The sequence below is a fragment of the Miscanthus floridulus genome, chromosome 12 (genome assembly GCF_019320115.1).
Source record: "Miscanthus floridulus cultivar M001 chromosome 12, ASM1932011v1, whole genome shotgun sequence".
Classification (NCBI taxonomy): domain Eukaryota; kingdom Viridiplantae; phylum Streptophyta; class Magnoliopsida; order Poales; family Poaceae; genus Miscanthus; species Miscanthus floridulus.
In genome coordinates, this window is record NC_089591.1 from 85,163,396 (window position 1) to 85,235,484 (window position 72,089).

Genomic DNA, 72,089 nt, shown 5'->3' on the forward strand with positions numbered 1-72,089 from the left:
TTGGTGGCTACGGTTTGGGCGTCAAACACCACCAAACCACCTCCGACCACTAAGGAGCCTAACTGGAGAGTACCTTTCATCAAGTACCTGACAGATGGTAGCGGTTACACCGATCGGATAGAAAACGAACGCCTGATGCATCGCAGTAAGCAGTATCTACTCATCGATGGCAAATTGTGGCGCAAGAACGCGAAGGAGGAAATTTTGATGAAGTGTATAATCCAGGAGGATGGTGAACATCTCCTGGACAAAATCCACTCTGGCTCCTGCGGCAACCACGTGGCCTCGAGAATGCTGGTTGGCAAGGCTTTCTGAGCAGGGTTCTATTGGCTGTTAGCCATAGCCGATGCAGTGAAGCTAGTCTGCCACTGTGAAGGTTGTCAGTTCTTTGCCAAGAGAATCCATGTACCAGCACACAAGATTCAGACTATACTAGCCTCTTAGCCCTTCGCATGCCGAGGACTGGATATGATCGGGCCTTTCAAACCGGCCCCTGGGAAATTTACATGCATCTTTGTGCTCATTGACAAATTCTCCAAGTGGATAGAGTACATGCCCCTGGTCAAGGCATCTTCAGAAAAGGCTATCGCGTTCATCGACCAGGTCATCCACCGCTTCGGCATACCCAACAGCATCATCACTGATCTGGGTACTCAGTTCACCAAGAACGCTTTTTGGGACTTCTACGATGAAAGGAGCATAGTGGTAAAATACGTCTCGGTGGCACACCCTACAGCTAATGGACAGGTCGAGCGAGCAAATGGTATGATCCTAGATGCACTCAAGAAGAGGATGTATAGAGAGAATGACAAAGCTCCTAGAAGATGGCTCAAAGAGTTACCAGCCGTGGTCTGGGGTCTCAGAACCCAGCCCAGTCGCAATACCGGCGTATCACCATACTTTATGGTTTATGGCATTGAGGCAGTGCTCCTAGTAGATATAGCCTTTAGATCAGCATGGGTAGAGAACTTCGATGAAGACAAGGCCAATGAAGTACAGGAGATAGAAGTGAATAGTATAGAAGAGAAGCGGCTCGATTCTTGCATACATACAGCCAAATACCTTGCTGTTTTGCGTAGGTACTACAACAAGAACGTCAAGGAGCGGTTCTTTGTGGTCGGGGACCTGGTCCTGAAGTGGAAGACGAATCAGGCTGGTGTCCACAAACTCGCAACCCCATGGGAAGGACCCTTCATGATCAAGGAGGTTACACACCCTACATCTTATAGGTTAGCTCGCCTAGACGGCACAGACGTACCCTTTTCCTGGCACATCGACAAGCTTAGGCATTTCTATGCTTAGCTACTAAGATATGTATCCCTCTTATACTATTGATTTCTTTCAATAAAGCTATTATGATTTCTCCGACCACTCTAATGTGTCATTTCAAAGTCTATTGTTATTCTAACTCTACCAGTTAAAACCGACCACCATTCCTTCTTGGGGTTTCGGAGCAGGCCCTGTCTCCGGTTCCTCCCAACGCGTGCATGGGATCCGCTCTCTACGCTACGGGTGATCAGCAGGTGCTCTCTAGTTTGACTTGTGTGTTTCTACATGTGCACAAGCTACGCGCCTCACACTCCGACCGCAAGACAAACTAGGGCCATACAAACCTTTCAGGATGACGTGTCGACTAAACTGGTACAACTACACAGAACGCCAACATGTTCTAACTTAGTTACATCAGCATGATATCCGAGCTTAAACATGTTTTCTACAAAACAAATAAGCTCATGTTGATATACAGTTACATTATTACAAGCTTGCCTAAAAGGGTCCAAGTTTACAATAACACAACTACATCTTCTTCTACAGCTATAGCCTATGCTAATGGCTGATCGGGGCACGTGGCACCTGCTGCTCATTGGGCCTGACATCATGCTTGGGTCTCGAGGACTCCGGCATTGATCGAGCTGAAGAAGATGGCCCCACCGACGCCTGGCTGGTCAAGACCGCAGGCTTCGCCAGTTGGCTTGAAAATAAAGGCGCTCCTAGCTAGCTTGTTGATGGCGTTCCCTGTACGGATGGCGTCGCACCTCCATACAGGTTAATGTCGCCAATTATTTTTGCCGACAAGTCCAGCTGGGTCATCCATAGCTCCTCGGCCTTGTCTGGATCTACCTCCTTCGGGTATCCAACCTCCAGGCGCTTGAGATTGATCAGGGGGTAGTGAGCACATACCATGCTCAGCACATGTGCGCCTGCGTACTCTCCTGCCTCCTTCACAAACTCCTGGAACCATCCCCATGCCTTTTAGCATCTCTCAATCAAATCTAGCTGCGGCGTCCTCGGCACATCTTCTACTAGCGCCGGATCGATGAGGTTAAGGACCGGCAAAATGCCCTTTGCCACCTCCTGGCACCGGCTTTTCTAGGTGTCGCAGTCCTTGGTGATCTCTTGGCATTGCGCCTTCTAGCCATCACGATCTTTCATCATGGCCTCCAGATGCTTCTTTGCATTGACTTTTATAACTACAAACCGCACACGCTATTAAAACGTCAGACCACGCTAGACTATGGTAGGCAACAAAAATGAGCAAAGGCTTTTGGACAACTTACCTTTCAGCTCCTCTGTCATCTTGGTCGTGTGGTCCCGGAGCTGCGACTGGTCTTGTGCTAGTTTTCTGTTGTTCTTGTTCAGGCGATCACACTCCATGACCGCACGACTGTTCTCCTCTCGGAGATGGATCACTTTAGCTTCTAAGCCTACACTAAAGCTGTTACTACCAACAACGCAACAGCACTTGTCAGTAGTCGGTATGATAAAATGGCTACTTGTTCTTTCCTGCTCTTTATTACTAAGCTGGATGACTAGGTTCTGGTTCTAGAACTCTTGCACCATCTTTTCATGATTGGTGGCTTCAAGTCGCTGGCGCAAGCGTTCCACCTTTGCCGTCAGCTCCTTGTTGCTTGTAGCGCCCCTCGATCTGTTCGAAGCATTTCTTGCGGTACCTTGTGGTCTTCATTAAGTCCTGTGTGTAGATAGCTAAGGAAGACAACTATGACTAGACAGCAAGACCAGGGGGGTGAAGCAAAGCTTACTTGCACCTCTGTCACAAGTCGTTTCACCGTCCGTTCAACTTTCTTGGTTTCTTCGACCTCCGGGATTTCCTCATGGACAACCCATTGGTCATTCCACCAACACGACACATACACATGTTGGTGCTTGTCTTGTGGATGGCCTAGGACCTCCTCCACCACATCCTCTTCAGGCTCTTCTTCGGGTCCTGGTGCTGGCCCGGCGTGGGCAGCACCTGTGATCGCCACAGCCTTCCCACGAGCTGTAGCATCGGTAAATATGGGCTGTGCTCTCACCTTCGGCCGCTGCTCCTCGGTCTGCTCCATCACCCTCGACGCTGAGGTGTTGCCCTCAGTAGGTCTAGCGCTCAGAGCACTCATGCCTGGATCAGCTAGGCCCTCGACCACCTGCTCGGGGACTGTCGTCTGACTGCTCACGTGCTGAGGCCTCGATAGATCTTCTACTATGGCTTCCTCGGTGGCCGGCTGCTGGGCAGTCTGCTCTAAACTTATTGGCGGAGCCACGCTACTTCTGGCTAGCTGATCCAAACTTTCTGTGGACGCTGAACTAGTACATCCGAGATAACTTCAGAAGGTAATCATATTCAATGCAAATTGCTAACTTACATCAAGGTTACAAATACTTACATATTGGAAGCACGGAATGATGTGGAGAAGGCGCATCTCCTCGTCCATACTTGCTCTGCGTGCTGTGCGGGTGACTCCTGGTCTCCCACTACATCCAACACTATCACTGGGCCTTGGTGCTCGACCCCTTCGCCGCTTATCCTTCACGTTGCAGTGGTCGGTGGCATGCTCGGTTGAGTTGTCGCTCCCATCGCCGATCGCGTTCCTTGCCCTAGTACTACCAAGGTCGACCCAGCTGCATCCTTCACTGCCGTCGGCGATGTAGGTCCTGTTAACACTGGATTTTGGTCGATTCTAGAAGATGACAGGTAGACCCACATGCAGGAAGAAGGGTGTTCGGCAAACAAAACAAGCGGTCAGCTAAATGCTTGTGCGGTCGGTTACTCTAAAAGGCGGTAACTCCATTCGAGAAAACAGAAGATGGCAGGCAAGACCGATCGGAAAGATGAGAGTTGTAATAATAAAGGAATTTATAAGTTTAGGGTAAGGAATCGTAAGTTTCCAAGTTTGTTTAAAAGTTCCTTTGTAAATCGTAGTCCTCTAGGACTCACGTTTTGTCTAGGGTATAAATATTGACCCTCGGCCATTGTAAAAGGAGTTCACAACCAAATCAATACAACCGGCCCCGTGCCAACTTTCGAGTCCTCTTGTCGTGTCATCGAGTTCTTCGAGAGGAATCATCGATCCGTCGACCTCCGTAAGTTCCGACAACCTTGTTATCATGTTTAGTATCATGCGGTGGATTTAGACGTGATGCAAGTAGTCTTGTTTGTTTTCAATGGTCGTGCGGCGGATCTTTGCTTGACAATCAAGAAGTCTTTGCTTATGCTTTGTGTATGAGTAGATACCGTGCGGCAGGCGTTTACTCAATATGCTTAGTGAAAGCAAGATAGTTATCGGCTCTTTTAGATATGGCAAATCTAAATAGATTCATTAAGTTATCCAGTGTTGCATGTTACGGAACATTTTATATATATATTTGTAACACACTTCTGCCCAATCTAGATTGATATTGTTCGGCCTTCTCTCTCTTGTGGTTTTATTCATGTTTCAACGATCATTGCTTTTTCATAATATCTTTGCAACTAGATAGTGTGCTCATAATGGCCGAATTATTTTAATCTAGGTTGTCACATGTCACGGGTTCATGCATGTTAATCATGTTTAAGCTTTAACAAAACCAGGTGTCGTGCGGCAGATGCAGGTTTTGGATTAGTTTAATCGTTTTTATTTGCACGTTCCTTCTTCATGGACCCCAATTCGGCTAGACTGCCGAGTTTGGTTATGCGTTAACTCATAATTAATTTCACTTGTTCAAATATGTCTTCCCATGCATGTGTATTCGGCGTTCAGGTTTCCACGTGCATTCATCTTACGATTAGCCGAAACGGTTTATGAACTCATTGGCAGACAGCTCTCTATAGCTGTATGTTGTTGTAGGTGGCTTCAGGGCCGTATATGTGGAACTGTCTGGTATTACCCGACATGTTCCGGTTTGACATTTAATTGTTTTATCCCTTGTTAGTTTTCAGGTCAAACTGACTGGCACGCTTCCGGATAACGAAACACCCGGGAACCCGATTGAAGCTACGCTTTTTAGCTTGCTGTGTGTGAGGCACAGTGCGTCACATTTTGTGTCAACACACTTTTTGGCATGCCCGGTGGGACAATCTGCTAGTTTAAGATGGCATCTGAGATCAACAATGATCATGTTCTGGATGTAAGCATGGCAGAATTGCCAGATAATTATAAGGATTTAGTGCTACAAGCATGTGAGCAATACCAACGGAAATGCTTGATGTCTTTTTCCAAAAACAAGAGCAATAAAGTATTTCAAAAGCAATCAATGCCAAGGGTTCTTCTTCCGCATCAAACTGATTACACTGAAGAGGAGGATGCTCAGAAGATGGCAAACCTGGTCTATAAAGCTATGGGAGAAACCATGACAAATCATCACACAGCTTTTCTGAATACCTTTCGGGCAATCATGATCAGTACTTTTGGTCCAATGGTTGATAAATATTTCGAAGAAAATGTTGGACCACTCAGTGGGCCGACGCTTTTCAATGTTCCAAAGCATCAAGAGAAGCCTGTTGGAAAAGAAGTAGTGTCGCCTTCAAATATAGGTGGATTGACTCACACTGAAAAGCAATCACATCCCACCTTTGGCCAAGTAACATTTGGTACCACGGGAGAAGTGCCACCTTCAGCTTATAGAGTTTCTCCAGCATCAAACAGATTGCAGAAGAATATGTATGGAGATGGGTATCAAGAATTTACTGATTACAGTGCTATCAATGCTGTGCCAAATCCAGGGTATAGAAGTGTTTTAGGATTGCCTTCTAGAGTGCAAGTACAAGGAAATCAGGATCCAGGCATTGATGTTTTGATGCACAGGATGGCTGATATGATGCAAAATTAGTTCGGCTTGAAACCAAAGAATCAATTCTATTCATACAAGTCTCCTTATCCAGAATGATACAACAGAGTGGCGTTGCCTCCAAGGGTAAAGCCTCCAACAGATTTGACCAAGTTTTCTGGTCAAGATGATACTAGTACCATAGAGCACGTCAGTCGGTACTTAATGCAGCTTGGAGAAGCTGCTTCAGATGAAGCTTGGAGAATTCGATATTTTCCTTTGTCTCTTACAGGACCAGCTTTCACATGGTTCACGTCTCTACCAGCTCATTCCATTGGTACGTGGGCAGAACTAGAGCAAAAGTTTCATTCATATTTCTATACAGGTACTAATGAGAAGAAGTTGGTTGATCTCATGAGTCTGAGGATGAGAACAAATGAGACACCATTGGAATATCTTCACAGATTTAGGGAGACCAAGAATATGTGTTATTCTCTAAATTTACCAGATGATCAACTACCTGGAATAGCTATAGCAGGAATGTTGCCGAATATCAGGGAGAAGTTGTTCGGTTTAGAGTTTGATGATCTTGGCCAACTTGCACAGCGTTTAGCAGCTATGAGTAATCAAGCCCAAGGATTTAGGAGAGATAATCGCTTTTAGAAGAACAATGCCACTAATGAGGTGTATCAAGGCTTTTTGGATGAAGCGACTGAGTATATTGATGAAGATGAGATAGCTGCAGCTGAGTTAAATTGGGCAAAGGAACCCACCCAAGTTAGTCAACGCTGGTTGAAACAACAAAAGGGAACCTATGATTTTGATGTTACTAAAGTAGACAGACTTTTTGCATTGTTGATAAAGGAAGGACGCATCAAGTTGCCAGAAGGACATCCTATGTTACGTCCTGAAGGAGTGAAAGACAAAAAGTATTGTGGCTTTCATAACACTAATTCTCACTCTATCAATGATTGCCGAGTGTTCAGAATACGAATCCAGAAAGCTATCCAAGAGGGACACTTGAGGTTTGATGGCAAGATGAAAATTGATGATCAACCTTTTCCACAAAATATGATTTCTTTCTCTATGAATATGGTCTCTGCCAATGATCTCAAAGGTAAAGGCAAGGTGAAAGTGTTGACTTCTGATAGAGCAAAGGAGAGTGGTGCTGTTGACCCGGATCGGCAAGTCACTAGTAAAGAGCTGCAGCAACGAGTTCGGTTTCAGAGTAGCCGAACCGAGAAAGGTCAAACTTCCAAACCCAGAGTTACATCACGTATTTTGCTAAACAAGTGGCAGAGGGAACAAGAGAAGGAATACTGTAAGAAACAATGGTTTATGGAAGAATGCCAGAGGTATGAGGAAGAAGTATACCGAAGGGAGCAAGAAGAATACATGACAGAACAGGAGCAGTCTCATTGGGGTTGTTCGTTCTTTAGGCATTGTTGGAATGAAGGCTTGAGGTTGCCTGCAAGAAATAATTGTCCGGAGTGTAGTGCTCAGTACTTCGAGTATAGGCAATCTCGAGTCAACCGCCGTCCTGTCTATGAAAGACTTGGAACGAAGGTTCCTGAAGATGATCGGCGCTTAAAAATAGATGACTTTGAGAATCAGCAAAGGAAAAGAGTTGCAGGTTCATGTTGGATTCATGATAGAGTGCATGATGAAGAAGCTGACTTCTATAAATACGTATGGCAAAAAGGACAGTGGTGTCCTCCAGGCCTGAGGAAAAGTCAGAAAAGAAGAGTGCAACGGTTGAGGAATAGGGAGTTGGAACAGAAAGTTACCGAAACAAAGCAAATATGGCGTCCTAAAAAGAAGCCTGATGGATGTGGTCCTTCGGCTAATGCTTGCATGGCTTTCTTCCTTCCATCAGAGTTTATAGCTCCCGAAAGCCAAGATGTCCAAGAAGAGGTGTATTCTGATTTTGATGAAAGTGAATGTCAGGATTTGATGGCTCAGCTTGTATTAACACAGCAGGCTGTTTTTGACAAACCAATCAAGAATCGTCACTTGAGACCACTCTATTTAAAAGGATATGTCAATGGCAAGCCTTTGACCAAGATGTTTGTTGATGGAGGGGCTGCTATCAATATCATGCCTTATACTACCTTCAGGAAACTTGGGATGACTAATGAAGAATTGTTGAAAACTGACATGGTGCTTAGGGACTTTGCTGGCAATCCTTCTGATACCCGAGGTGCTATCCATGTCGAGTTGACTATTGGGTCAAAAACTCTGATTACCACCTTTTTTGTCATTGATGGCAAGGGGGCATATAGTCTACTCTTGGGCAGAGATTGGATCCATGCTAATTGTTGCATTCCTTCAACTATGCATCAAATTCTCATTCAATGGATTGGAGATGATGTTGAAGTTGTACATGCTGATAATTCGGTGAGTGTTGCTGCCACAGAATCTACCTATTGGGAATATGAGGGCATCGATTGTTTCTCTAGAAAAGTGTGGAAAGAAGGTCCTGTAAATGTTTTCAGTGAAGGCCAACAGCCGATCCAAGCAGTCGGCTCTCATAGCAATTTTTAATGGGAAATCCCGTCAATGGCAACAAAGGAAAGTTGGGACGTGGTTTTATGTTGGCTGATAAATTGGAAGAAATTAATGTTGGTGATGGATCTAAGCCAAGGCCGATGTATATTAGTACAAAGTTAGACCTAGAATATAAATCAAAGTTGATAGATTTGTTGAAAGAGTTTAAAGATTGTTTTGCTTGGGATTACACGGAAATGCCTGGATTGGATCATTCCATTGTTGAGCATCGATTACCTATTAAACCTAGATTTTGTCCTTATAAACAACCTCCAAGGAAGATATACAAAGAGGAAGTATTGGCCGATGTGAAGAAGGAGGTTGAAAGGTTAATAGAAGCAAACTTCATTCGGCCATGCAAGTATGCAGAGTGGATTTCAAATATAGTACCGGTATACAAGAAAAATGGAAAAATGAGAGTTTGCATAGATTTCAGAAATCTTAATAAGGCTACTCCCATGGATGGTTACCCAATGCCAGTTGCCGATTTGCTGGTAGATGCAGCAGCAGGTTATGAAGTCATTAGTTTTATGGATGGTAATGCTGGCTATAACCAAATTTTTATGGCAATAGAAGATATTTCGAAAACAGCTTTCAGATGTCCTGGTCATATTGGTTTGTTCGAATGGATAGTCATGACGTTTGGGTTAAAGAATGCCGGTGCAACTTATCAAAGAGCTATGAATTATATTTTTCACGAGCTGATCGGCAAGATTGTAGAAATCTACATCGATGATGTAGTAGTCAAATCTAGAGATCATGAAAGACATTTAGTTGATTTAAGAAAGACTCTTGAGTGCACAAGAAAGCATGGCTTGAAGATGAATCCAAACAAATGTGCCTTTGGAGTTTCGGCTGGTGAGTTTTTGGGATTTTTAGTTCATAAAGGAGGAATTGAAGTTGGGAAAAAGAGCATGGAAGCAATAGACAAAGTTGTGCCGCCAACTAATATCACAGAATTACAATCATTGTTAGGCAAAATCAACTTTGTAAGAAGATTCATATCCAATCTATCAGAGAGAGTTTTACCCTTTTCTCCTTTATTAAAGCTCAAGAAGGATCAAAAATTTGTATGGGGTGATATACAACAAAAGGCTTTTGATGAGATCAAGCAATATATGAAGGCACCACCTGTGCTGGTACCTCCACAACTTGACAAGCCTTTTAAGTTGTATGTAGCGGCCGATAGCCTAACGATAGGGTCGGCCCTTATGCAAGAGTTTAAAGAAAAAGAAAGAGTCATAGCTTATCTTAGCCGAAAGCTGTTAGACCCGGAAACAAGGTATTCGGCTGCAGAAAAACTTTGCTTATGTGTATATTACTCATGTACCAAATCTCGGCACTATTTATTGAATTCCGAATGCGTGGTGGTTTCTAGTTTTGATGTAATCAAACATATGCTATCAATGCCGATTTTGAATGGAAGAATTGGCAAATGGATTTTAGCGTTGTTGGAATTTAATTTAAGATATGAATCGGCAAAGGCGGTAAAGGGTCAAATTATTGCCGATTTTATTACCCAACATCGGGATCTTTCTGTTGAGGCGATAAGCATTGTGCCTTGGGCCTTGTTCTTCGATGGATCATCTTGTAGCAAAGGTGGTGGTGCTGGTATTCTTTTGATTTCCCCACAAGGAAAAGCTTTTGAGTATGCAGTTCCTATTGAATTTCATGTTACTAACAACCAGGTAGAGTATGAAGCATTACTTAGAGGGCTTCAGCTTCTTATAGAAGTAAAGGCCGTTGCTGTTGAAATCTTTGGGGATCTAAGTTGGTGATTAATCAACTGAATGATCAGTATGAATGCAAGAACAATGTGTTAAGAGAATATTATGAAGAGTGCAGAGAACTTTTGAAGAATTTTCTAATGGTGACCTTGCATCATATCCCTAGAGAGTACAATGAAGAAGCAAATAAGTTAGCTCAAGCTACTTCTGGATATCAAGAGAGTCAGGAAGTTTTTGCTATGGAGGAAGATGTTTTAAATACTGATCCAGTAGATGGTGATTGGAGATGCGAAGTTACCAATTATCTGAAAAATCCATCTCAAAAGGTTTCCCGAAAACTCAGGTACAAAGCTCTCAAATTTGTGTTTCTTGATGATCAGTTATATTACAAGTCCATCGATGGAGTATTGCTCAAATGTTTAAGTCAAGAAGAGGCTAAGAAAGTAATGTATGAGGTTCACGAGGGATTGTGTGGTGCACATCAGTCAGCTTATCGGATGAAGTGGATAATTAGGAGAACTGGTTATTTTTGGCCAACTATGTTGGAAGATTGTTTTGAATATTACAAAGGGTGTCACAATTGTCAAAAATTCAGCAATATTCAAAAAGTTCCAGCGTCTGCTATGAATCCTATAATCAAGCCTTGGCCGTTCAGAGGATAGGGTATAGATTTAATTGGTCAGATCAATCCTCCTTCTAATAAGGGACACAAGTTTGTACTCTTGGCCACGGATTATTTCACCAAGTGGGTTGAAGCTATCCCGTTGAAGAAGGTAACGTCAGAGAATGTGATCAGTTTTGTTAAGGAACATATAATTCACAGATTCGGGATTCCTCAAACTGTAACAACTGATCAAGGAACTCAGTTTACTTCTTCAGAATTCTGTGATTTTGCCAAGGATATGGGGATTAAGTTGTATAATTCTTCTCCTTATTATGCACAAGCTAATGGACAGGCAGAAGCATCAAATAAGATTATAATTAAAATCATTCAGAAGAAGATTGATGAAAAACCAAGGAGATGGCACTTGGTTCTTAGTGAAGCACTGTGGGCTTACCGAATGGCTTGTCATGGATCCACTCAAACGTCTCCCTATGAACTGGTTTATGGGCATCATGCCGTACTACCATGGGAATTACGGTCAGATTCAAGGCGAGTTGTGTTATAGAAAGAATTGACAGAAGAAGACTATAAGAATCTGATGATGGATGAATTGGAAGATTTACATTTGATTCGTCTCAAGGCATTAGAAAATATTGAGAAAAATAAAATGCGCGTTGCCAAGTATTATAACAAAAGGGTTAGGCTGAAGTAATTCGCAGAAGGAGATTTGGTTTGGAAAACTATATTGCCAGTTGGAACAAAGGATAGAGCGTTCGGCAAATGGTCTCCAAATTGGGAAGGTCCTTTCCGAATTGTAGAATGTGTACCTGGCAATGCATACATATTAAAGACTTTATTTGGAGAAGAGTTTACCAGAGCTATTAATGGAAGATTTCTTAAGAAATACTACCCCAGTGTTGAGGTTGGTTCATGAATGTAGATCAGAAAAACCGACAAAGAGAAAATCGCCTTTGGCCTAAAAATCGAATACAAGACTGAGAACAGCCGATATTGTTCATATCGCCTTTAGCCTAAAAATCAGATACAAGATTGAGAATAGCCGATATCGTTCATATCGCCTTTAGCACAAAATAGCCGATGCAGTTTGCATCGCCTCTAGCACAAGAATGTTTATTCAAAACTGGGTTGTTTTCAGCATTTTTCTGACAGTCGCAAGTAGAATTTTACCGAAAAGAGTCAAAGAAGTAAATATTATTCCAAAGGACGAGATTATTTATAAAAGTCCATCCTAATACAAACTACTCCTCAAATAACTTGTTGAGGACGGACTGGGGGTTTGTGATTTCAGCAAGGGCAGTGGCATGATCATCGTAGGCCTCTAGACGTTCATCAATGTCGTCGATCTTGTCTGGGCATCCTCCAACGAAGCCAACTGGCTGGGAGGAGTAGTCCTCGTTGGTTTGGGAGGTCATTGCCGCCAGCCCGAGAGAAGCGCCAAGGTGCACACCTTGGATGACGGCCTGATCAATGCGGCCGTCCACAGCATCAAGGCGTGCTTCGGATGTCTCCCCCTGGGCATTCACCTTGTCGGCGATCTTGTTCGCCGCCGCCTTCAAGCGGTCATTTTCCGCGGAAAGAGCTGGGCAGAAAAGAAGAAATGGGTCGGCAAGCAAAGGAAGTCAGGATGATAAAACTAAATGAAGATATCAAACTGGTGATGGCGTCGTAGAATTGCTTCCGCTGGTCCTCCCATTCGGCTTGATCGATGCCGAACTTCTTGGAGACATCGCCTAGCTCCTCCCAGGCTTCGTCCCTCTCCTGGCGAAACTTGAGCACCTCCTCGTGAGAGTATGGATGGTGTGCATCTACTAGTTCTGCCGAACCCCAAGGATTGGAATGGTAAGAGCTTGAAGAGCTGGAAGACCCGGAGGAGCCGGATGATGGAGTTCCCAGTTGAGCTGCTGTCACTGGAGGAAGGAGATGGTATTAGCTGGAGCTGATGACCCTTATCCTGATGAACGAGGGAGGAAAAATCGAAATTAAGAGATGAACAAGGAAATTGCAAAGGGGGCAAAAAGCCGAATCATACCCACGACGCCGGCAGCGCGATGCTCTGCTTCCTTCAGCCTCTCCGTCGGCAGGACGCTTGCCACGGTTGCCACTGTTCGTCATTTGCTTTGATGGAGGTTAGGGTTTTCTTCTGGAATGAATCGAACAAAGTAAGTGGAGGAGACGGATGTGAGAACGCTGAGGCGAAGATAGCGATGAAGGCTAACGGAAGGGTCTATTTATAAGCCGAAGCGAAGGATCGTGGCGAATTCCACGGGGTTGTGGGGCGAGAATCCCAAACGGCGGAGTAGGTTTTTTCCCTTTCGGCTGGGCCGTTACTAGGCTGGGCCAGGCATGGGTTAAGTCGAACGTCGCTCGAATATCTCCCTGGTTTGTTGGAGCCAACCTTGTTCGGTTATACCCTCACAATATTTGAATTGGATTCGTTCGGCTATCGGAAGAATGGAGACAATCGGCTACATTCTAATCGAGTAATTTAAGGGAAAGGGGCCGATTGCTTTCGAATGAATAAAAATAAATAAACATAAAGCTGGTTAATCAAGGGAAAGAAGATATCACACTTAAGTTTATTACAAACCCAATGTCTACTGGTTCAGAAGATGATTGATTGCCTCTATAGCCTCAGTCCTGATTCGGCTAACATTATCTAGCACTTTTTGATCTTCATCTTCAGAACTCTGGATGCTGGATAACTTAGTTTTGATCTGCTGATCTTCTTTGATGGTCAAAGCTATCTTTAGTGAAGCTGCTTCTATGTTCTTTGGCAAATTAGTTATATGGGCCCTGTGAGACTGAATTTTGGCATTCAGTTCGGCTAGTTGAGCTTCTAGTCTGCTTTTTTCATCCTCCATGGCTTTCAGTTCAGGCTCCAAGGTTGCCAAGGAATTTCTCGTAGTCTGGATATGAGAGTGAAGATCTTTAATCTCCAGCTTTTTCAAAGATCTATCCTTCTGCAGAGCGGTCCTCGAAGATATATTTTTGGTTGCCCTTCTCACCATAGCAAAATGGTCATCAAGATGGGCTGCAGATTCTAGGGGAGCCTTGAGAGCAGAGGGGATATCTTGATCAATGAGTTCAAGGAGGTCTTTTATCTGGTCTGCATCCTGAACCAGACTGATGGTATCCTTGTTTAGCAGAATGATCACCTCTTTTAGTCGGGCCTGATTTTCCAGCGATAAGGTTTGATGGGAAGTAATCTCTTCACCTTTCTCAATGATGTAATCCTCAATAGAGAAGGAGTAACTGGTGGTCGGTTTAGTGATGTTCTTCTAAAGAAAAGAAAAGAAAGAAGGTGTTAGCCGATTGGGTAATTTTGCTAAAATATAGTGTAAAACAAAGGATTACCTACCGAGATGATTGATCATCAGGATGGGTTATACCCTGGCCTGCTGGGGAACTTGGCTGAAGATTCAGTAGGGACAGGTCTAGAGCTTGATCAGGAGAAGTTTCCCTTACCAGTTCATCTAAGATTTCATCTATTTTCGGTAAAGTAAATGATAATGAGCACAAGAGATAGATGTTATTAAAAAGAAAGAAAAAGAGAATTGGTTGAACAATGTTACCTATAGTTTCATCAGGTTTATGAGCCTTTGAGCCTTCAGCTTCATGAGTCTCTAAAGTTTTGCTATCATGGATTTCTTCATCTTCAATAAAAACTTCAGGGATTGGTTCTACAGGTGCTGAGGTATTGCCTAATGTGGGAATTTTGACTTGTGGCTGCAATGGAAGTAATGAATGTAAGAGGTGGTCAGGTTTACTGCTAAGTGAGGTTGGTAACCTGATAGAGAATAAAAGGTTCATACCTTAAGAGATAATTTGGCTTTCTTGGTCCTTGGTTTTTTGGGTAAGAGAAAACTTTCAGGTGTTTTCCTTTTGCTTTTTCCTCTTGAAGATGCAGCAGCTAAAGTAGCAGGAGTTCTCATGAGTGCCTTTAGAGGTGCTGAATCCAAAGTTGCAGAAGTTTTCATGAATTCCTTTAAGTTTGGAGCATCAAACCCCAGAGCAGGCTTGGGACTAGCCAAATAGTACTAGATTGCTTTGGCTGGGGGAGTAAACTCAAGATCCTGTGCATGACCAGATGTTAAAATAAGAAGTGGGTTCAAGAACAAGAAATGATGGGCATAATGAAATTACCTTACTGTCAGAAGCAAAATCGGGTTGCAAGTTTTTGCATAAAGAATGAACTGATATATTGAAGATATGAGCATGCCATTCTTGCCACCAAGAAACAAAGAAGGGATGAGCAACATCTATTAGCCCAAATGGAGATGGTTCGTATATTGGCAATTCCCATCCTAATTCAAAGACCTTCTTGGCTTCCATTCCTTCTGTTATTACTTCTCTTGACTTTATGATTGTTGAGAAGAGAAATTTTGGAGGCAGTTGGCCACATCCTAATTGTCTGGCCACCATGTTTGGATAATAGAATTCATAGGTGGATTGTACTAATCTCCCATGATGAAATTCGGCTGGCAAAGTGCAAGGTTTGATAAAGGAATTGAAAATTTCCGTGGATTCTTGACCTGAACAACCAATTTCATAGCTAAACTTGCAGGGCAAGGTCAAATTTTTGTTTTCTCTGTAAGGAAACCAGAGCACATTGCTGAATCCTTTGAAAAATAGCTTGAAGAAGTGACCGATGTCTATGTCAATGTTTATAGATGATGCTGCTTCCCCATAAGTCTGACAAGCCTTAACCTTTGCTGTGCTGCCTTCAGCATAATTAACTGAGGGAAAACTTAGATTGAAGAGACTCACAGGGGTTATCTGATGCATATATAGCTGGAGCCACATTTGAATTAGCCACCAGGGACCATTCACACAAGAAATTTCTCCACCTTGGCGCATCTGAAGAGTAATTTGATGCATCATATGATAAACAGACCCTAAGAGATATTTGCCTAGTGGGATCTGAGTGCCTGCAGCTAAGTCTTCAGCCATTACCATGTGATTCAGGGTTGGTTCATTGGATTTTCCACAGAAGATGAATCTGCATAGCCACATATTCATGAAGGCTTTCAACTCTTTGTCAGAGACGGTGCCAAATGCATTCATGTAGTTCTGAATATGTTTGACCCATCCACATCCAGAGCTGACGGCTCTTTGATTACTTTTGCTCTTGTACTTATAGGGATATACTGGTAATGACACATTCAAGCCAGTCATCATGAATACATCGGCCAGAGTGATGGTCATAATACCATGACCAAAGATGAAGGCATTGATAGTGTCAGACCAAAAATGAGAAGCTGCTATCAAAAGGGAATCATTCCTGGGTGTCTCTGCTAAGGATAATTCCAGACAATGACTGATGTCCTGACTTTTCCAGTGGCTGCTGCTTTTCTCCAGCATTCTCCTGTACCAGTTATGCCATCTGGTGATTGGGGGAAATGGCCAATTCTTGAACGTGTTTGGCCATCGGTTTGGCGAGGTAATCCCAGACTTGAAAGGAATTCTTTGGGTTTCCTTCTCAATAATTTTAGAAGGGTCAGGATTTCCCATTGGGCCGAGGAAATAGGAGTCGGGGTTGGCAGCATAGGGGATCAAAATCTGGCTCTTATATTCCTTTAGAAGATGATTGAAATCAAAGGGGAGTAAATCAAAAGAGGAGCGGGAGGATAAAATGAAAGTTGCCGAATATAAGTAAAGTTTACCTCTGGGATTTCATCCTAGGTCGCCATTGAAGATTTGAAGGAGGTCCGAAGTTGCGCTGAAAGCTTGAATTTTTGGGCAGCGGCTGCGGTTTTGAACAGTGATGACCTAGGAGGATGAAAGAGCTTGTGGTCAATTTCAGAATAAAACAACTTTTATCCCGAAATTGAGGGGGCATGTATTAACACTGGATTTTGGTCGATTCTAGAAGATGACAAGTAGACCCACATGCGGGAAGAAGGGTGTTCGACAAACAAAACAAGTGGTCAGCTAAATGCTTGTGCGGTCGGTTACTCTAAAAGGCGGTAACTCCATTCGGGAAAACAGAAGATGGCAGGCAAGACCAATCGGAAAGATGAGAGTTGTAATAATAAAGGAATTTATAAGTTTAGGGTAAGGAATCGTAAGTTTCCAAGTTTGTTTAAAAGTTCCTTTGTAAATCGTAGTCCTCTAGGACTCATGTTTTGTCTAGGGTATAAATATTGACCCTCGGCCATTGTAAAAGGAGTTCACAACCAAATCAATACAACCGGCCCCGTGCCAACTTTCGAGTCCTCTTGTCGTGTCGTCGAGTTCTTCGAGAGGAATCATCGATCCGTCGACCTCCGTAAGTTCCGACAACCTTGTTATCATGTTTAGTATCATGCGGTGGATTTAGACGTGATGCAAGTAGTCTTGTTTGTTTTCAATGGTCGTGCGATGGATCTTTGCTTGACAATCAAGAAGTCTTTGCTTATGCTTTGTGTATGAGTAGATACCGTGCGGCAGGCGTTTACTCAATATGCTTAGTGAAAGCAAGATAGTTATCGGCTCTTTTAGATATGGCAAATCTAAATAGATTCATTAAGTTATCCAGTGTTGCATGTTACGGAACATTTTATATATATATTTGTAACACACTTCTGCCCAATCTAGATTGATATTGTTCGGCCTTCTCTCTCTTGTGGTTTTATTCGTGTTTCAATGATCATTGCTTTTTCATAATATCTTTGCAACTAGATAGTGTGCTCATAATGGCCGAATTATTTTAATCTAGGTTGTCACATGTCGCGGGTTCATGCATGTTAATCATGTTTAAGCTTTAACAAAACCAGGTGTCATGCGGCAGATGCAGGTTTTGGATTAGTTTAATCGTTTTTATTTGCACGTTCCTTCTTCATGGACCCCAATTCGGCTGGACTGCCGAGTTTGGTTATGCGTTAACTCATAATTAATTTCACTTGTTCAAATATGTCTTCCCATGCATGTGTATTCGGCGTTCAGGTTTCCACGTGCATTCATCTTACGATTAGCCGAAACGGTTTATGAACTCATTGGCAGACAGCTCTCTATAGCTGTATGTCGTTGTAAGTGGCTTCAGGGCCGTATATGTGGAACTGTCTGGTATTACCCGACATGTTCCGGTTTGACATTTAATTGTTTTATCCCTTGTTAGTTTTCAGGTCAAACTGACTGGCACGCTTCCGGATAATGAAACACCCGGGAACCCAATTGAAGCTACGCTTTTTAGCTTGCTGTGTGTGAGGCACAGTGCATCACATTTTGTGTCAACACACTTTTTGACACGCCCGGTGGGACGATCTGCTAGTTTAAGATGGCATCTGAGATCAACAATGATCATGTTCTGGATGTAAGCATGGCAGAATTGCCAGATAATTATAAGGATTTAGTGCTACAAGCATGTGAGCAATACCAACGGAAATGCTTGATGTCTTTTTCCAAAAACAAGAGCAATAAAGTATTTCAAAAGCAATCAATGCCAAGGGTTCTTCTTCCGCATCAAACTGATTACACTGAAGAGGAGGATGCTCAGAAGATGGCAGCCCTGGTCTATAAAGCTATGGGAGAAACCATGACAAATCATCACACAGCTTTTCTGAATACCTTTCGGGCAATCATGATCAGTACTTTTGGTCCAATGGTTGATAAATATTTTGAAGAAAATGTTGGACCACTCAGTGGGCCGACGCTTTTCAATGTTCCAAAGCATCAAGAGAAGCCTGTTGGAAAAGAAGTAGCATCGCCTTCAAATATAGGTGGATTGACTCACACTGAAAAGCAATCACATCCCACCTATGGCCAAGTAACATTTGGTACCACGGGAGAAGTGCCACCTTTAGCTTATAGAGTTTCTCCAGCATCAAACAGATTGCAGAAGAATATGTATGGAGATGGGTATCAAGAATTTACTGATTATAGTGCTATCAATGCTGTGCCAAATCCAGGGTATAGAAGTGTTTCAGGATTCCCTTCTGGAGTGCAAGTACAAGGAAATCAGGATCCAGGCATTGATGTTTTGATGCACAGGATGGCTGATATGATGCAAAATTAGTTCGGCTTGAAACCAAAGAATCAATTCTATTCATACAAGTCTCCTTATCCAGAATGGTACAACAGAGTGGTGTTGCCTCCAAGGGTAAAGCCTCCAACAGAGTGGCGTTGCAAAATCAGTTCAACTTGAAAGATGTCACCTTGCTCCATCGACTCCAGTTGCCTCCTCCTCTTTCGAGGGACAAGTCGAAAGGTGTCTGCATCCTCTCCCTCCTCCGTGTCATCATCCGACCAAGTAAAAATCACCTACCAACGCTTGCTGGCTGGGTTCTCCTCTGGGCCCCCATCGGGCTCATTGATATTTAGCGCCCCCCGGTGAGCAGGGTGGTTACTGATCTCTTCTTCGACTGTTTGGGGGTAGCCGGCCGCTTACCACCAGCTTTGGCCGCTGCCTCCTCTCCAGCTCCAAGCACCACTCAGTTGACGTCCTCATCCTCGATCTCGACGCTGGTCTGGGTGGTGGGATCAGCTCCTTGTGGCCACTCTACTCCAGGGGGTGGCGACACAAACACTATTGCTTTATCCCGACCATTAACTAGGGTAACAAAAGGAGTGAACACAGTAAGTTTCCACTTATCCTACCACAATATACGAATATGGGTACAAGGCAAGACAAGTTACCTTTGGGGGAGGTCGGGCAAGCTTGAAAGCATGCTCGATGTTGCTCAATCTGGCATAATTTGGATCGGCTAAGTTAAATAGCTCACCAATTCTGGCTTTGACTTCAACTTTGTCAAGCACCCCCTGCCTCGTCCTCGTTGGGTCCGTGCTCCCTTGATACTCATAGCTAGGATGTACCCTCCTCTGGCAGGGCTAGATCCGTTGGCTAATGAAGCTCTCGACCACGCTCGGACCATCCAGTTTTTTTCCATGGGATCATTCCAAATATTTCTAGAATCTGTTCTAGGTGTTCGGGCTTCTCCGACCAGCTTGTCTTCTTCTCCAGAATGTAGCCCACATCGCATAGCGTGATTGTGTTCGGCTCTTCACGGATGTAGAACCATTTCTTGTACCAGTCATCGAGCGACGTGTTCCATGGGCAGTGCAGGTACTGGGCTTTCATGCTGTCATGGAGGTTGAGGTACACACCCCCGGTTATCTTCGAACCACCGATTCCTTTCTTCTGTAGACAGAAAAGATGGCAGAAAAAATCGAAATGGGGCTGGAAGCCGCCATATGCTTCACAGAGATGTATAAAAATGGAGACAAGGAGGATCGAGTTGGGATGCAGATTGCAAATCTCAATCTCGTAGTAAAGACAGAGCCCCTGAAGAAACGGATGTACCAGATACCCAAATCCTCGTTTAAAGAAATCCTCGAACACCACAATCTCACCTGGTTGTGGATCGGGGTACCCCTCGCCCTCTGGCGCATGCCATCCTGCGAGCTCCTTGTTGTGGAGTACCCCCATGGTGATGAGGTCTTCAATGGTCTACTCATTGCTTCTCGATTTCCACCATTCCTTCGCCATGACCCCAGCTTTCTTCTGCGCATCACTTTTCGCCATGGCTCCGTCCTTGCTGGTGAACGGGGAAATGGTGGCGGATTGATTGGTGGTGATTTTGGATGTATTAGGGTTGGTGAGAAGAAGAAGAAAGCTATGGTTGCGAATGGCAATAGGGTTCAGTAAATAGTAACTGACCTATCATATACCGTATTTAACCCAAGAGTTACGTTGTTTCGTCTGCCTGGGATTCTTAGAAGACGTGCGCACGCGCCGCAGACGGTTGTTTTCACAACCTCAAGATCTACGCCAATATATGTGCCTCTTCATTGCCAGTGTGGGGGGGCCCACGCTGACGCATCTACTGACAGGTGCCACGCAACTGTTTGCTTAACAAGACAAAAAGGCAGTATGACATGCTATACCCATCTACTTTTTTGATCAGACGTATCAGATTAGACTTGACAGAATAAGTAAATAAATAAATACATAAAATAATAATACAAGTGGCATTTGGTTTTTTGCCACACTTTTCGTGCTCGGGGTCTGTCCAGACTATCCTTGTGCTTGGGAACTGTCCAGACCACCATCGTGCTCAAGGACTGTCCAGACCACCATTGTGCTCGGGGACTGTCTAGACCACCATCGTGCTCGGAGACTCTCGTGCTCGGGGACTACCCCGACCACTCTCTGACCATTGCTCGGAGACCGCTCTCCTCGGCTACATGTGATTTGTACTCACATACAATTGAGAGGCATTTATTTTTTCTCACTTAGACCTTGATACAAGGCTGATCCTCGCCTTCCAGCAAGCTCGGGGACTACATCGATACGATGCACCTGCCGGTGCATCTTGTATCGCCTGTACAATGATTGGATTCTCAACTTAACTAGGAATTCTTTTTAGACCCTGGCACCATGTGCCTACGTCACCTACTACCAGGCTTGGGGACTAAGTGGGCACACTTCACCTTGCGGTGAATGTGTTTATTTTATTGACCCCTACGCTCTGATTGTTGGCCATAACTACTACTGTACAAGGGTCACTTACATTTCTTTTCAGAAATACAAGTGGGCACACTTGATTAGGAAAGAAATCTTTTTCTTTTTTCTTTAGAGCACCATGTATTCTTCGGACAACCGAAATCTTCGGCTATAATCGTGGTTTACTGCTCTCTATGCTGACCAAAATACTGGCACATTTGCTTGGTCGATGTTTCAACCTATTGGAGATGACATGAAGATAGACTGCATTAGCCGAAGAAGATCAAATGGCGTGTCGCAACATAATACATGGTGCTCGGGGACTAGCTGTGGGGGTATTAACCCCTATACCCTTACGGCTAGGCTTGGGCCGGCCCAGACCAGGGGGTCCGGTCCACTAGAAGATGACGCGTGGCCTGGCCAATCTGCTCGGAGTCCCACGCAAGGAATCAAGGCAGACTTGGAGATCAAGCAAGATCCTGGTCGGTTAGAATAGGGATCCTTATCCGGCCACCTATGGCAATTGTAACTGGTTAGGATTAGTTTCTAGATCTGTAACCCTGCCCCCAAACTATATAAGGCGGGTAGGGGACCCCTCTCAAAGACATCTCTCATTGACATACAGCAATATAATTAGACGCAGGATGTAGGTATTGCGCCTTCACGATGGCTGAACCTGGATAAAACCTCGTGTCTGTCTTGCGTCACCATCTTGTTTGTAGCTTGCACATCTGTCTGCTGATAATCTACTACCTTGGGCATACCCTTAGGTAGACTGCCGACCATATTTTGTCGACAACGCTGCTTGCCCAAGCATATCTACCATGTGTAAAAGAATATTGACAAGTTTCATGAACTCCAAATGGTAGTAATTGCTCCCCCTACATATGTGCTAAGAGTTTGGATTGTAGCTTGCACATATGCTTAGATAGGAAATATAGGAGTCAATTTCTACCAAATGGTGCTAAGGTATAAGAGATGGACCTTTGAAGCGTGATACCAATCGGAGTGCACCAATATACCATCCTTAGCATCATTAGTGACTAGACATACACAAAAACTAGAATACCCTATGAGATCAACATTACATGCAAGGGTCTAGTTTCCATAAAATGAACATAAGTCTAGTTACTTTAGCCTAAGCATGCTAGTTTTTCATTTCATCATTCAAACCTATAATTAGCATACACCACACAAGTATGGATCTTGAAATTAAGAACTTATACCATGCAAGCAAATATATGAAATGTTCATTCAAATTCATCATACAAGTTTATGAGCTTGCTCCCCCTACTTGTGTGATCAAAATTTTAATTGATCCCTTTCCTTTATCATATCTCTCCCCTTATGTCAAATACTCCCCTATCACTCATATCTTTGTTTCTCTCCCCCTTTGTCAACAATTAGCACAAAAGGTGAGCTCAAATTATAGATAGGTTGGGGTGAAATCATGTGAAATGAGGATCATTTTCCCAATTTGGTTCAATCTAGATCACTTGCAAAAGATATTTAACTCGGTTTGATCCAAGGACAAGCTTCTTCACACCTCAAATAAGGGTTATCTTATACCATGTTGAGTTAAACACTTATAGCTCATTTTCTAAATCAAACACTAGGTTTACAAGCCCACAAACATGTCATATGCTACCACTAGATCATTTCAAACATACAAGCCATAGTGGTACGATATAAGCATCAAATTCATTTGATTTTCATGAATGAGCCTAGGACATGATAGGAATGACTAGATGCACTAAACAAGTCCTTAGCAATGGATGGATGACATGTCAATCAACTTTACCTTGCTTTGCTCGAAGGAGAGGCATGTCATATAGTGGGGGTGCATCAACACATATTGGAGAAGTCAAGTATGTTCAATTTATTCCTTAGCTTGCAAAACCTCTTCTCATCAAGTGGCTTGGTGAATATGTCGACAAGTTGATCTTCGGTGCCCACACTCTCTATGCAAATGTCCCCCTTTTGTTGGTGATCTCTTATGAAGTGATGACGGACATCTATATGCTTTGTTCTTGAGTGTTGAACCGGGTTGTTGGTGAGCTTTATGGCACTTTCATTGTCACATAGCAATGGCACTTGCTTGAACTTGATTCCAAAGTCACTCAAGGTAGCCTTCATCCAAAGTAATTGAGCACAACAACTACCAGCCGAAATGTACTCCGCTTCGGCAGTTGAAAGTGCTACACTATTTTGCTTCTTTAATGACCAAGACACAAGTGATCTTCCCAATAGTTGACATATGCCCGATGTGCTCTTTCTCTCAACTTTGCATCCCGCATAATCGGAATCCAAATATCCAATCAACTCAAATCTTGCTCCTTTGGGATACCATAATCCAACATGTTATGTATGCTTCAAGTACCTCAATATTCTCTTAGTTGCCTTCAAGTGACTTTCTCTTGGTGAGGCTTGAAATCTAGCACACATGCATACACTAAACATCACATCCGGTCTTGATGCGGTCACATAGAGTAGACTTCCAATCATGGACTGATACATCTTTTGATCCACCATGTTGCCACTAGCATCACTATCTAAGCTTCCACTTATCCCCATTGGTGTACTAATAGCTTTACTCTCATCCATTTCAAACTTCTTGAGCATGTCCTTGATATACTTGCCTTGACTCACAAATGTGCCATTCTTCATTTGCTTGATTTGAAGACCAAGGAAGTAACTAAGTTCTACAATCATAGACATCTCAAACTCACTTGCCATCATCTTGCCAAACTCCTCACAAAATTCTTGATTTGTTGATCCAAAGATGATATCATCAACATAGATTTGCATTACAAACAAGTCATTTCCAAGCTTCTTGGTGAAGAGAGTGGTGTCAACCTTTCCCATCTTGAATCCCTTAAAGAGTAGGAAATCCCTCAATCTCTCATACCATGCTCTAGGTGCTTGCTTCAATCCATACAAAGCCTTTCTCAACTTGTAGACATGGTTGGGTTTCTTCTCATCTTCAAAACCAGGAGGTTGCTCAACATACACAAGCTCATTGATGTACCCATTGAGAAATGCACTTTTCACATCCATTTGGTACAACTTGATGTTGTGAGCACAAGCATAAGCTAGCAAGATCCTAATTGCTTCCAATCTTGCAACCGGGGCATATGTTTCTCCAAAGTCAAGACCTTCAACTTGAGTGTAACCTTGAGCCACTAATCTTGCTTTGTTCCTTATCACTATCCCATCTTGATCTTGCTTGTTCTGAAAGACCCACTTAGTTCTAATCACATTATGATCCTTAGGCCTCACAACTAAATCCCATACTTGGTTTCTTGTGAAGTTGTTTAGCTCTTCATGCATAGCATTGATCCAATCAACATCCTTCAAAGCTTCATTTATCTTCTTAGGTTCAATGGATGACACAAATGGGAAATGCTCACAAAATGAAGCCAATCTTGATCTTGTTTGCACGCCTCTTGAAATATCACCAATGATAGTGTCCAATGGATGATCTCTTGCAACATTGGTTGGTTGAAGCACTTGCACTTGATTGCTAGCATTTGATTGATCACTTGGTTGAGATGATGAACTAGCCATTTGTTGATCTTGCACATTGCCATTACTAGTGCTTGCTTGGATTTGATCATGAGAACCACTAGCTTGCACATTTGAGTTAGAGAGCACTTGATTCTTATCATCTTCAACATTTATCACCTCTCTAGGCCTTATATCACCAATGTCCATATTCTTCATTGCATTGATCAATTGAGTGCCTCTTACATCATCTAGATTCTCATCTTCCTCTTGGGAACCATTTGTTTCATCAAACTCCACATCATGAACCTCCTCAAGAGTACCACTAGCCAAATTCCAAACTCTATAAGTCTTGCTAGTAGTGGAGTAACCAAGCAAGAAACCTTCATCACATTTCTTTTCAAACTTGCTCAATTTAGCGCCTTTCTTCAATATATAGCATTTACAACCAAAGACCCGAAAGTATGCTATGTTGGGCTTTCTTCCATTCAAAAGCTCATAAGGTGTCTTCTCCATCATAGGGTGACAATAGAGTCGGTTGCTATAATAGCAAGCCATGTTGATTGCTTTGGCCCAAAATGAATGACTCATATTGTACTCACTCAACATTGATCTTGCCATATCAATCAAGGTTCTATTCTTTCTTTCAACTAGCCCATTTGATTGAGGAGTATACCTGGCCGAGAATTGATGTCTAATTCCAAATTCATCATACAACTCATCAACTCTAGTGTTCTTGAATTCACTACCATTGTCACTTCTAACTTTCTTGATTGTGGTTTCAAACTCATTATGAATACCTTTGACAAATGATTTGAATGTTGTAAACACATCACTCTTGTCAATAAGAAAGAACACCCATGTGTATCTAGTGAAATCATCCACAATCACAAATACATATTTATTTCCACCAATGCTAGTGTATGTGGTTGGTCTAAACAAATCCATGTGCATCAACTCAAATGCCTTGGATGTGCTCATCATGCTCTTCTTAGGATGTGTATTACCAACTTGCTTTCTGGCTTGACATGCACTACATAGCTTACCCTTCTCAAATGTGACATCTTTCAAGCCTCTAACTAAGTCATGCTTAATCAATTTGTTCAATTGTTTTATTCCAACATGACCAAGCCTTCTATACCATAACCAACCCATGCTAGACTTAGTGATCAAACATGTTGACAATTGAGCTTCTCTAGCATTGAAATCAACCAAGTATAGATTCTCATATCTAAATCCTTTGAATATCAAGTTTGAACCATCTACACTTATGATCTCTACACCATCCACACCAAATATGCACTTGAAACCAAGATCACATAATTGAGCTACCGACAATAAGTTGAAGTTCAAGCTCTCTACTAGTAGCACATTGGAAATGTTCAAATCATTGGATATTGCAATCTTACCAAGCCCTTTGACCTTGCCTTTGCCATTATCACCAAATGTGATACTATCAATCCCATTGCTCTTGCTTTCATTGATTGAATTGAACATTCTTGGATCACCGGTCATGTGTTGTGTGCACCCACTATCAAGCACCCAATGCCTTCCTCCGGCTTTATAATTTACCTATAAAAGAAGATCAATTCTTTTTAGGTACCCAAACTTGCTTGGGTCCTTGTAGGTTAGTCACCAAGGTCTTTGGTACCCAAATGGCCTTCTTCTTTAGGCCCACAATTGGTGTACCAATGAACTTAGCCTTCACACCATTGCCCCCTTATAAAGTATGTAACAAGAATCAAATTTGATTGAGGATACATTAGGTAGCTTGTTCTTGTTAGTCTTGCAATTTTGCTCTATATGCCCAACTTGCTTGCATCTATTGCAAAACCGACCATTGCCCTTCACAAAGCTAGCTTTGGGAGTGACAAATGTCGCCTTGCCTTTCTTGGGGGTATAGCCTAATCCCTCTTTATTGAAAGAAAATCTTTGGCTACCCAAGCACTTTAGCAAGTGGGCTTCTCCACCATAGGCATTGCCTAAGGCACGAGTGAGCTCATTCACCTCCCTCTTGAGGTTCTCATTTTCCACCATAAGTGAGGCATCACAAGTGAGACCATCACTCAAAGGTGAAGTGGAAGTTGTAGTGCTACAAGAAGTGTTAGTGGGAGCAACAATAATGGGTTCATGAAAAGATTCATCAATAAGATCACATGTTAGTCCCACATCACATGTTACTATCACTTGCTCCTTCTTGGCTTCCTCTTTCTTGACTTGCTCAATGAGAGAGGAGTGAGCCTTTTCAAGCTTAGAGTGAGCTTTGCCAAGCTTCTCATGGGCATCCATTAGCCCCTCATAAGTGGCATTGAGCTCATCAAAGGATTGCTCAAGAAATTTTACTTTATTACACAATTCTTTGCACTCCTTTCTCTTCATCTCATTGCAAGCGTGCACTTGCTCACACATGTCCAAGAGCTCCTCCTTGGAGTACTCCTCATCATCATCATCATCATTATCATTCCTACAAGAGTCACTTTCACATTCATCATCATCACTCTCATTATATTTTACCTTGGTAGGCTTTGCCATGAGACATGTCGATGGAGTGTCGAAGATGGAGAGCTTCTTGTTGATGGCGATGCTTGCTAGTGCTCTCTTGATAGATTTCTTGTTATCATCACTAGAGCTATCACTATCCGAAGAGCCATCACTATCCCATGTGACCACATAACCTCCACCCTTCTTCTTTTGGAAGGTCATTCTCTTCTTCTTCTTTTCCTTCTTTTCATTTTTATCTTTCTTGTGCTTCTTCTTCTCATCTTCATCATTGTCACTATTGTAAGGACAATTTGCTACAACATGATCAGGGCTCTTGCAATTGTAGCATCTCCTCACATATTCTTTGCTCTTGGTGTGATCTCTTCTCTTTCTTGCACCATAGCCCTTCTTCTTCATGAATTTGCCCATCTTGCGCACAAATAGGGCCATGGCTTCATCATCAATGTCACTAAGATCATCATCGTCACTTGATTCTTTCTTGGACTTGCCCTTATTCTTGGATGATGATGAGCTAGCCTTGAATGCTATACTCTTCTTCTTCTTCTTCTTGTCCTCTTTTTCCTTCTTGTCATCCTTGTCATCCCCCTCCCTTTCCACATGGTATGTCTCTTGTGTCATGACATCACCTAGTACTTGGTTGGGGGTAATGTCCTTCAATCCTCCTCTTATGATGAGCAATCTTAACATCTCAAATCTTGGAGGTAAGCACATCAAAAATCGATGGGAGACATCATCATCCTTGATCTTCTCTCCCAATACCTTCAAGTCGTTGATAATGACTTGCAATCGATGGAACATCTCCAGAATGCTCTCATCTTCCTTCATCTTGAAGCTTGTCAATTTATCCTTAAGGATATACAACTTGGCACTCTTCACCGCCGGTGTGCCCTCATACGTTTCCTCCAATCTCTTCCACACCTCATTTGCTCTTTCACAATCCTTGATTTGCTCAAACACCTTGGAATCAATGGCATTGTATATGGTGTTGAGAGCCATTGTATTGCATTGCTTGTTGATCTTATCTTGATTGGTTGGATCATCGGGATCAATGATAGCATAGTCATTCTCGGTCACTTCTCATACTTGATCATTGATTGAACCAAGATACATCCTCATCTTTCTCTTCCAATAACCATAGCATGTGCCATCAAAGAACGGTGGTTTGCCCCCCACATGGTTGAACACAACTTGAGCCATAATTTGACACCGAGGTTGTTAAGCCTTCAATCAAACGATGACCACGACTCTGATACCACTTGAAAGGTCCTAATATGGCTAGAGGGGGGGTGAATAGCCTATTTAAAATTCTACAAATCAACTAGAGCAATTTGATTAGTAAGACAAATAGCAAAATGCAAACTTGCTCTAGCTCTATAAGGGTTGCAAGCCACCTATCCAATAATTCTAGTTGCAATGATAGCTAGACACACAACTTGCTATGATACTACTCATTAAGAGCTCTCAAACTTTCTACTCTAAAGAGCTCCACTAAGCAAACTTAAATAGCAAAGCAAGCTCTCAAATCTAATTACACTAAAGAGCTTGCTACAACTAGTTTACAAGAATATAAATGAGTGAGTAGGATGGTTATACCACCGTGTAGTGGAATAAACCAATCACAAGATGAAGATTAAGCCAATCACCGGGAGAATGCAAATGACAAGAGACAACCGATTTTTCTCCCAAGGTTCACGTGCTTGCCAACACGCTAGTCCCCGTTGTGTCGACCAACACTTGGTGGTTTGGTGGCTAAGAGGTGTTTCACAAACCTCGTCCACATGATAGGACACCGCAAGAACCGACCCACAAGTGAGGTAACTCAATGACACGAGCAATTTACTAGAGTTACCTTTTGGCACTCCGCCGGGGAAGGTACAACTCCCCTTACAATCACCAGAGATGGCCACGAACAATCACCAACTCATGCCAATCCTCCACCGCTGCTCCAACTATCTAGGTGGTGGCAACCACCAAGAGAAACAAGTGAAATCCGTAGCGCAACACGAATACCAAGTGCCTCTAGATGCAATCACTCAAGCAATGCACTTGGATTCTCTCCCAATCTCACAATGATGATGGATTAATGATGGAGATGAGTGGGAGGGCTTTGGCTAAGTTCACAAGGTTGCTATGTCAATGAAAATGTGCAAGAGTTGTGAGCTTTAATTGGCCATGGGGCTTAAAAAGAAGCCCCCAAGAAATAGAGCTGTTGTACCCCTTCACTGGGCACACTGCGGGCTGACCGGACGCTCCGGTCAGACTGACCGGATGCTCCGGTTAGACTGACTGGACTCTAGACCCAGCGTCCGGTCAACCGATGTAAGCCATGTGTCATTGTCCATTCAACAGGAACCACCTGATCACAACGGCTAAGTAGCGACCGGACGCTCTGGCACAAGTGACCGGACGCTAGACCCCAGCGTCCGGTCGTTTACAGTAAGGTTCCAAACTAGGTTTTCTTCGACCGGACGCGTCCGATCCACCTCGACCGGACACACCTCAGCGTCCGGTGCAAAACCCTGGATACTGTGTAGACCCATCAGTTTGACTGGACCTAGACTTCCAACGTCCGATCAATTTAGACCCAGCGTTCGGTCAATAGACCGACGCTGGCATCTTCACTGCTACGCCTGACCGGATGCGCCGGTCCACCCAAGACCAGCGTCCGGTCACAGTAAAAACAGTGAGACTGAGTTCCTTTCTCCTCTGTCTTCTTCACCCTTGCTCAAATGTGCTAACCACCAAGTGTATCACCTTGTGCACATGTGTTAGCATATTTTCATAAACATTACCAAGGGTGTTAGCACTCCACTAGATCCTAAATGCATATGCAATGAGTTAGAGCATCTAGTGGCACTTTGATAACCGCATTTCGATACGAGTTCCACCCCTCTTAATAGTATGGCTATCGATCCTAAATGTGATCACATTCGCTAAGTGTCTTGATCACTGAAACAAAATGGCTCCTATAATTTTACCTTTGCCTTGAGCCTTTTGTTTTTCTCTTTCTTCTTTTCCAAGTTTAAGCATTTGATCATCACCATGCCATCACCATCGTCATGATCTTCGTCATTGCTTCATCACTTGGAGTAGTGCTACCTATCTCATAATCACTTTGATAAACTAGGTTAGCACTTAGGGTTTTATCAATTAACCAAAACCAAACTAGAGCTTTCATCGCTGGTCCTCTCCACCACCACCACGACGCCCAGGGACCCTCCGGCCATGTCCCCCTCCGCCAGAGCCGCCTCGGGCACCGTCGCCTAGGCCACCGATAGCACGGATTGCGCTGCTCCCTCGGTCACCACCATGGCTGCGTCCGGCAGTGCCTGGCTTGTCACGGTTGCAGCCGCCTCCGCTTGCGATGCCGAGGCCTCGGCTTGCGGTGCCACGCCCACCACGAAGGGTGCCACAAGCGCGAGCGGCCGCTCCATCCGCTCTGACGTAGGTGGCAGAATCACCTCTGCCGCCATGTGCTCGGTGACCCCCGAGGATGCCTCTTTGGCCCCGACGCCTGCTTGACCCACCGAGGGCACGGGCACCACCGTAGGCGGCGCCTGACCGGCCGATGAGGCCATGACATCAGCTCTGCTCCTACCCGAAATAGGAGCAACGTCGGGCGACGGCGCCCGTCCCGCCTGAAGAGCAACGCTCTTCTTGGGCGCCAGCGCCAAAGAGCGGCCCTGTCTCAAGATTCTGTAAAAGTTAAAAGGCGTAGGCCACACTGAAAAATAGAAAAACAGAAAAATAGGAAAAACAGAGGAATCGGTGACTTATGCTGGTGCTGTTGGGCGGTAGGAACGTTTTGGGGATGAACCCCCAGATTCCTGCTCCAATTCGTCTGGGCGAGACCGTCTCGAGCCTGCCCCCTGCTCCCGGGCAGAGGGGCTCATCTCCCTTGCCTCCAAGGGCACGATGGTGGGGCCACCCCTCTCTGTCGGCACCCCGGGCGTGGTGGCAGATCCGCCCGCTCCCACCAGTCCTGAGGACGGGCCGATGGTTTGTCCCATCTCCGTTGGCCTCACGGACTCACTTCCCCCTGCATAGAACTGGAAGGGTCCCTACGTGGATGAGTGGGTACCTGTCAGCATATCCTCGCCCTCCAGGACATCCCACTCCACATCGGCAACTACCTCATCATACTCCTCATCGTCGTCGTCATCATCGTCGTCACTATCTATCTCCTCTCCTCGCTCCCATGCTTGCTGCTTCTGTAACATCTTTTTCCTCTTGAACTCCTTCGTCTTCCTATCCCACTCGACCGCGGTGCGATTCGCCGCCGCCACGAGTGGGTCCTTCGACAGCGGAGCTAGGCTATCCGAGAAGACGAGTTGCTTCGACTGGTCCCGCTGTCCTGAGGTCAGCATCGAGGAGTCAGGAATTCAAGTGAAAAGGAGGCACGGGGAAAGAGACCTTACGAAGTTGATGAACTCGGGTTCCGGCCGCATTGGGGGATGCCCCGGCACCAGATACACGAAATCAAGGACAACGCCAGCGTTATCCTTCGAAGGCTCCATCACCTCCTTGATGCGCTGCACCACTTCGGAGGGAGGGAGCGCTTCGTCGACAAGCGCCGTCCCTTCGAGCGACGCTCCGGGCCCCATTAGGTATAGGGAAGCACGTGGCTCATTAGTGGCACCACCCTCCGCGCATGGTAGGCGTCGATGATCCCTGATCCCTTCACGCCCCTCTCCTTCAGAATTTGGAGGGCGGCGAGATGGTCCTTGATCTTCTTCTTGGCTTTGTCTGGGACACCCCACTTCCACGACTCTTGGACCTCTTCGATGATGCGCCCAGAGAACGCTGGCAAGGGGGCGACAACGTCGTCCTTGACGTAAAACCAATGCGAATGCCACCCCTTGTTGGAGGTCGACAGACGCATCGACGGGTATTCGTTCACCCGGTTGTTGCGGAGATGAATGCCGGCACATCACACCGGCACGCTCAGCTCTTGCTTCCTGACCCGCTTCTTCAAAAGGTTGACGGCGAAGAGATGCCGCCACAGGTCGAAGTGGGGACTAATCCCCAAAAAACCCTCACACAGGGCGATGAACGCCGCAATGTGCTAGACCTGGGGCATGTTCTTTTTGAATCGCAGGGAAGAGAGGGACAGAGGGCCTTGAGTAGACCTAGCGTTGTTGGACGAGGAAGGCATAGGAGGACGAGATTGGGAAGGGCCACAATGGAGCGGAGGGAGTGGTCGGGATGTGGCGAAGCTTGCGTGGGCGCTGGGAGTAGACCCACCGTCGGAAGATTGGGAAGGGCCGAAGGGGCGCTAGGAGCGAGGACGGAGAGGGACAACGCGGGGTTGGGTGGGGTCGAAGGGTGCGAGGGGAGGCGAGCGACTTCCGTTTTTTTTCTAGGCGTGCGGGCGCTAGAAACGGGCGCTTGCCAATGGTCGGTCTTTTTAACGTGGGCGCGGTTAAGGCGAGGCGGTAAGACGATACCGTTACTTTTTTTTGTTGTTGTAGAGAAGAGATAGAGAATTGCCTTGCCTGGCGAGCAAATTTCGCTGTCCTGGTCCTGTCCCGGTGAGGTAGGCTTGCCTTGCTCGGCGAGGCCAGGCTAGGCTGGCTCCAAAACCAAGCAGCCCCTCAGTCAACAAACAGGTCACGCACGACGCACTCGGGTGGGCCCACGCCCCCCTCCCAGATCTCTCCCTCTTCTCTCCCGAAGTCCCAAACCAATTCCCAAAGCCAAGGTGAGTCCCCATCCAGCCAGACCGCCGGCGATGATGGACCACCGAGACGTGATGTTGCCCTTGTCCCTCCGAACCCTAGCCACCCGTACCCTCCTCCTGCTCGTCATCGCGTCCGCCGTTTCCTGCTCTTCCTTGCCGCCGGAGGACGGCATCCGGGTCGTCTCTGCAGAGAAAAGGGTTTGTAACTCATCTTCTCCTGACCCTGGGTATATCTTCCTCCTCCTCCACGTCTTCTTCTTCTTCCCCTTCCTAAATCACATCTTGCAGGCCGTCAGGTTGCTGGCTCGTGTCAAGTGGATCACTGCTACTGGACCCTTTTATTAGCTTCCCTTTCGAGATTAGATTACTTAGATGCATATATATTTTTTTCTTTGAAAGACCCGATTGCTTAGATATACTGCAGTATATAGTCACAATTCTCGATCCAAATCCTGCGCTGTAATGACCCGCTCTGATTCACTTGTATCGGTGGCGGAAGCTTCACTTCAGGGTTTAAGAGATAGATTGAGGGCGATCCCTTGCTAAAGTCCCCTTTATCCGTGCCAAATCTCTTCCTCTCAAATCGTTATTATGTATGGCATTTTCTTCATCTACAAATTTCGATTGCCTGCAGATCGACCTCACGGGTCCCATCGTCAAAGTCTTCCTAACAGTGAAGGTAATGTCTTACTCGCCCCTTTTGCTCAAATTGGCAGCCAGCACCTGTTACTTTCTCCAGCATAGGCATCTTCCACAACTTTTCAATCCCTTTGTGCCAGGTCGAGAATGCTCCCACTGCCTCTGAAGCATCACGAGTTCTTCTCGCCTTCACGCCCACAGAGGTTCAACATCTCTCTATTGTCAAGGCCACGAGAGCGGAGGGGAAGCGCAAGAAGAAGGCATTCGTACCCCTCTCGATCGAAGCCTCTGAGCCCGCCACCACCGCTCCCGATGCCCCTCGCCTCTACTCTGTTCTGCTCAGCACTCCTCTGAAACCTGGCGATGCAACCACTCTAGAAGTGTTATACATGCTCACTCACTCTTTAGAGCCCTTTCCCGCTGAGATTAGCCAGTCAGAATCCCAGCTGGTTTACTACCGTGACAGTGCGGTGCTTTTCTCGCCCTACCATGTCCTGGAGCAGGTTACCTACATCAAAATGCCAAGCAATAGGATTGAATCCTTCACAAGGGTTGATCCTACCACACGAGCTGGTTCTGAAGTGAAATATGGCACATACAATAACCAGATGCCAAACTCCTATTTGCCAATTCTTGTGCATTATGAGAATAACCGTCCATTTGCTGTTGTTGAGGAACTTGTACGCAAGGTGGAGATTTCTCACTGGGGAAACATCCAAATCACCGAGCAGTATAAACTGAAACACGGCGGTGCTCGTCACAAAGGAGTCTTTTCCAGGTTATAGTCTTTACACTCCCATCTCTATAGCTTATCTGGTCCTAAAGATAGCATTGGATACGAGACAAATGCGACTATGAAATTATCTCCTATGAAGAATTCTGTTGGCTGTCAGACTGACATGTGGGCCACAGTGCCACATGTCAGCAAGAACCAGTGGCATTTGTGAGTTGGGGATGCTTTCCGGGACATCATCTAGTCAACTGTTCTCAACTTGTTCACCTTTTTCAATGATATAGATCTGGTAATGACGAAACATAATAATATATGGACTGGTACCTTCCGGCACTGCTTTGCCTTTGGATATGTAGCACATGCCATGTTAAATCCACATAGGCATGTTTCTATTTGTTAAGTAAATAATGTGGTATGGAAATGGATATCTGAATCTCTTGATTTGAAGCTGTAGTATGAAGTGAAGTATAAGCAACTCATTAGTTCAAGTAATGGCCTGTTTGTTTTAGCTTTTTACTGGCTTCTGCCAGCTAGAAGCCAGAAGCTGAAACAAACAATCCATCTGTTGAGCCGGCTTTTGAAAAGCTGGCTGAGGAAATAAACTAAAATCTGAAAAGCATGTTTCGAGCAGCTTTTGGAAGGTCAAGTAGTGCTAGGAAGGATACCTTTCGATATTTAGGATCAATGCTACAGAGAGATGGGGATATTGGTGAAGATGTTAGCCATAGAATCAAAACAGGGTGGATGAAGTGGCGTCAAGCATCTGGTGTCCTATGTGACAAAAGGGTATCACAGAAGCTAAAAGGCAAGTTTTATAGAACGGCGATTAGACCTGCTATGTTGTATGGTGCAGAATGTTGGCCTACGAAAAGACGACATGTTCAACAGATAAGTGTCGCGGAAATGCGTATGTTGTGTTGGATTTGCGGTCATACAAGAAGGGATCGAGTTCGGAACGATGATATACGTGATAGATTAGGGGTAGCACCAATTGAAGAAAAGCTTGTCCAACACCGGTTGAGATGGTTTGGACATGTCCAACGGAGACCTCCAGAGGCACCAGTGCGTAGTGGAATCCTAAGTTAGGATAGTAACGTGAAGAGAGGCAGAGGAAGACCGAAGTTGACTTGGGTAGAGGTAATAAAAGGAGACTTGAAATGATGGAATATACCCAAAGATTTAGCCTTAGATATGAGTGCTTGGAAAACAGCTATTCACGTGCCTGAACCTTGATGGCTTTTGCTGGGTTTCAACTCTAGCCTACCCCAACTTGTTTGGGACTTAAAGGCTTTGTTGTTGTATGTTTCGAGCAGCTTTTCTAGCTTTTGTTAAATGCTTCATAGTTAGTGATTGAGAACTTTCTTGCTAGGCTTGAGTATCAATCTAGGCCATCTGTCAGTGGAGCTTCGTCCTTTAAGAATCTTCTTGCAAGGCTGCCACCTCGGGTTCATTCAGTTTACTATCGTGATGAGATTGGTAACATCTCATCCCATCTGCGCACTGATTCATACAAGGTACAAGATATGTTTCCACAAGCATTAGATTTTAATGAATTGCTATTCTAGTTACTGGAAGATGCCCTTTTATTTTACTTCAATGTAAAATGGCAAACTAAAGCATGTTTTTTTAACTCAGTCCGAGCTAGAAATTGAGCCCAGATATCCATTATTTGGTGGCTGGCACTGCACGTTCACCATTGGCTATGGTCTTCCATTGCAAGATTTTGTCTCTGAGTCAGTTGATGGCCGGCGCTACATCAACCTTACTTTTGGTTGCCCTCTATTGGATACTGTGGTTGACGATCTTACAGTTAAAGTAAGTCTGAACCAGGTTTATATTTTCTGATGAGCATCTTTTGTACTACTGGTAAGAGTAACCTAGCTTGAAACGAATAATTGGATATGTAGCAGCTTCTCATTTCTTGCTAGTGTAAACGCAATCTCAGGAGCATCATCCCCCCCCCCCCCCCCCCCCCCACACACACACACACACCACCAGATTTTGAGAAGTATTACCAGGAGTGCCGATGAGATATCAAAAGTTGTTCTTTTTGGTATTCACATATAGCAGAATCTTCTCAAATCGTTTAATGTTGCAGGTTGTGCTTCCTGAAGGATCAAAAAATCCACAGCCTGTAGTTCCTTTTGTGACAGAGAAACATCTTGAGGTAATCCCACCTTTCCTTCCTAACATTAACTACGCTCCCCTCTTATGCCCAACTTTCCTTCTGGCGCACGCTACTGTTGATTCACACCAACAACAATGGATAGATAAAATATAATCTCAGATGAACCATTGTAAGTGTACACTATGGAATCAACTAGCATCTGGTAGGGCCTTTGCAACACTTGCTGTCCTGGTTTAGTTTCTATCGTGAGCTGTGCATATTGCTGAGTCCCAGAACTTTGTATTTCGACTTAGTTTGGGGGCTGTCATGGCTTAGTTTCTATGTCAGCCTTGTAGTTTCCTATCTTGGAGGACTAGAAGTCCACCAAAACAAGTCTGAGCATCTGCTCCTTTGCAAATGGAACAGTGCCTTTCGCAAACTTTGCTAATGAGAGAGTTTTTTGTGATTATGATGTTCTTAACTGATGCAGACTAGTTATTCATACCTTGATGTTGTTGGAAGGACGACAGTTGTACTGAAGAAGAAAAATGTTGTAGGAGAGCACAACGTTCCTTTCCAGGTACTTGTTCACATTTCTGATGAGGCCATGTAGGCCTGTCTGCTTTCAGCACCCCAGGCAAAGGTTGCCTGGCCAGGCAGCAATCCAAGTTGTCGATTTTGAGCGCTTGGTGGTCAGGATCGCTGCCTAGCTGGCAACCCGCCTTATTTCATCTGATGATTCTAATCTGTGGAACATTATGGTAACTTTAGGTGTACTATGAATTCAATCCGATCTTCATGCTGGTGGAACCATTGATGCTGATATCTGCAGTGTTGCTGTTTTTTGTTGCCTTCATTGCCTATCTTCACATGGATCTTTCCATCAGAAAATCATCATAGGCCTGTTGGCATTCCATTCACAGTATTTTTGAGGCACATGTTCTGTTAACTGTGATTGATGAAGTAAGACCTTGTTCTGGCGCATTAGTTGTACTGTGCTGTCTGTGCACCCTCCTCAATGGAGAAGGATGGAGTTTTTGCTTCATGCTAGGAATAGGAACGAGATGACGATTTATATAATTGATGAGACTTAAAGTGCCTTTCTCAGCTCCTCAAGCCTCTAGAGCTGCACACATTTAATTTTAAAACCTAGGATGCGTATGACTTTGGAGCTTTGACAAATGCTGTAGGAGGGTATTATTAAAATCAAAAGAAAATGATGAAAAGAAAACCGATGTATGTTGAGAGTGGGATTTGAACCCTCGAGACCTTTTGACCAACTCGGCAATCTTCCGGAGTTGAACTGGAATTCTATTACGTACTATTTGGATGCCCTGTAGTTTACTACTAGAATCGCGGATGATAGTTTTAGGTCTGGCTAATAATTAACCTTCCAAACATGTCTTTTGGCTCTCGGATGGACGTTCTACATGATGTCTATCTAAGCACTAAGCTTTAGGTTTTTTTTTTGTCCAGCGTTCCGAGGCCGATTTTCATGTTTTTGTCATGTTTCATTATAAATTTTAGATATTTTTGGGATCCTAGAACAGTAGCGCTAGATGTTCTAAAGACACCATCCAAGCAACCAAGATGTTCGCCGGCTGGAAGAATGTTTTTCTTACCATTTTTTTTTGAATTATTTTCTTACCAATTTTGGCTCTCAAATAATGAGGTTGGTCTTGAATTTGTGGTGTTTTTCGAGCTATCATTTCGCAGGCTTCTAATTTTTCCAAAAGGTCCGACATGCTTTTGGTTTTCCTTGCAAGGCTAATTTCGGCGTTTGCTAATCTCGCTTTCTACTGCAGAGGGAACTTTGGGAACATGTTCACATCCACATGACCACATGCTATTGCTATGCCAAACCAAACTCTGCCTGGAATCGTGCTCTGGTTTTGGATTTAGCGGTCAGTTATTATATACAACCAAAAATTGTCGTATAACAAACTTAATTTCGTACCGCATGCAGAAGCAGAATAGCACATATATAGTACGTGTGAGAGAATAGAACCACGAACTAACTGAACATTGATTGCGAAGGTATATATGTATTCATCCATTCATTAACTGTAATGTAATCCATAAAAACATCTACAGGTCACGCATGATGCATGCCACCGTGCGCAGTACGTATTTGCTTACAGTACTGTTAACGTGGTATATTGTACAAAAGAATTCGCGCGCGTACGTGATCGGCGATCTCACCAAAAATCGTATGACCAAACGACCGTACCGATCGTGTAGTAGTACTCACGGCTTCCATGACGACGGCGGCGGCGGGGCGGCGGGGAACATTGGCGGCACGGCGGAGAACATGGTGTTCTTGTCGACGGTGGTGACGCCGACTCCCCTGCCGCTGTTGGTGAGAGCCACCAGGGCCGCCACGAGGCCGGTGTTTCCCACAAGCGTCGGCTCGTTCTGCCCGAAGGTGTTGCGCGAGTCCTTGAAGCCGTCGTTCCTGTCAGGCCCGCCGACCATGGCGCCCGTCAGGAGGTTCGGGTCCGCCTTCTTGGAGTCGCGCCACTTGTAGCCGCCGGTGCACGAATACTTGACGCCGTTGTGCGGCGTGGACGCGCCACGGTGGTGCAGGTGCCGCGGGTACTTTTTGCCGAACCCAACCACGTAGCTCATCTTCTTGGGGTTGTCACCAAGAATGTAGTTGATCTGCAGGAGGAGGCAGGAGCACCATGGTTGATGCATGCATATATATATCTTCTTGAGAGAGAGGAAATGAATTATTCCTACTGGATCCTCCTACCTAACCTACCTGAGACTTTGCAAACTCCCGGAGGTCGTTGGTGGTCATGAAGTTTGGCCCGCAGTACCAGCCGGGGACGTTGACGGCCTCCATGTAGTCGGCGTAGAGCGCGGCGATGAAGGAGTTGGCGACGACGTACTGCAGCGGCTGCCCCTTGCCATGGTTGAAGAGCGCCATCCCGCCCTTGGTGAAGTTGAAGGAGCCGAAGCGCGGGAAGTACATGCACATGTTGAGGCTGGTGGCGTTGTGGTAGCCGATGAGCGACTCCTCGTACGGGTACCCGGGGTTGAGGAACATGCGCAGCCGCGACAGCAGCAGCTGGGCGCCCGGGAGCTTGTTGTCCCAGCTGAACACCGAGAAGTCGAGGATGTTGAAGAAGGCCTTGGCGTTCTTGGGCAGCCGCGGGTCGGTGGCGAAGGTGATGTAGCTGTTGTTGCCCGTCGCGTAGTACATCCACGCCGCGCTCCACATGTACTCGTCCCAGTAGCTGGTGGAGTTGTAGTAGTACTCGATGTCCGGCTGCCGGAGCGAGTACGGGGTGCGCCGCCCCGACTGCCGCGCGAACTTGTACACGGTGGCCGCACCCTGGCTCAGCTTCTTGGAGTAGGCGGCGTTGTCGCGGAACACGATGGAGGCGGCCGCCAGGGCCGCGGCGACCTCGCCACCCAGATCCGGGGCGGAGCTCACCGACAGTGAAGGCCGAGGGTACGCCATGTCCTCCGGCCGGTTCCAGCAGTAATGGTCGTCCGGCCGGCTGCCGTTGATCTTTGCACTACCCACCTGGACGGACCAAGCACGTACCAGATCAAATTCAATACGAGACAACCACCATTTTAATTTGCACGAGCAAGCTAAGTCAACAGTCATCACCTACGGATTCACGGCTGTAATTTATTAGCAGTGTCTGAACTCTGAAGGGAGCTACCAAATTTATTTACTTGACTTCACATGTTTCAGTTTCAGTTTTTTTTCCAATAAAAATTGTTTGCCCGTGATTATATTTTGAATCCAGAATGCAACTGGTGGCAAGCTGAGAATGCAAGCTAGTTCTCCATTTGGTGGGGAAATTGTCTTGCGCTACAAACTAAGCATTTTATTTGGGTATTTTCTCACCGTTATCATGCATATGGCCAGTAGTACTGAGTCATGTTCTAGATCGCATCAAAATTGGAAGGAAAAAAATGGTCTCGATCGCACCAGCAGACAAAGCAAGCAACTAGTTTTGCTTGTATAGGAACATGGCAAGCACATGCGGATGGTTGGAAGCTGAACCTTATTTTACTATCAAGCATATGTGGCAAGTCAAAAGGTTCTTGGGTGTGCCGGCCCATTAATAAACTGCAGAACTAAATTGCCACTTGATGAGCTCACTCACTGTAGTATTTTCTGTAAACTGCTTGTAAGTAGTAAAACTCATATTTCCTCTTAGGGCTTGTTCGGCAGGACTAAAAAAATACTGTTCCGGCTGATTGTTGTGAGAGAAAAATACTGTTCTGGCAGGACGTGAACAGTGCTTTCGTGAGTGTCAGAACAAGCCAGTCGGCCGGCTTAAAGCCAGCCGAACAAGCCCTTAGATTTTATTCAAAGGAAAAGGATTGGGACAAATTGCTCACTATATATAGTGGTGGGCAGAAGGAGATAAAATGTCACAAGATACTGCATATTTCAGCGTTAATTGTTAGACCTTTCATGCATGTCTCTAGATTTATATATACTGTATTCTAGAAGATGAAGATGAGCGTCTTGTTGTTTACCTGAGCGTATAACTTGTCGATGGTGGAAGCAGAGGAGTTGAAGGTGAGTAGCAGATAGTCGGTGCCCCACTTGATGAGCTCCCTGACATGGTCATACTCCCCCATGGCCTTGTACTTGGCGCTGTACTCGATCACTGACCAGCTCAGCAGCGTCATGGAGAAGGCCATCGGGAAGTGGAACTTGATGTTGTCGCCAGCGTCGTAGTAGCCGCCGACGAGGCCACCCTTGACGTCCTTGGCGTCGGAGCCGTCTGACAGCCCAGAGTTCCCGCGCCACTTGATGCCATTGTTCTTGGGAAGGTGGCCGGCTGTCAAAATTTTAATTGTTCTTATCATCTTATGTATGATAAGAGATCGGATCGGAGAGACGATCATTACAATTTGAGCAAACAGATACTGTCGATCACACAGAATACAGTAGGCAAGATCTACAGGCACACTGTACTCCGTGCAAGGTCCACATAGAATTCAGCAAGAACAGAGAATCACAGAGAGTACAGGCGATTCGGGAAAAGATGAAGTAAGTACATATATGCTACAAGAACGGAGAATTAATTCAATTCAGCAAGATCTACCTACACGCAGTTAACTTGATTCAGATCCTAAAGCTGAATTTTTTGTGCTGTGTTACTTAAAGAATGGATCAACTTGGTGGCCTACATCTACATACATGTGAGCGAACGTGCCAAGATTCCTCCTATCCTACTCCTACCGATTCGAAGGCGATTGGGATTTGGGCGATTTCTCCATCCCCACATCAGATTCAGACCGTCACTTTCTGCAAATTAAATTAAAGGTGTAGTAGTGACAGGAAAACAGGACAGAACATTCCGCTGGTGGGGTTGCATGAAGCTGTGGACAGCTGTACCGAGGTGCAAGAACTCAAGATAATGAATGGTCAAAAATGGCAATTCGATCAATTTTCTCATCATATGTGACTGCTATATATCGAATTTTGCTCTGCAAGTTGCAGTAAAAATGGCAGATCCACACATGTTTCAGCCGATGGATGGATTAACAAATACAAATACTCCTATCCTATCGTGGTACCCACACATGACATGGTCGGTAGCAGAGCCGAGTTTCCAAAAAATTCAACTTTTTTCTCAACAAAAATTCAAACTCACATTTCTGGGCGTTGAAGAAGAGGAGCGCCTTGTGCAGCGCCTCTGTGTACTGATCGGGCGGCGGCGGGCCGGGCTTCTTGTGTGGGATGGACTTGGCGATGATGATGGGGAGGCCGATGAGGACGAAAGCGGCGACGACGCACCACAAGGCCCACCACAGGACCTTGCGCTTGACGACGATGCATCCGAGGTCCACGTACTTGTCCTTCTTCTTGGCCTCCGGCGGGCCTAGCAGCCAGCTCTGCTGCGTCTCGTCCAGCTCGTGGTGCTGCCGCGCCGACAGCGCGCCGCGGTCCAGGTCCATGTTGCGGCTGTGGTCGTCCTCCGCCGCGCCATCGGCGATCTCGAACGAGCCGCCCCAGTGGTTGGCCGAATACATGGCTAGCTGCCGGCCGGCCGGCTGCTGGGCTGAGAGCTGCCTTCCCTCGCTCGGGTAGAGTTGGCTTTGATGGCGAGCGCGGTCAGCGGCGCATGGATGGGGACGCTTTGGGTGGCTGGGGCAGGCGGTGGCGAGCCGCGAGCCTTCCTGGTCCTGGCGATGGGTTACGGACTGAGCGAGGTGACCTTCGACCGGGGTGGGGAGTTTTGAAGAGGGAGGGGGGTGGTTGACCCGTGGAGGGTGGGTGCTGCCGTGCTGGGGGCTGGGGCTGGTGCTGTGGCCTTCCCTTCCCCCTACACTGCTCTGCTACTGCTAGGGAAGGAAGGTGCGTGTGCCACGGTGAGTGAGACGTACCTACCAGCTCATGGCAGTTGGCACTGTCGGTGGCGAATTAAAAGGGCTCTCACCTCTCCATGATCTTTTTTTTTCGAAAAAAAAGCTCTCCACTCCATGCATCAATCAAAAGCAATAACGTATGCTTGCCGATCTGTCGGTTTGCGAATTTTGTATTGCTCGTGGCTAACAACATGATTGACAACACATAGTTGTTTTAACTGTCCCGTGGCCAGCTGCATAGCTCCACTAATCAACACATAGTATACTCACTGTAACCGACCGACGCAACTCAGTTAGTACCGAATTATTGCCACGCCAGGACTTAACTTACATTTTTTTTACAAAAAAAAGAATATCTGATTTAATAGCAGGGTGCTTCAAATACTAAATCTTTTCTAAAAATAATTGAATCAGGGAGCACAAACGTCAGTCACCCCAGGCCACTAGGCCAGTACGGGCTTTCAGTTCATTTCCTCTAGTGCACTGCTTGCAATTGGTTCTTGACCCTCAGTATGTAGTATCTTTTCCGGTGAAACGTCGCTGTTCTGTACAGCGGTCGCTAGACGCTAGCTTGCCAGTTGCAATACGAAACTGGCCAGGGAGCCTCCTGCTGCTGAGCGAGGTCGGCTATGGACAATGCTCCCGATTCCCGAGATGGAGATGTATACATGCGCCCTATTTGTTTGGGTTTATTTGGCTAATAAGCTATGACTAAAAATACTATCGACTGATTTAGTGTGAGAGAAAAATATTAGTCGTTGACTAAAAAATACAGCTTATAAGTCAAACAAGTCCAAACAAACGAGGCCATGGTCTGGTGCCAGGCTAGCTGAGGAAGCTGAACACGCATGTGCCGGGAAAGATAAACAAATAAAGAAATGACAGGAGTGCCTACCTCGCATTCCATGTGTTTTTTTTCTTTTGGACCAAAGACTATAGACTAGCAGCATGTTCGTTTGGCTGTGGCTTATCGTAAATGGTCGTAAATTTTCAGTCGGAACAGTATTTTTCTCTCACACAAACCAACCAGCAGTACTTTTTCACGAACCAGCAACGATACGAACCAACCGACAAACAGGCTGTAGAGTGAGCCACCGACACAACCCGGCCCGCACAGGGTCGTTGAGCTTGCAATTTTTGGCCCCTTTTTTTTTTTGGCGGGTATGCAATTTTTGGCCTTTGATCGGTGGCTCCCGCTGGATATCCATCCCTAGCTAGTTCTTGTGTGGAACACAACTATTCTACGAGCACCTCCACTGGGAATTATTGTTGCTCGGATTGAAAAATGAGAGAAGAAGTTGACTGCGGTCTGAAGATATTGGAGGTGCAGTTAACTGTTGAAACCTAGCTGCTTGCTTGGCTGCTTCAGTACAACTTTTTCGAAGCGTCAGTAAAGCTCAATACTGTAACATGTTTCAAAAACAGCAGCAGTGCGTACGCCTATCCTCTCATGGGTCATGGCCATGGACATGATATGCATGGCTCTAAAAATGTTCATGGGCAAACTGCACTGGACACCAACTCACCACTCGGAGGCACGGACGGACGGGCGGACAGAATTATGAGAAAGGAATCACAACACAAACAGGCACATACTATACAACACCAAAAGGTGATGATGACTGACGCAGACAGACATATGTTGACTTATAAGTCGACTGATACTATTTTATTGAGAGAAAAATACTATACCATGACTGATACGATCTCAGCGAGCAGGGTGAGATTTGTTACCGCACCTCACCTGCGAGCACGACAAAATGCTCCTCCCTTTAAATATTGACCATCTCGCATTGGTGATTTGGAAAAAAAAACCCAGCCGATCAATGCCTGGCCTGGCCACTTCTCTCGCTCGCTCCTACTGCCATGCAAAACGGGATAGTCTGCACAGCGAGAACAACAGATCATACGTCGCTACCCCACACCAGACAGAAGGCCGCGCTGCGTGGATCAGAGCAGAATCAGAATATACCTCCACCAAACACCAACACATGGAAAGCGATGCTCCCGTTTGCTGTAGTAGTACTAGGCCATGTTTAGTTTCCACGTTTTCCAGAATTTGGCATTATGCAAAAAAAAAAGATTCCTCGTTACATCAAACTTGCGGTACATGTATGGAGTACTAAATGTTGACGAAATCAAAAACTAATTACACAGTTTGGTTGTACTTTGCGAGACGAACGTTTTGAGCCTAATTAGTCAACGATCGGACAATTATTACCAAATACAAACAAAATACTACAGTATCCAACAGTGTCGCTGCAGTGCCTGGCAGTCCGGCGGCGTCGAATCTGGGCACCAACTAAACGCGGCCCTACTCCTAGACGAGGTGGACAGATGATGTGACGCATACACGACACACGCGCACTTCCAACGAGATGGAGTGGGTTGAGAAAAAGTAAAGATGCCAACGGTCATTTTACCATAGATATAGGTCTCATAGACCGTAGTACTCGTGAGTAACTGGGCGTTCGGTTATATTACTTCCAGCTTTTCAGCTGGGCACTATTAAATCATCTAAAATAGGTTCGTTCGGCTGGTGCTAAAAATCACTGTAGCCAGATGGAAAACACTGTAGCTGATTGATTCCCCTCACATATTCCTCTAGATTCATTCAGATTCCTCCCATCGAACGAGGCCATAATCTAAAATCTACTATTCCACCTACCAGTCGAAAACTGTGTACCCATGGCCGGCCGTGTCTGCCACCAGCCACGGATAGCATTATGTGCTCGCGCATCCTATCCGCGAGCATGTCTTGCCCGCGGGCGTGCTCGCAAGCCTCAGACACTGTGCGGCGGGGCAGCGACCTGTAGCCAACGTCTGCGTGACTGTGCGTCGAAGTGGAGGCGTGTCTGTGTGAGCAGAGTGGAGGCGCGTCTATACGTCGGAGTGGATGACGGCATGGACGGCGCCCCGCATCAAAGTGGAGGCGCCTCTGCACGAACGGATGAGCCGTTCGGCGATCGGTGACCGCGCGACTATGCATCTACGCGACCGGGAGAGGCGTGACACTAATGCCATGACCGCGAGTCCGCTAGTTGGGGTGGGGAGCGTGTGGATGACGGCTGCGTGGGATTGGGAGTTTGGGATGAAAGAGCGTGTGGATGACGACTGCGTGGGATTGGGAGTTTGGGATGAATAAAACCCTTGGATCTAAAGGATATATACCTCTTTTGCAATGACCACACATGTCCCTTTGCCCATTGGGTACAATTGTGAAAGTATGTACCAATGCCCATGCCCATGGGCACAAGTTGGTGACGCGGGTTTTTACTGCATGTTGCCATTGACAAGAATGGATGAAATATGGCCATCATGGATTTGGGATATGAATATCCCTATTACGTGTTTGGTTGGATGGATAGGGCAAAGTTTTTTCGGTTTAGTTTAGATGGATGAGAGTGGATGGGATGAGAATACTTGACTAATTGTATTTATATTATTTAAAAATAAAAAGTAATTATACACAAATAAATATGTACTAACACTAGATTTGTCATGATCATAGGTAATTACAAATAAAATATGTTAATTAGCACCACTATTGTCCTAATTAGCATACATAACATGCACTAATCAACATATTAGCACTTATGAAAATTCATCTTGCCATTATAATTACTAAGCAATAATATAACATACTAATAATCATTAATTATTTGTTAATGACAAATATTAGAAAACATGGATAAGCTCGCTAGACAAATTTTCCGTGGCTAGAATATCCAACATCTGTAAGAATATTCCTATCTATACCCACGCTTGTCCGCGAACCAAACGATACTTGTCCATGAATTGTCATATCCCGTCTAGAGATATCTATGAAACCAAATACACCCTAAAACTACGGCGGTCGCGGTCCATATGATGGGAGCTTTACAACGCATACACAGCACACACACAATTCCTATTTGTTTTGTGACCATCTTGTGAATGCAAATGCATATAAACATCCAACTCTTGAGCTATAGCACGTCTGTCGCTTGACCAATCCCCAAAAAAACGTCTGAAATCCATGAGCTATAGCTCATAAAAAATGGTGAGCGGGACTGAAAAATCGACCTAAGGACAAACTACATGTATCTATAACTCATCAATTGTGTTGCGACTCTAACTCTCGGACAAATGGTTTTTTTAGCACCAACAACGGGGGGGGGGGGATGGGTCCCCACCTAATTATATTACCACATATTCCAAAAAGCTTGGTGGGTGGAGGGCCGTAGCCTAGTTTTTGGTGTGGAGCCAGTTACAAAATTAAACCAAGATACATGAATCAAGGGAGAAGAAAGAGATTACATTACATCCAAATAATTGAGCTCCAGGAGTAAGACAGCAAGGGGGCATTTCTAGGGAAGCGGCACTGCCAAAGTTGTGCCGAGGTTTTGTAGGCCATAATTAGTCTGTCCACACTAGGGGGAGTCCTCGAAACACCACATCATGTCGGTGCTTCCACAATTCCCAGCAGCAGAGAAGGATCCAAGTGGATGCAACTTTCTTTGGTGTCTGAAGGGGGTGTGGTGCTTCAAAGGGTATCAACATGGTGAATATCATCTGGGTTCCATCCAATCTTCAGCCAAAATTGGCGAGCAAACTCAGAGCCAGAGATGATGATGTAGATAAGGCTCGATCTTCCGAATGGTATGATAGCGTCGATTGGTGGAGACTCGACGATCACGATCTAGGCTTCAAACCAAGACTAATTCAGACCCCCACAACCGTTACACCACTACTCCGTTGGTTATCAACCACGCGAACGCGATTGACCTCACCGAGAAGGCTTTCCTGCAAGCGAATCGAGAACACAAGCAAGAACGGGATGAACATAATCTGAAATTGTAAATAAATATGAGGCTTATAATAATGAGAAGGAGTTCAAGTCTTTATTCAAAAAGGACTAATCGCCACAGGCGAACAAGATCAAGAACAGGGGCCCTGGTTCACAGCAAGCAGCCTTGGCGGCACAGTTGCAGCAAAATGATGTCTGTTTCAAGAGGAAATCAAGAACCAAACAAAACCCAAACTCTAAGGAGAGCGACGGTGCCAATTATAGAGTCTTAGGCATCACCCCTTGGATGCGCCCCTAATGGGCTCAAACATGATACACGGTCTAATAGACCAAAAGACGGTGTCGCAGCACCCTGGCAGATTCTGGATACTAACTTGTTTTGACGATTTCTGTTGATTCCGAAGGGCTTTTGACGTGAGACTACTTGCATTGGCTTACTTATCTAATTAGCTTTCCATCCATATGTGGATCATAAAAAACGGAGCCCGAACGCGCCCGTGTGACCAGTTTTATGACAGACTGGTCCTGGAACCCGAGATAGGCTCCAACTTCAGTTGGACTGGGCCTTTACCATGAGAAAGATGAATTGGATGCCCATACTGGACCTCCTCCTCTCCTTGGCTTGTATGTGATGAAGTAATGATGTCCTCCTCATCCTCCCTTTCTTGAATTAAAGTCGTCCTCGACTGAAGTAGATCGTCTCCTCCATTGAATGACAGCAACGATGGCTCCAGAAGAAGACGTTCATCTTGATGCCCAATCCTTCGTAAAGGCGTCTGCCATGGTGGCTTCCCTACTAGGAATTCATCCTCCTCCTGCAAAAGGTTAGTACCAACAAGAGGCATAGCACTAGAAGCAGGACCAAGTGGACATATAGGCGATGTACAAGTTAAAGCATAACATGGTTCATCATGAACATCAAGAACAGATTTAAGAGCAAATAAAACTTCTTTCATGTTACTTGATGGTTCATTTGCTGGTTTGCTAGAGTCTTTATCATGGCCTTTCTTTTTTTTCATCAAGTTGCTTTTCATATTTCACAATTTCAGCAGGAGTTAAAGGGAGTAAAGCAACGGTCTTTCCTTTAAACATAAAAGTATATCTATTTTGCCTACCATGATGTATAATATTATTATCATATTGCCAAGGGTGGCCTAACAAAAGTGAACAAGCTTGGATAGGCACGACATCAAAATCAGCATAATCATGGTATGATCCGATAGAAAAATACACACGAGCAGATTGTGTTACCTTTGCCTTACCACTATTGTTGAACCACTGAACATGATATGAATGTGGATGAAAATTTTTGTACAGTATTATGGCACTAGGATGAAGCTAAGAAAAATATAGAATCTGTTTCTTGACACTTTTCTATAGGGTTAACTATTTTCCCTAAAATAAACCTTGCTAGCTTGTCATTTTTGTAGAGGATGTTATACATGTTGAAATGGTATGAAATTTTTACAGTAGTCTATTGGGAGCACTTGGAAGCTACTATAATTTTCTAAGAATTTATTGTGCACATTTGGTATATGATTGTTATTTCACCTAATTATCTAATTAAATTAATAAATGCATTTAAATAAATAAATTGGGTTTGACCATGATGTTTTCTATGGTGCTTGTGATACATATTGTCGGTGCAGAAAGTGACCAACTAGTAAATATTTGTAGTTTTACTGTATGTTATGATCGGAGGTGGCCTAGCACTCAATGACACGAGATTTATACTGGTTCAGGCAACGTGCCCTACGTCCAGTGTGGGTCGGTCGGTGACTTTATTCCCGAGCCTAGGTGCTTGAAGTCTGTAGTGGGGTTACAAACGAGGGAGAGAGAGATGGGGTGTCTAGTCGGTTCAGTCGGAAGGGCCGAGATCGACAGGAGCTATGCTATGAACGAAGTGTCCAACCCTAAACCTGAACTTGAAGAAGTCAACTTGGGTGAACTCTCCTGTGTTTGGAGGGAGCACATCCCCTTTTATAGAAGAAGAGGATGGCTTTACAAGAGAGAGAGAGAGAGAGTATGGACGTTTCTAAGCCTTGTTGCCCACGCTGATGGAGATGGGACAATGGTGGGTGCCCGCAATACTATTGATGTCACTGTAGAATGTTAGGTACATGTGGGAGGTTGAGCTGCTTTCTTCAAGACTGGAGGATGTCGGTACCTGCAAAAATGTTGTCTTGCCGACTGGAGGCATGGCTTTACCACATTCACCTGGTACGGTGAATTCTGACGCCCACAATACTGTTGATGCCTAGAGGCACATGGGGGGTCTTACTGTACGGGTGTTTTGACTGGCGCCTGCAATACTGTAGAGGTAAACGTTGCGCCTACAATACTGTTTGTGACAGGGTGGTTGTAAAGTACTGTTCCACAGAGTATGGTCCCTGGTGCCATGGTTTGACTTGTGAGCCCCATCTTGCCTTCCTTTGTACGCCTCCTAGTTCTTTCTGAGCGGGCGTCCCCGGTCCGATGGCCCCAGTCGGTTCTGGCGCACCAGTCGAAGGATAGCGATGGGCAGGGTTTTCTATGGACCTCGGTCGGAGACATAGGGTCGAAGTCGGAGGCGGTCCTCGGTTCAGGCTTTCTAAGCGGAGGCCGTGCGAAGGTAGCCGAGGCCTGACGCTAGCACTCCTATCGGAGAGGCCATTCAGAGTTGGCCTTAGCCCGAGCTAGTGCTCCGGTCGGAAAGATGGGCCAAAGGCGGCCAGGGCCTGAAGTGAGTGCTTCGGTCTGTTGAATTTAGATTTTCGGGTCGGTCGAGATGAAAGGTCCTAATGGCTAGAGGGGGGGGGTGAATAGCCTAATAAAAATTTCTACAACAACACTTAACCAAATGGTTAGACAATTATGAGGCGAAGTAAGTGTTGCGCTAGCCTACTCAAAATGCAAGCCATCTACCACAATTCTAGTTTAGATAGTGTCGATTCACACAAGAGCTATGACACTACCCTATGTTAGTGTGCTCTCAAAGGCTAATTAAAGAGCCACACTAACCAAGCAAGCAAGCTCTCACAACTAGCTACACTAAAGAGCTTGTCAACTAGTTGGCGGTAAAGTAAAGAGAGTGATCAAGAAGGTTATACCGCCGTATAGATGAAGGAACCAATCAATCATAAGGATGAATAACAATGAAGACCAATCACCTCGGAATCAATGATGAACACAATGATTTTTTACTGAGGTTCACTTGCTTGCCGGCAAGCTACTCCTCGTTGTGGTGATTCACTCACTTGGAGGTTCACGCGCTAATTGGCTTCACACGCCAAACCCTCAATAGGGTGCCGCACAACCAACATAAGATGAGGATCACACAAGCCACGAGCAATTCACTAGAGTACCTTTTGGCTCTCTGCTGGGAAAAGATCAAGAACCCCTCACAATCACCACGATCGGAGCCGGAGACAATCACCACCCTCCGCTCAACGATCCTCGCTGCTCCAAGCCATCTAGGTGGTGGCAACCACCAAGAGTAACAAGTGAAATCCACAACGAAACACGAATACCAAGTGCCACTAGATGCAAACACTCAAGCAATGCACTTGGATTCTCTCCTAATCTCACAAAGATGATGAATCAATGATGGAGATGAGTGGGAGGGCTTTGGCTAAGCTCACAAGGTTGCTATGTCAATGAAAATGGCCAAAGGTTGTGAGCTATAGCTGGCCATGGGGCTTAAATAGAAGCCCCCATGAAATAGAGCCATTATACCCCTTCACTGGGCATAACACGGGCTGACCGAACGCTCCGGTCCAACTGACCGGACATAGCAATGGACGCTCGGGTTGTGAATACCGGACATGTCCGGTCGGCATACCGGACATGTCTGGTAGCCCCCAGACTGCCACGTGTCCAGTGCAAACCATCATAGCCGTTGCTACTTAATCTGCCGACGACCGGACGCTCACACCGGACGCTGAGTCACAAATGACCGGATGCTAAGCCGCTGCGTCTGGTGGAGTACAGTAAGCATCCTTGCTCGACTGGACGTGTCCGGTGATACCGGACTAAACACTGCTAGCGTCCGATCGACTATCCTACCGTATACTGCTTTTTCTGATTCACACCGGACGTGTCTGGTGTGGTGACCGGATGCGTCCAATCGCTGAGTTTGTCGCCAAAATATCGGACATGTCCGGTCACATACCGGGCGCGTCCGGTCACTCTATAACCAGCGCGACTAACTCCTCTTCGACTCTATCTTCTTCACCCTTGCTCAAATGTGCCAACCACCAAGTGTATCACCTTGTGCACATGTGTTAACATATTTTCACAAACATTTTCAAGGGTGTTAGCACTCCACTAGATCCTAAATGCATATGCAATGAGTTAGAGCATCTAGTGGCACTTTGATAACCGCATTCCGATACGAGTTTCACCCCTCTTAATAGTACGGCTATTAAACCTAAATGTGATCACACTCTTTAAGTGTCTTGATCACCAAAATAAAATAGCTCCTATGGTTTATACCTTTGCCTTGAGCTTTTTGTTTTTCTCTTTCTTCTTTCCAAGTCCAAGCACTTGATCATCATCATGGCATCATCATCATGTTATGATCTTCATTTGATTCACCACTTGGAATGTGCTACCTATCTCATGATCACTTGATAAACTAGGTTAGCACTTAGGGTTTCATCAATTCACCAAAACTAAACTAGAGCTTTTAATCTCCCCCTTTTTGGTAATTGATGACAACCCTTACACAAAGATATGAATTGAAATTCAATTGAATCCATGTTGCTTGCCCAAGCATATTTACCATGTGTAAAAGGATATGGACAAGTTTCATGAACTTCAAATGGTAGCAATTGCTCCCCCTACATATGTGCTAAGAGTTTGGATTGTAGCTTGCACATATGCTTAGATAGGAAATATAGGAGTCAATGTCTACCACATGATGCTAAGGTATAAAAGATGGACCTTTGAAGCGTGATACCAATCGGAGTGCACTAATATACCATCCTTAGCACCATGGTTAGCTCAATACCACTTAGAAATATTTGGAAATAAAAGTTATCTAGTGATTTCATTTCATCATTCAATCTAACAACTAGCATAGATCACATAAGCATGGATATTTTAAATTTAGAACATATGTCATGCAAGCAAACATATAAAATGCACATTCAAATGCACCATACAAGTTCATGAGCTTGCTCCCCCTACTTGTGTGCTCAAAATTTTAATGATCCCTTTCCTTTTTCACTTTTCTCCCCCTATGTCATGTATCAAGTATATCTTTATGTTTCTCTCTCTTTATGATATTTCTCCCCCTTTTTCAATATTTTTACTACTATCTTTGTTTCTCTCCCCCTTTGTTATCAATGACCACAAAGGTTCAAAATATAGATAGTATTACTTGTAGGGTCGAGATTATCAATGTCAATCAATGGGGTGAGGATCATTTTCCCAAATTTGGTCTAATCTAAATTATTTGCCAAAGATATTTAACTCGGTTTGATCCAAGGACAAGCTTCTTCACACCTCCAAATAAGAGTTATCTTGTACCATGTCGAGTTAAACACTTATAGCTCATTTTCTAGATTAAACACTAGATTTACAAGCCCATAAACATGTCATATGCTATCACTAGATCAAATAAAGCATAGAAGCAATAGTGATATCATATAAACATCAAATTCATTTGATTTTCATGAATGAGCCTAATAGAATAGAACCACTTGAAAGGTCCTAATAAAATTGAAAATGTGACTAGATGCACTAATCATTTCCTTAGCAAAGATGTATGTCATGCCAATCAACTTTTACCTTGGACTGCTCGAAGGAGAGGCATGTCATATGAGTGGGGGTGCATCAACACATATTTGAGAAATCCAATATGTTCAACTCATTCCTTAGCTTGCAAAATCTTTTCTCATCCAATGGCTTGGTGAATATGTCGGCAAGTTGATCTTTGGTTCCTACACTCTCAATGCAAATGTCTCCTTTTTGTTGGTGATCTCTTATGAAATGGTGGTGGATATCAATGTGCTTTGTTCTTGCATGTTGAACCGGATTGTTGGTCAACTTGATTGCACTCTCATTGTCACATAGCAATGGTACTTTCTTGAACTTGATTCCAAAGTCACACAAAGTGGCCTTCATCCAAAGTACTTGTGCACAATAACTACCAGCGGATATGTATTCAGCTTCGGCGGTTGATAATGCAACACTATTTTGCTTCTTTGATGACCATGAAACAAGTGATCTTCCCAACAATTGACATGTGCCCGAGGTGCTCTTCCTTTCAACCTTGCATCCCACATAGTCCGAGTCAGAGTAACCAACTAGCTCAAACTTTACTCCTTTGGGATACCACAAACCAACATTTGGTGTATGCTTCAAGTACCTCAATATCCTCTTTATAGCCTTCAAATGACTTTCTCTTGGTGAGGCTTGAAATCTTGCACACATGCATACACTAAACATGACATCTGGCCTTGATGCGGTCACATAGAGTAGGCTTCCAATCATAGACCGATATAACTTTTGATCCACCATATTTCCACTTGCATCACTATCCAAGTTGCCATTGGTTCCCATTGGTGTGCTAATGACTTTGCTATCACTCATGCCAACCTTCTTGATCATGTCCTTGATGTACTTGCCTTGACTCACAAATGTACCATTCTTTAATTGCTTGATTTGAAGACCATGGAAGTAACTCAATTCTCCAATCATGGACATCTCAAACTCATTAGCCATCATCTTTCCAAACTCATCACAAAATTCTTGATTTGTTGATCCAAATATCATGTCATCAATATAGATTTGTAATACAAATAGATCTTTTCCAATCTTCTTGATGAAAAGAGTGGTGTCAACTTTGCCCATTGTGAACCCTTTAGAGAGTAGGAAATCCCTCAATCTCTCATACCATGCTCTAGGTGCTTGCTTCAATCCATACAATGCCTTCTTCAACTTGTACACATGGTCGGGCTTCTTATCATCTTCAAAACCGGGAGGTCGCTCAACATATACTTCTTCATTGATGTAACCATTGAGAAATGCACTCTTAACATCCATTTGATAGAGCTTGATGTTGTGGGCACAAGCATAGGCTAGCAAGATTCTTATTGCTTCCAATCTAGCAACTGAGGCATATGTTTCTCCAAAGTCAAGACCTTCAACTTGTGTATAGCCTTGTGCTACCAATCTTGCTTTGTTCCTTACTACTATCCCATCTTGATCTTGCTTGTTTGTAAAGACTCATTTGGTTCTAATCACATTGTGTCCCTTTGGTCTTTCTACCAACTCCCATACTTGATTTCTTGTGAAGTTATTCAATTCTTCATGCATAGCATTCACCCAATCAACATCCTTCAATGCTTCATCTATCTTCTTTGGTTCAACAAATGACACAAATGAGAAATGCTCACAAAATGATGCCAATCTTGATCTTGTTTGTACACCTATTGAAATATCACCAATGATAGTGTCCAATGGATGATTTCTTGCAATATTAGTTGGTTGGAGGATTGGAACTTGATTGCTTGCACTTGCTTGATCATTGGGTTGAGATGATGTACTAGCCACTTGATCTTATTCATTGTCATGAGAGCCACTTGCACTAACTTGATTTGTATCATCTTGCACATTTGAGTTAGAGAGCATTTGCACTTGATCATCTTCATCATCATTCACTTGCCTATGCCTCAATTTACCAATATCCATGTCCTTCATGGCATTTGAAAGTTGAATGCCTCTAACATCTTCTAAGTTCTCATTCTCTACTTGTGAACCCTTGGTTTCATCAAATTCAACATCATGAACTTCCTCAAGAGTACCACTATCCAAATTCCAAACTATATATGCTTTGCTTGTAGTGGAATAACCAAGTAGGAATCCTTCATCACATTTCTTGTCAAACTTGCCCAATCTTGTGCCTTTCTTCAAGATATAGCATTTGCAACCAAAGACCCAAAAATATGCAATGTTGGGCTTTCTACCATTCAAAAGCTCATATGGTGTCTTCTCTTTCAATGGGTGACAATAGAGGCAGTTGCTACAATAGCAAGCCGTGTTGATAGCTTCGGCCCAAAAAGATTGACTCACATTATACTCACTAAGCATAGACCTTGCCATATCAATGAGTGTTCTATTCTTCCTCTCAACAAGGCCATTTGATTGAGGTGTGTACTTGGCCGAAAATTGATGTCTAATTCCAAATTTATCACACAACTCATCAATTCTAGTGTTCTTGAACTTACTATCATTGTCACTTCTAACTCTCTTGATGGTTGTTTCAAACTCATTGTGAATGACTTTGACAAATGATTTGAATATTACAAACACATCACTTTTGTCCACTAGAAAGAATACCCATGTGTATCTAGTGTAATCATCCACTATCATAAAGCCATATTTATTTCCACCAATGCTAGTATATTATGTTGGCCCAAACAAATCCATGTGCAATAACTCAAATGCTTTACTAGTGCTCATCATGCTTTTCTTAGGATGGGTAGGTGTTTCCAACTTGTTTGCCGGCTTGACAAGAGTTACAAAGTTTATCCTTCTCAAACACAACATCTTTCAAGCCTTTAACTAAGTCATGCTTAACCAATCTATTCAATTGTTTCATTCCAACATGACCAAGCCTTCTATGCCATAACCAACCCATGCTAGACTTAGTGAACAAGCATATAGATAATCTAGCTTCACTAGCATTGAAATCAACCAAGTATAGATTCTCATATCTAAATCCTTTGAAGATCAAGTTGGAGCCATCTACACTTATGATCTCTACATCATCTACCCCAAATATGCATTTGAATCCAAGATCACACAATTGTGCCATGGATAGCAAATTGAAGTTCAAGCTCTCTACTAGCAACACATTGGATATGCTCATGTCATTAGATATTGCAATCTTACCAAGCCCTTTGACCTTGCCTTTGCCATTGTCACCAAATGTGATACTATCATAACCATCATTGCCATTGGTGTTGATTGAGTTGAACATCCTTGCATCACCGGTCATGTGTTGAGTACACCCACTATCAAGAACCCAATGCCTTCCTCCAGCTTTGTAATTGACCTACAAAAGAAGATCAATTCTTTTTAGGTACCCAAACTTGCTTGGGTCCTTGAAGGTTAGTCACTAAGCTCTTTGGTATCCAAATGGCTTTCTTCTTTGAGCCCATCCATGGTTTACCAATGAACTTAGTCTTTACACCATTTATACCCTTAGTAAGCATATAGCATGAATCAAGCTTAATGGAGGATACATTAGCATTTTTGCTCTTGTTTTTGCATTCTTGCTCTTTGTGACCCACTTACTTGCAACTAGTGCAAAACCGACCGTTGTTCTTCACAAAACTAGTCTTGTGAGGAGCAAAGACCGCTTTGCCCTTCTTGGGGGTATAGCCCAATCCCTCTTTGTAGAGAGAAGCTCTTTGGCTACCCAAGCACATAAGCAAGCGGTCCTCACCACCATAAGCCTTAGCCAAGGTGTGAGTGAGCTTATTGACCTCCTTCTTGAAGTTCTCATTCTCAACCACTAGTGAGGCATCACAAGTGAGACCATCACTACTAGATGAGGTAGAAGTGGAAGTACTACAAGAAGGGTTAGTGGGAGCAACAATGATAGGCATAGATAGTGATTCATCAATTATATCACAAGTTAAACCTACATTGCAAGTTTCCACATGCTTCTTTTTATTTTGCTCATTAAGCGAAGAAGAATGAGCTTTTTCAAGCTTTTTGTGAGCTTTGCCAAGTTTCTCATGTGCTTCCTCTAGCTTCTCATGAGTTGCTTTGAGCTCATCAAGGGCTTGCTTAAGGGCTTTTACCTCCTTATTCAAGCTCTTGCATTCCCTTCTCTTAATGTTAAAGTGTTCTTTAGCATCTTCTAGCATATCAAATAATTCATCCTTGGTAGGTTCATCATCATCACTATCACTATCATTTTCATTTTCATCATCATGTTCTTCATCACTTTCATTATCACAAGATTGTACCTTAGTGGCCTTAGCCATGAAGCATGATGAAGATTCAAAGAGAGAAGGATTCTCATTGATAGCAATGCTTGCAAGAACCTTCTTCTTGGTGGTCTTGACATAATCACTGTCATCATCATCATCACTTAATGAAGCATCGCTATCCCAAGTGACTACATATGAACCACTCTTCTTCTTCTTGAAGGCCATCTTGTCCTTCTTCTCTTTCTTTTCCTTCTTGTCCTTCTTCTTGTTCATCTCTATATGTATCATCGGTCATGATGTCTCCCAACACTTGGTTTGGTGTCATGGTGTCCAAACCACTCCTCACTAGAATTGTGACCAATGTGCCAAATCTTGAAGGTAAGCATCTCAAGAACTTGTGGGAGAAGTCCTTGTCCTTCACCTCTTCTCCAAGTGCTTTGAGATCATTAACAAGCACTTAAAGCCTATGGAACATCTCCGGCACACTCTCATCCTCCTTCATCTTGAAGCTTACAAACTTTTCTTTGAGGATGTATGCCTTAGCACCCTTTATGGCTTGAGTGCCCTCAAATGATTCTTCCAACTTCTTCCAAGCTTCATATGCCATCTCAATATTCTTGATTTGCTCAAATGTTATTTCATCAATTGCATTATGAATGGCACTTAGAGCAATATCATTGTTTTGGAGAAGCACTTCTTTGGCCGCGGTGGGATTCTTCAGATCTTCAATCTCAATTTTGGTTTCTACCACCTTCCACACTCTTCTATTGATTGACTTGATATGTGTGGTCATCTTTGACTTCCAATATAGATAATTTGTGCCATCAAATTAGGGTGGCTTCTTAGTGTTATTGATTTGAGCCATTTTAACACCGAAGGTTGTTAAGCCTCAAATAACGGTGACCTCGGCTCTGATACCACTTGAAAGGTCCTAATGGCTAGAGGGGGGGGTGAATAGCCTAATAAAAAATTCTACAACAACACTTAACCAAATGGTTAGACAATTATGAGGCGAAGCAAGTGTTGTGCTAGCCTACTCAAAATGCAAGCCACCTACCACAATTCTAGTTTAGATAGTGTCGATCCACACAAGAGCTATGACACTACCCTATGTTAGTGTGCTCTCAAAGGCTAATTAAAGAGCCACACTAACCAAGTAAGCAAGCTCTCACAACTAGCTACACTAAAGAGCTTGTCAACTAGTTTGTGGTAAAGTAAAGAGAGTGATCAAGAAGGTTATACCGCCGTGTAGATGAAAGAACCAATCAATCACAAGGATGAATAATAATGAAGACCAATCACCTCGGAATCAATGATGAACACAATGATTTTTTATCAAGGTTCACTTGCTTGCCGGCAAGCTACTTCTCGTTGTGGCGATTCACTCACTTGGAGGTTCACGCGCTAATTGGCTTCACACGCCAAACCCTCAATAGGGTGTCGCACAACCAACACAAGATGAGGATCACATAAGCCACGAGCAATCCACTAGAGTACCTTTTGGCTCTCCACTGGGGAAAGGTCAAGAACCCCTCACAATCACCATGATCAGAGCCGGAGATAATCACCACCCTCTACTCAACGATCCTTGATGCTCCAAGCCGTCTAGGTGGCGGCAACCACCAAGAGTAACAAGCGAAATCCGCAGTGAAACATGAACACCAAGTGCCTCTAGATGCAAACACTCAAGCAATGCACTTGGATTCTCTCCCAATCTCACAAAGATGATGAATCAATGATGGAGATGAGTGGGAGGGCTTTGGCTAAGCTCACAAGGTTGCTATGTTAATGAAAATGGCCAAAGGTTGTGAGCTACAGCCGGCCATGGGGCTTGAATAGAAGCCCCCATGAAATAGAGCCGTTATACCCCTTCACTAGGCATAACACGGGCTGACCAGACGCTCCGGTCCAACTAACCGGACGCAGCAACGGACGCTCGAGTCATGAATACCGGATGCGTCCGGTCAGCATATCAGACATGTCCGGTAGCCCCTAGACTGCCACGTGTCCAGTGCAAACCATCAAAGCCGTTGCTACTTAATCTGCCGACGACCGGACGCTCACACTGGACGCTGAGTCACAAATGACCGGACGCTGAGCCGCTACGTCCGGTGGAGTACAGTAAGCATCCTTGCTCGACTGGACGCGTTCGGTGATACCAGACCAAATGCTGCCAGCATCTGATCGACTATCCTACTGTATACTGCTTTTTCTGATTCACACCGGACACGTCCGGTCGCTGAGTCTGTCACCAAAATACCAGACATGTCTGGTCACATACTGGACGCGTCCGGTCACTCTATAACCAGCGCGACTAACTCCTCTTTGACTCTATCTTCTTCACCCTTGCTCAAATGTGCCAACCACCAAGTGTATCACCTTGTGCACATGTGTTAGCATATTTTCACAAACATTTTCAAGGGTGTTAGCACTCCACTAGATCCTAAATGCATATGCAATGAGTTAGAGCATCTAGTGGCACTTTGATAACCGCATTCCGATACGAGTTTCACCCCTCTTAATAGTACATCTATTAAACCTAAATGTGATCACACTCTCTAAGTGTCTTGATCACCAAAACAAAATAGCTCCTATGGTTTATACCTTTTCCTTGAGCTTTTTGTTTTTCTCTTTCTTCTTTCCAAGTCCAAGCACTTGATCATCATCATGGCATCATCATCATGTTATGATCTTCATTTGCTTCACCACTTGGAATGTGCTACCTATCTCATGATTACTTGATAAACTAGGTTAGCACTTAGGGTTTCATCAATTCACCAAAACCAAACTAGAGCTTTCACCAGAGGAAAAGAATGCCGTCCTCTTGGGCCGAGCCCTGGCGTGGAAGCCGGTCCTTGAGGGACCCTAGGTTTATGAACCCAACAGGGGCCCCCGAGCCCTCGAGCAATTCGGGCAGAATCGTCCGGGGGATTTTTGTCTTGTTGACGGGTGCGCATGAGCGCACCCACAGGTGTAGCCCCCGAGCCCCCGGGTGGTTCGTGCCGAACCGGCTGGGGGGTGTTTCCGAGTTTGTCAATGGGGGATGTTTTTCTATTTTGTCGGCGGGTGCGCACGTGTAGCCCCTGAGCCCAGGTGGTTCGGGCCGAACCGGCTAGGGGTGTTGTCTCAGCAAGCGCGTATGCATGTTTTTTAGTTTGAGATGGAAATTTTGTTAAACTGCGGCATCGTTGCGCACTGTGGGATCGGGTGAGTCGGAGTCATGAATGGACCCTGGCGTCGGTGCACGCCGTGGGTGGAGCTAGTTCGGTTTGGTTGTGTCAGAGCTCACTGATGTTTTGGTGTCGATGCGTGCCGTGGGATTGCGTGAGGCGGAGTCATGATCGGACCTAGGCGTCGGTGCTCACCGTGGATCGAGAGAGTTAGTTTTAGTTAGTGAAGCCATTTGAAGCCGTTACGCGAGTTTAGGAGGCGCGGTCCTAGGAGCCGTAGCCGGATGTCGCCGATCCTATCGACACGAGTTAAGGAGTCATGGTCCCAAGCCGTAGCCGGATGTCGCCTATCCCGTCCATGCGAGTTAAGGAGTCGTGGTCCCAAGTCGTAGCCAGATGTTGCCTATCCCGTCGATGCGAGTTAAGGAGTCATGGTCCCTAGCCGTAGCCGGATGTCGCCTATCCTGTCGATGCGAATTCGGAGTCATGATCCCATGGCGTTTAAACCCCCGAGCCCTGTTGGGCCTTCGTGGGGGCTGTGAGTCATTTTTGCGCTACCCCTCTGGTTCCTCACAATCGGAGGGGTTGAGTTTCATCGCCTGTCCCGATCGCTCGGGCTCGAACGACTAGCTCAGTGAGTTCGCTAACGGGTGTGATCGAATGGAATCCGGGTCCATCGTTCATGATAGGGTCGGCATAGCCCTCTTGTGGCATTCCACTACTCCTTTACCTACAGCCCGACAGATGCCTAGGTCATTCCATAGACCGACCCGGGTGGCCTGACGGCCTCCCCTAATGGAGATTCTATGGGCTTAGCGAGAGGTTTAGGATCGAACGAGAAGGTTGAGATGACCCGGTTTGCCAGACCGGGCGAAGGCCACACATTGCTCTTCTATGGTTTTCTCCCCTGGCTCTGTTTGGTTGCTCATGTCGAATGAGGCAAGCCACCGCTTCGTGGCGCAACACGGAGCGTTTTGGTGCATTTCGCTGCACGTGCGATACTTAGTTCCTGAGCCCCTGGGCGGTTCATGCCCTAACCATCCGGGGGGTTCAGGCGTATGAGATGAATGCGCGTATGGATGTATGAATGATTTGTAATAAAATAGAGGGGCTTTGATGGTGTTTTACCTTAAAGACTAGAGCGATGGGGTTCGAAGAGCTCCAGTCAGAAACGCTCATCCAAGACATGTGCTTGTCAATCGTGGGTTAGCCCTCGTGTGAACAGTTTTGTATTTAATGAACACATGCTTACCTTGATGACCTGAGAGACGGGGTTCGGAGAGCTTCAGTTGGAAATGTCCGACCAGGACCCATGCTCGTCATTCAAGACGGAGTCGGCATGGCCTACATGGGGCGCCCCTTCGCTTCCTACCTGTATCTCAGGTGCTTATCCTGAGTGAATCGATCGACTCAGGAGGCCGGTTGGTCTCTTGGCGAAGATTTTGTGTTGAGCCGAACGTCGTGTCGTCGGGGGGTGAGCAGCCTGTGCTCTCGTCAGTCGCATCGATAGCAGACGCCGCTGGGTCGGTTTCGTAGCTCATAAGATATAAGCAGTTTAGTGAACATAAAAAAGTTTTAAGTTTGTGGTGGAGCCCCGTGTAAATGTTCATGTGTGTTTTAATGACTGCAATGGTATTTTGTTTTCTATGATGGAGTCACTCCATTCGGGGAAGCTTGTTCCCTTTTGTTCCCTAGTTTTCCCTTAGCATAATTTTGTTTTAAATTTCTTTCTATCTCATACCTGCCCGTTTGTTCCATAGGTCGTAACCTTGCGAGCCTGGGGCGTGGCCCGCGAGGCTTGGCCAATCGTAACTGTAGGAAAAGGCGGGGTGCGATCAGTCAGAATGTTCTAAAGCAAAGTTACGTAAGGTAAAACAAAGGAATGAACTACCCTTTCGTTAGGGTAGGAAGGAATCTCTCCATACAACAGTAAATAAAACAGAGAGGTAGTAGTGCCCCCTAGTGGAGCCCCTGAGCGCCCCGAGCCAAAAAAGTGTTTGAGTCAGGGTGCTATTACAAGAGCGTACGTTAAGTAAATAATGGTAAGATTGAACTTAGGGAAAGAAAAAGCAACATAGCTGTTCCAAGGTGCTCGGAGAGAGCGTCGTCGTTGTTGTCCTTCAGTCGGTAGGTGCCCGATCGGATTACTTCGATCACCATATAGGGCCCTTCCCCTTATCTTCCTTTCGTGGTACCTACGGAGGGTTTGTTGGTTTGTTGTAGTCCGGGACTACTGGGGTTGACGACTCCCCGAGCCGCAGGAGCTCGGACGAGTTGACGACCGCGGTTGCGAGCTCGTAGTTCTCACGGTCGCACGCGAAGGCATGCGAGAAAGCGCTACTCACGGTGATGACGCCGTTTGGTCCTGGCATCTTCAGCTTGAGGTAGGTGTAGTTAGGGATTGCCATGAATCTTGCGTAGCATGGCTGCCCCAAGATGGCATGGTAGGACCCCAAAAAGTCTACCACTTCGAAGGTGAGGACCTCCGAGCGGAAGTTGGCTCGGCTACCGAACGTGACGGGTAGATCGATCTGTCCGAGCGGGTATGCCTACGCTCTCGAGATTACCCCATGGAAGGGGGAGCCTGTCAGGCGGAGCTCTGACCGGGGGATGCGCATGGCATCAAGGGTGTCGACGTATAGGATGTTGAGGCCGCTGCCTCCGTCCATCAGCACCTTGGTGAGGCACTTCTTGTGGACGATAGGGTCGACAACGAGTGGGTAGTGTCCTGGTCTTGTGATGTGGGAGGGATGGTCCCTCTAATCAAAGGTGATCAGGGATTCCGACCAGCTAAGGAAGGAGGGAACAGCCATCTCGGTGGTTCATGCTTCTCTATAGCGGACCTTATGCTGGCGCTTGGACTAGACTACGTTGGATCTGCCGAAGATCATGATGCACTCTTTGGGCTCGGGGAAGCTATCTCCGTCCTTGCTCGCCACGCCCCCTTTCTTGGCTGCCGCCTCCTTACCGTCTCCCTCCTTCGGCCCGTCGGCCTATCAGAGGAAGCGTTTGAGGAGCTCGCATTCCCTGTAGAGGTGCTTGATGGGGTCGGCATGGTTGGTGCATGGGCCGTCCATGAGTTTGTAGAAATGGTTAGGTAGTCCCTGTTGGGGCTGCTTGGCTGTGTGATCGGCCATGGCGACCAACACAGAGCTGTCCAACCGGCATCGATCTTTTTTGTTTTTCTCGCCCTTCTGTGTGGAGGGGCCTTTGTCCTGGTCCGTGCGCTTAGCTTTGAGCTTGTCCTGGCATCCGCTAAAGACCGCTCCAACTACCTCCTCGCCAAAGGCGTGGTTGGTGGCGATGTCGAGCAGGTCGCGGATGGTATGGGGTTTCAAGCAGCCAAGCTTGTGGATCAGGGACTCACAGTTCGTCCCAAAGAGGAACGCGCCGATGACGTCTGTGTCGATGACATCGGGGAGGGAGTTGCATCATTGGGAGAATCTTTAGATGTAATCCTATAGGGACTCATTGGGCTCCTACTGACAGCTCTTGAGGTCCTAGGAGTTTCCTGGGCAGACGTAGGTCCCTAGGAAATTCCCGATGAAGACCCTCTTGAGGTCCGTCCAGTCGCGGATGCTGTCGTGCGGGAGGAATTCGAGCCATGTCCGAACATGCTCCCCCATGCAAAGGGGAAGGTATTGAATGATGAAATAGTCATCATCCATGCCTCTAGCCCAATAGGCGAGCCAGAAATCTTTGAGCCAAATGCCTGGGTTGGTCTCCGCGATGTATTTGGTGATGTTGGTGGGCGGCCGGAACCGCTGCGGGAATGGTGCTCTCCGGATGCGTCAGCTGAAGGCCCGTGGCCCCGGGCCCTCAGGGCTGGGGCTCTAGTCATCTGGCTGGCAACCACACCTGGGGCGCGTTTCACCGCTTCCCTCGATGGTTTGGCCGAGGTATGTGTCGCCTGCTGTCGTATGGTGGACATTGTTATCGTGTCGGGCCCGACGCCGGTTGCCAACGATGCTACGAGCGTCCTGGTGTGGATTAGACCGCTCGTGTATGGGCGATTGGCGTGAAGTAGGTGCTAGGTCCGACCATGGCGCGACTGCCACACCACGAGCCGGGCCTAACGGCTGTGGTAGTGAGCGAATGGAGCGATCCATCTGGTGCGTCCTCGTTCCCCCGGTGGGGAGAGAGGGTGCGGGTCGGAATTGCGACATGGAGCTTTCCGCTTGTTGGACAGCAGTGGCTTCTACTAGAACCCAGAGGTTCCAGTAGACTACCCGCTCCTGGGGGTTGGCGGGCTCGAGAATGCCGCACAGAAGCACTGCCGCAGCGGCGATGTTCTGGCTAGCCTTGGCAAATTGAGGGAGATCGTTCCCCTCATTCATGATGTCATGTTGGACCTGATGGGTGCGACCCTGGGCGCTACCCGCCGGGCCATGCGCATGGGGCGCAATGGGCTATACCAACGGTGCAGGCGCGGGCGGCGATCGGTTCTACCGTTGGTGTCGTAATTCCTTGGCGTGTGCTTGCGCAAACATGAGGGCCCCTACACGCGGGTCCAGAGGGGTGTGAGTTTGCTCAGACGCTGCAACCATCGGTGGCTGTCCCGGAGCGTCCGCCATAGCGCACTCCCGAGATGGATGGTGATGGGGCGCCACATCTCCGATGCTGGAACCGTCGCTCTCGCCCTCGCCATCTGGGAGTTTGTGGGAAACGGCAGGAACACAGCCTGCCATTCCCACGAACTCAGACGTGAGGGGGGATGGCGCCAGCATCCTTCAGAGCCCCCGAGCGTATGCCTCCATGGAGGACACAAGGCCATAGGGGAACCGATCATATGATGTTTGTGGTGTGAGCGGTACATTTCCTCCGGATGATCGGTGGGAGATAGTAAATAAAGAGCGAATAACAGTACGCGTATTACTTACAGTGGGGTTTGAGCAGAGAGTTTGCTCAGAAAGAAGCGTAGATGCCGCACCATTGAAGTCACATGTCCTAGAGTCGATGGAGGGCATCCCTCCAACGGGTTCTGGGTCGCGAGCCTCCTCGTGGAGGTGTGGTATGCGGAGCCGGTCAGTGACGAAGTCTAGGCTTCTAAAGCAGAAGGCCTAGGATGGCTCGAAGACTAGGGGAGCCCACATCCCAGCAGGTGAGAGTGCAAGAAACTCTAGCGAGCCAAAGTGAATTGTATCGCCCGAGCCCGCCACGGTGGGGGTGGCGGAGAAATGGGCCATCTGATTACCAAAAAAGTGTTGAACGTACAGTGTCTTCCCCACGGACGGTGCTAACTATCGGTGCAGAAAGTGACCAACTAGTAAATATTTGTAGTTTTGCTATACGTTGTGATCGGAGGTGGCTTAGCACTCAATGACACGAGATTTATACTGGTTTAGGCAACGTGCCCTACATCCAGTGTGGGTCGATCGGTGACTTTATTCCTGAGCCTAGGTGCTCAAAGTCTATAGTGGGGTTACAAACGAGGGAGAGAGAGATGGGGTGTTCGATCGGTTTGGTCAGAAGGGCCGAGATTGACAGGAGCTATGCTATGAACGAAGTGACCAACCCTAAACCTAAACTTGAAGAAGTCGACTTGGGTGAACTCTCCTATGTTTGGAGGGAGCACATCCCCTTTTATAGAAGAAGGGGATGGCTTTACAAGAGAGAGAGAGAGAGAGTACGGACGTTTCTAAGCTTTGTTGCCCATGCCGATGGGGATGGGACAATGGTGGGCACCCGCAATACTATTGATGTCACTGCAGAATGTCAGGTACATGTGGGAGGTTGAGCTGCTTTCTTCAAGACTGGAGGACATCGATACCTGCAAAAATGATGTCTCATCGACTGGAGGCATGGCTTTACCACTTTCACCTGGTACGGTGAATTCCGGCGCCCACAATACTATTGATGCCCAGAGGCACATGGGGGTCTTACCGTACGGGTGTTTTGACCGGTGCCTGCAATACTGTAGAGGTAAACATTGCGCCTACAATACTGTTTGTGGCAGGGTGGTTGTAAAGTACTATTCCATAGGGTATGGTCCCTGGTGCCATGGTTTGACTTGTGAGCTCAGTCTTGCCATCCTTTATACGCCTCCTAGTTCTTTCTGAGCGAACATCCCTGGTCGGATGGCCCCAGTCGGTTCTAGTGCGCTAGTCGGAGGATAGCGATGGGCAGGGTTTTCTATGGACCCCGGTCGGAGACATGGGGTCAGAGTCGGAGGCGGTCCTCGATTCAGGCTTTCTGAGTGGAGGTCGTGCAAAGGCAGCCGAGGCCTGATGCTAGCGCTCTGATCGGAGAGGCCGTTTGGAGTTGGCCTGAGCCTGAGCTAGTGCTTCGGTCAGAAAGATGGGCCGAAGGCGGCCAGGGCCTGAAGCGAGTGCTCCGATCTGTTGAATTTAGATTTTCGGGTCGGTCCAGAGGAAAATAAGGCCATCCTCCTGGACTGAGCCCTGGCATGGAAGCCGGTCCTCAAGGGACCCTAGGTTTATGAACCCGACACATATGAACTGTTGATGTTACTAGTAAGGTTTAAAAGCAATTGGTTATATGCAACTAGTAATTATTGCTTTATAATTCAAATAGATGGTTGCACGTATAGCTTCGGTTGAGTTGATAATTTTATGTTGATAATGATCTTTTTCTATAAAACTTGTTAATAATAAAGTTGTAGATAACTTACTTATCTACCTTGTGTTAAATTTTCATAGTCATAGGCCTTATGGTTTAAGAAATATGGCTGTTAGAAGTCTGCTGTCCAAAATGCTTGCTCTCTGGATAGATTTGGACAATTGAATTATTTGACCAAGATAACTGCTGAATCACATTAAGGGTATTAAAAAAAGTTGTATACAATTTCATAAGATTTCCAGAATGTCCAGAACCATATTATTTTGATGTATATAACTCTAGTTAGGGTGAAAACAAGTAGCTGCTGTCTTGTAGTCTAGAAAATAACTTACAAAAATGTTTGCTTAAGTAGTAGAGAAGAGATATGCACCTACTCAGTAAAATAAGATGCACTTGTTATTACTTTAATACCATGCTGTTGAAAATACTTATAAGGATGCATTCATTACATCAGATCATATTACACGTGTCATCGTATAAGCATTCGTGATGTCTTATTCCATGCTCATGCATATAGGATCGTCCGAAGAGATAACACTGTTGGAGTTCAACGAAGAAGAGGAAGGGGGTTAGTAGGAGACGCCTTAGGCCACAACTCTAGGAGAAGAGGAGCAGACTCCTAAAGATCTCCCTGAGTGTCCGGATCACCGGCCAACCTCTTTCCTCAAAGGCAAGCCCCGGAGCATTCTAAGTCTCCCATGTTTTATGAAATATTACTTGAGTCCTTTATGTTTGATGCATTAGGTTATAAGAATCGATTGGAAACACTTAATGCATAGAACTACCTTGTCTAGTTACATATACCTTTAACCCTATGTAGGTCCAAGATCGAATATATGCTTAGCCATGCTTAGACCGGTAGAAGTCGGGTGATTTTTTGTCACCTGCGAGATATAGGTGGATACTAAAGCATGGTTGGCTATATTTGCTATCGTGGAAAAGAACCATGGGGTAATGTAAATGGAGGCTAGGTGAAGTCTATGTGTAGGTTGACTCATATGATTCCGTCTATGCCGATTAAGGACCGTACCGTTATTGGCACTTCTGACAAGATTGAACATATGCCTATCACTTAGTTGGCCGGATAACTCATTCCAACTATGAAGCCGAGTAGCTCAACTCAGGCCAGGCCCCACTCTGTTAGAGTGTGCACTCTGGATGGTAGTAAGGATGTGTGGGGAGCTAGACGTGAGCCTAAGGGCAGGCCATGCCTGAACACCTTGGCAGCTGGTTGTCTCTGATTGTGTGGCACTGGGCAAACCCACGAAATGTGGACTTGAGTTATACCAAAAGGGACCTAAGGTGATCGTTGAACTAGTCTACCTAGGTTTGTGTTAGGAATAAATTCCCAGCTAGTTGAAATCGATTCGAATCGCCGTCTCTCCTAGACAGTGAGAAACTTAGCTAGCCCTAACATCGTAGTAATTGTGTTATGGAATATGATGGTTTGGATGAATATGGAATTACTACACTGGCTATGGTTACTATTGTATGCTACTAAATGATATACCACATGTTTGGCATAGGTTAGTTGCTAATCTAGATATGAATAGCTATAATTAACTTAATGACCAAAGTATAATTGTCAAACTAAATTAGTCGCTTTTTATGCAAAATGTTGTCAAGCTACCTCCACTTATAAAGCTTTGCATAATCCTTAGAGTCACTTTATTTCTGGTTTATAATGGGTAAGTCTAGCTGAGTACCTTCTCATACTCAGGGTTTTATTTCCATTATTGTAGATGGTACAGTTTATCATAGCTATTGCAAGAACTGCTTCTGTCCCGCTGTGGATGAGGAGTGAGCCCTGGGCAGGCATCTAATATTAATCCTTCTTACATGCTTTTGTGGGAGTGTGATCATGAGTTGGCACTATATCTGAACTATGATGGCAAAAGTTAACTTCAAACTTTAATTTGCTTTCGCTACTATTTACCGAACTTGGTTTGTAATAACCTTATTTTGTACTCTGATGAATGAACTGTATTTGTGAACTTTATGTAACATATGATATGTATGTTGAATCATGTATGATCTTGGTTGTATGTGCATCATTAATCGAGACCCATTGTGGTACTCGACGGACTATCGGGTTTATATGGGCTCAAGTATGATAGTGCGACCGCTTACAGACTGCCATTGTACTTGTGCTCTTATAAATTGGTTGGTTCTGCAACAGCTGGCATCAAAGCAAGATTCAACATTAATTGCCACATGTGTATTTAAAACAAAGGTTTTGTTTTCCAAAACTAGTTTCTAGCAACTAATAGCTATATAAATAGGTGTTTGAAAATTAGAGTTTGAATCTAAAGTGTGCCAGTGGTCACTTCCTTTATGTCCAATTAAGGACTTTAGGTGGCTAATTAAGTACTAACTTGGGGGTTTTAATTTTCGTCGTCCATACGGCATGCTATTGTATGGATGCCATTCACTCGAGTGGTAATGTATGGATCAAATGCCTCTACGCCCAAGGTAAGATGCCAATCATCATTATAGTGGCATGACCGCAAGTTGTGAGCGTGCGGTCTGTGGGGAGAGTTAGCTTTGATACTAAAGTATATATATGTCTTGTATATATGCGGAGGTATTTAATTGTGGGTTAGCTTTGATACGACTATGTATGCATATTTATATGTATATAGAGGACATATTTACTTTTGGGTAGCTTTGATACAGAAGTATATATATATGGGTATATATATATAGAAGTATTTAGATTACAACCTAGAGCCCAAATTTACATTCTGCATATATAATTGTGGGGTTGGGCTAAAATGAAATTCTTATGTAGGTACACTAACAACGAAACGTGTAGCCCGACTAGCTACATCATATATGAGAGAACGTATGTATGGCACCGTGTATGTCGTTAGAAATAATTTTTCCTAAGTTTGTAAGGACGTACAGAATGTGCATGCATCATGATAAATCATTATTCCATACTTGCATTGTTTTCCCCTTATAAATCTCTTACTCGGTTACGTAACTCTTATCCATTATAAATTTGTCTCACGAGAGTTGCACATGTTGTTGGTATAGATGGTAGCACCGGCTGTAAGTGAGAGCTTCCTGCTGATGTTTGGAACTCCTGACCTACTTTGGAGAGTCTTGCATTATGTGGGGTATTACGAACCGCCCCTCTATTACTGGAATGAAGTATACCTAGAGGGACAACCATGGTATGAAGTACAGCTAAACATACCAGTTCGTACCCAAGCACCCTTCTGGCAGGAATGGAAGGCGGAATCTGAAGGAAGAACTCCTTAGGAGGCTACCCAAGTAGTAGCCTTTGAGGTACTGCGTTAGATTTGTCAGCAGCATAGGGATGAGCTTACTGGCAGTGCCGCTAGTATTTTTCCTCGGGTGGATCCATCCACAACAGTATGGGCACAGCGCAACAGTAATGCGTTCATCTAAGATCGGGATGAGATTTTTTAGAAAAATCTCCAGGGGCCCACTTTTGCCAATTTAGGTTCTCTAGGGTGAGGCCTATAATTCTGCAGCTGTGAAAAAAAACCTAGCTCGATTCCATATTCGGAAGGCAAAGATCTCAAGGTCTTAAATTTGCCCTCACATCTGCATCGGTAGTCCCCCGGTGTCACAGCCACTAGTGTACCTTAATGGTGTGGGTACATGATGTAATTGATACTAACATCATCTACATTGTCCAGCCTAACTTTCTGTGTGCCACTCCTACCTTACCCAGCTTGTTTCAGAACACGGGTGGACCTAGACATCTTCGACGGAATTACAAGATTTCACAGAAACAAACGCTGCTTTGTGGACTATGATAACAAATTTTTTAGAAAAATCTCCAGGGGCCCACTTTTGCCAATTCAGGTTCTCCAAGGTGAGGTATGTAATTCTGCAGCCGTGAAAAAAACCTAGCTCGATTCCATGTCTGGAAGGCAAAGATCTCAAGGTCTTAAATTTGCCCTCAAATCTACATCGGTAGTGCCCCAGTGTTGTGGCCACCAGTGTACCTTAACACCATGGGTAAGCGATGTAATTGATACTAACATGATCTACGCTATCTGGCCTAACTTCCTGTGTGCCACTTTTTGCCAATTTAGGTTCTCCAGGATGAGGCTTGTAATTCTGCAGCCATGAAAAAAACCTAGCTTGATTCCATGTCTGGAAGGCAAAGATCTCAGGGTCTTAAATTTGCCCTCAAATCTACATCGGTAGTCCCCCGGTGTCGCGACCACCAGTGTACCTTAACGCCATGGGTAAGTGATGTAATTGATACTAACATCATCTAAGCTGTCCAGCCTAACTTCCTATGTGCCACTCCTGCCTTACCTAGCTCGTTTCAGAATATGGGTGGACCAAGACATCTAAGATGGAATTGCAAGATTTCACCGAAACAAATGCTGCTTTGTGGACTATGATAAGGGATTTTTAGAAAAATCTCTAGGGGCCCACTTTTGCCAATTCAGGTTCTCTAGGGTGAGGCCTATAAGTCTGTAGCTCTGAAAAAAAACCTAGCTCGATTCCATGTCCGGAAGGCAAAGATCTCAAGGTCTTAAATTTGTGCTCAAATCTGCATCGGCAGTCCCCCGATGTCGTGGCCACTAGTGTACCTTAACGATGTGGGTAAGTGATGTAACTGATACTGACATGATCTAAGCTATCCAACCTAACTTCCTGTGTGCCACTCTTGCCTTACCCAGCTCATTTCGGAACACGGGTGGACCAAGACATATTCAACGGAATTGCAAGATTTCACTGAAATAAATGCTGCTTTGTGGACTATGATAAGA

At 45.2% G+C, this 72,089-nt stretch overlaps 2 protein-coding genes across 2 annotated transcripts; one reads left to right on the forward strand and one right to left on the reverse strand.

The window, feature by feature from the left end:
• The first annotated feature begins 32,973 nt into the window (after positions 1–32,973).
• LOC136496567 (dolichyl-diphosphooligosaccharide--protein glycosyltransferase subunit 1B-like) lies at positions 32,974–37,615 on the forward strand. The gene is made up of 8 exons (XM_066492282.1): positions 32,974–33,227; positions 33,664–33,708; positions 33,809–34,446; positions 35,771–35,915; positions 36,037–36,216; positions 36,500–36,568; positions 36,999–37,088; positions 37,280–37,615. Exons 1-8 carry the CDS (start codon positions 33,081–33,083, stop codon positions 37,406–37,408), a joined length of 1,443 nt encoding a protein of 480 aa, XP_066348379.1. The 5' UTR covers positions 32,974–33,080; the 3' UTR covers positions 37,409–37,615.
• Positions 37,616–38,523: 908 nt separating this feature from the next.
• On the reverse strand, positions 38,524–42,669 carry LOC136498163 (endoglucanase 12). Its single transcript, XM_066494116.1, has 4 exons — positions 42,145–42,669; positions 41,018–41,325; positions 39,273–40,043; positions 38,524–39,169 (listed from the first exon to the last, which is right to left on the reverse strand). The coding sequence occupies exons 1-4, from the start codon at positions 42,521–42,523 to the stop codon at positions 38,756–38,758; spliced, it is 1,872 nt and encodes a 623-aa protein (XP_066350213.1). The 5' UTR covers positions 42,524–42,669; the 3' UTR covers positions 38,524–38,755.
• Between the last annotated feature and the right edge of the window lie 29,420 nt (positions 42,670–72,089).

Coding starts and splice junctions, on each gene's coding strand:
- LOC136496567 (XM_066492282.1), top strand. CDS start 33,081: ATGATGGACCACCGAGACGTGATGTTGCCCTTGTCCCTCCGAACCCTA. Junction 34,447..35,770: donor CACAAAGGAGTCTTTTCCAG/GTTATAGTCTTT, acceptor CTTTCTTGCTAG/GCTTGAGTATCAATCTAGGC. Junction 36,217..36,499: donor TTGACGATCTTACAGTTAAA/GTAAGTCTGAAC, acceptor TTAATGTTGCAG/GTTGTGCTTCCTGAAGGATC.
- LOC136498163 (XM_066494116.1), bottom strand. CDS start 42,523: ATGTATTCGGCCAACCACTGGGGCGGCTCGTTCGAGATCGCCGATGGC. Junction 41,326..42,144: donor CTTCTTCAACGCCCAGAAAT/GTGAGTTTGAAT, acceptor AAATTTTGACAG/CCGGCCACCTTCCCAAGAAC. Junction 39,170..39,272: donor GGGAGTTTGCAAAGTCTCAG/GTAGGTTAGGTA, acceptor CTCCTCCTGCAG/ATCAACTACATTCTTGGTGA.